This window comes from Colletes latitarsis, chromosome 1, assembly GCF_051014445.1.
Source record: "Colletes latitarsis isolate SP2378_abdomen chromosome 1, iyColLati1, whole genome shotgun sequence".
Taxonomy (NCBI): Eukaryota; Metazoa; Arthropoda; class Insecta; order Hymenoptera; family Colletidae; genus Colletes; species Colletes latitarsis.
Window position 1 is genome coordinate 56,999,600 of NC_135134.1, and position 68,592 is coordinate 57,068,191.

Here is a 68,592-nt window from a genome sequence, read left to right on the forward strand (position 1 = left end):
ACTTGAAAAGTTTTCGGTACAACTTTATTATACGCTATGAAATACATTTTTTCCTTCAGGCACAGTTTTTAAAGTGCCGAATACCACGACAGAAGCTTCGGTGGACAACGTTAATGCGTCATACGTTTGACACAAAAGATCGGTAAGCACACACTGCAGAAAACCGGTTCCATCTCTCAATGTAATAAACATGAGTGCTTTACCTACAACAATATATAGACACTTGAAACAATAATTAATTAATTAATTAATTAAAAAATCTTTAACATTTCATTCAAATACATTTTGCTAGAAATGCATCTATGCAACTTACAATTTGTTAAGTAGGATTGGCAACTTATATATTTTGGAAATTGAAAATTTAAATGCATCTAATCGCTATTGTACTTGGTCTGATCAAAATCATTCGAGCGAACCATACCTTGACGTCTAAGTCTGTGTACCCATCCAAACAGTTTCACGCGCAGATCTCGATAATCGACACTTTTATTAATTTTTATACACATTGCAGTTGGTAAAGTCTCATTTTCTTCGATTACGATCAATTTGGCCTCTTCCAAGTTCTTCAATCTCTTTTCTTCGTCTTCCATTAATTTCTTTTGTTTGTCCTCATTCTTATAACGTTCTCTCATCCAAATCTTCTGTACCTTTTTTAACTGCGACTTGGACACTACTTCATACTTTTCATCATCGCCGTGGGAATCTTGATAAATTAATGGAAATGGTTCTTTTCCAGCATAATGCATTGCTTTTAAAACTGTCTTAAAAGGATTACATTCAGAACCATCGCCTGTTTCATCGTTTCCATTCTTCTGAGACGTATAAATGGCATCTGAAACAAAAACTTTCTTATTCTTCTACACAGTAAAATTGTAAATATGAAATTACTTGATTATTTTCCTAGAATAAAGACAATATAATACAACTTTTACAATTATTCTTTAGAAACTTAATCCTTAAAGGGAATTAACGTGGCACTGTAAATGTGAAAATAATTTCGATTTAAATCCATTGTTCATTTAACAAAGTAATAAAAATTTACCTAAAAATGAGTCCGAGGAGTCTTTTCCAAACATTGTTCAAAGTATTTTTTTGTTTTAATGCCAATTGTTTTTCCCTTTTCCTCTTTCCTACGATATTTTCTCTCCTTCTCTAACAATATTTAGTTATGTCTCAATCACGTTTTGAAACCTAAATGCTTATATCATTTATTATAATTATAATTTTACAAATATCGAAATTGACTGATGCAATTTGTTACCTTGCTATCGCTATAATCGAACAGCTGATTCGACACCACACCACGGTTCACCGCATACTGACACGGTGGCATTTAGTAACCGATATTACTGTCAATATAGACCTGGTTATCCTGTTTTATAAAAACAGAATTATTTCAGAAAATTTTTCCACTATAGCTATAACTGAAAATCCACTTATTATCATGTTACGTATGTGATATTTCAATATTGATTACAGCAAGTATACAATCATCTGCAATACATAATAATTCGTGTCATCTAAGGAGAAACTAACTAGCAAATCAACGTGTAGATGGAGTATTACCAGATCGGGCACTATTTAGAAATGTGTAAAACATTCCTTATTCTCTACTTACTTACCTTTCCCATTGTTACGCTATCGCGTGAATTTAGGCTTAGTACATACATATTGCACCGCGACATATATTATATTATTAATACGATTTTTCAAAATCAAAATACTTTAAGATTGAAAATTAATAAATTAAAATTAGTGCCATTTTAATACAATTAATATGGATTGGATTTTAAATTTTAGAAGGATGTAGTCGATTATTTTTACAGGTACAACACGAGTAGCAGGTAATACATATCGCAAACGAGGTATACGTATACGAGTAGGACCTTTCACCTTATGGACTTTCGTGGCGCAAATTTACTGCCATACCGACCTAACAATCGAGAGGTGATTTTAGCATCCTCTTCTCATGGATGACTATAATAATTCGCATAATTATGAATAATATAATGTGATTGTAACGAAGAGAGACAATTATCCAAGATCATAGTTCGAAAAAAGACTAAGCAAATAATGATATTCCTGAATCTACATATAAAGTGCATGCTACTGTCACGTTAAAGATAAAAAAGAAAAAAAATGAAGCGTTATACTTAAAAAAAGGTATTCCTCTACGTCTCTACATTCCTAGAAAGAGAAACAGTAATTATGTGTATAGAAGATGGGCGATTTCTCAGATTTCAGTGACCTTGAAATATGTTATCAAAGTCATCATTCTGAACAACTTTTTTTCTATACAGGTTACAACTGCTAAGCTTGTTTCCAAGGTTACTGTAACAGAACAGTCAAGTCATTGATATCCCGGTATCTTACCAACGGTATCCACTGGATGGTGCGTAGATGAATGTCGAATGCATGATATTCACTGAATGGTTAAGTTTTAAAATAAATATGTGATTAATATTTAATTCATAATTTGTTAACCATGCATCCAACATCCATCTCCTATACCTCCTAGTAGATATCGTGCATATAACAGTCATCCGTGTACCACTCAGTGGGGATTGGTGTTATTCGGCCATATAATGTGATATTAACAACATATTTCAAGGTCATCAAAATCGGAGAAGTCGTCTGTTTCTCTTCTAATTACTAAAACAATTTAAACTCTATCGTAACAGGAGGGTGTCTCCTTATGCTGTACATCTTGTGTATACAATATATTTTCCTATGTCTACAAATAACGAAAATCTTTCAGGTATATAGAATTGTTGTCTCACCCTGTATATTAAAAACTATAATTAATTATAATACAACAAATATTTAACATTTAAACTCAAATTTTTTAATACGACAGGTAATGTTTATAGTATACAAATTTTGTAACTTTTACAAGTATAACATATAATTGAATATCAAGCATAGCTGAAGGGACCGGTGTCTAGGTATCGGAGCATTAGCCATCATAGTCGATCGTAAGCGTAATTTGATGTAATTTATTTTATGCTGTCTACAGCAGTAGTATCGTCCAGAGTATGTAGCCAGTTAAAAATCATCATATTTCTCTCGTATTTAGACAATTGATTTCCACGTTCTCTTTCCACGTCTTTAATCGTCAATGCATGATTTCGGTCCTTTCGCCCTAACAAAGAAGATCCAGTAATGGTTGTTGTTCCAGGAACTAATAACGAGGTTCCAGATGTAGTCCGTGCCGCGCTTGCTGCAGCTTCCAATTGATCTAAATTGAATTCGCTCTGTGAAAGCCGTTCCAAAGCGCGATAAGTTGTTAATAGTCTGTAAATTATGAAGATTTTAAGTTATTTTTAAATTTCTGTAAAAACTTGTATAGGGCATTATATGAAGATAAACATTTACTGACTATATAAAGTAATATTTCGCAAGTCGTTACTTGGTCAGAATCGTGTAGTAACGTTTATTCGAACGCTAGAATTATTCAATTAACGTAGGATTTACAGATAAATTTTCATGAATACGATTAACAGGATATACTCCAAATATATAGTCACTCAACTTAGGAATACATTGCCAGTGGAATATTATAGTGGTATATAAATAAATGTGTGTAAACTTACCTTCGACGTATATAATTTTGGCGAACCTTTTTGTTTACAGATCTGACAAGATCTGCCCCCGTGAAAGGTACCGGAGCTAGTATCGGTGCAGGTGAAGGCTGCGAAGCCGACTGAGAGGTAGACGTTGATAAATGTTGCTGACGCTGCTGTTCTTGCGCACTTCCTCCGTGAGGACTAGGAAGCTGCGACGTAATAGCTACCGGTTCACCAACAGCAACCCATGTACTGCAAGACCTTGAAGCATGATCGAGTCTTCTGTGCTCCAAAAATAGAGTGTTTCTTTGGGCAGTATCGAGAGTTAATGCAGAAACAGCCGATCGAAGCCCATTTATGTCTAATGCATCTGGACTTGGCAGTTGAGATACATCGCTTGTACTAAAGCTTTTGCGAAGACCAAGCGCCGAGGAAAGTACGCCACAACTTCGAATCAGTTCATTTTCTTCTTCGAACCAAAGAGTTTCTGGTATATCCGCTGGCCTAAAAAATAATGAAAATCACTTTTAATCGATAAAATATCGTAGTTGTTAACATTATTATTTATAAGTGCTAATTATTATTATTATGAAAAGATTGTTACTCATAAGAATGTCCAAAAAAACTAACAAGGAGACCGCATAAAATATTAAGCTAAAATTTGAATTCAATTTTACAGACATATAGAGAATCCAAACATATACATATATCTATGTATATGTTTATAGGATATACGGGGAACTAAAAATCTTGTCCATCCACTTCTCAGTCACTCCTTTTACCCCCCCCCCCCCCCTCCCCCTCCTTCTTCTCTTCCAATGCTCTCACTGTACTCCCTCCTTTAAATGCTTTTCTATTTTTTTTATCTACTCAACATCCCTCGTCTTTATTACTCTTTCAGCCTATTCTCCTACAATCTTTATAATATTCTCCCAGCCATGATCGCTTCGTTATCCCACATATGTTCCGAGATCTCTCTCTTGCACATAAATTCCTTCTCTCCTTAATCCAGTCCTCGATCTAAACATCATAATCATACTAATCATTTTTGCCTTCCCTCTCTTTTTCAAGTACCATGCCAGTCCTGTTGTTGTCGTCGTCTTTATTCCCCCGTATATTCTGCCTCGGAATATATTGCATCTTCTCCTATTCCATACAACTTGCGTTATTACATTTTCGCTCGCTCACCATTTTATTTTATCCCAGCATCTTCGCATTGTCACTCTCTAACCCTTCCCCGATCTAAGCCTTTCTTCCATTATAATCGCCCTAGTCCTTGCTCTCATTTTCGTTCTTTCTCTTTTTATTTAATCCATCGTCTCATTCATTTCGGTGTGATCCCTTCCAAACTCAATGTCCATCTTACGTAGGAAGTTTTGTAACACGTAGAACCCAGTTCAGAGTTGGACTGGGGACATACAAACAATTAAAGATCATATACATGTGTGTCCTATTTGTCCTTATTTCCAAGTTATAGCCATTTATCTACTAAAGTAATATGCAATTGCTCACCATTGTAGGAAGGAAGTACTTAAAATATACACGTTCGGCCTGAATGCAAGTACGTAATCAATCGTCGTGTCATAAAATATCCTAATCTCTCAAATATTCCAGATACTTGTCTGATTCGTTGACAGCATTCTCGTACACGTTGTCAAAAAATGTCAACATTAGAAATGAATGTTGAATAAATAAATGTTTTTAAGTATCCCTAAAAATAAAAATTTAGCGGATTTATATGTTGGGTTCAAGCAACCCTGGTAATGCATCCTATCCACCTAGTTACTCTGCTAAAATGTTGTACTGGCAGACTGTTATGCATTCATCGCATGCGACATACACGTAGTTGAATTCCTTCCAATAACTCATGTAATTCATTACTCAAGAAATTATCATAAATTGGATATGTAAATCTTCCACTAGGGAACACAATCATGTCTTATTACATTATCGCAGATTATTCGCGTTTATACAAGAGATTGCGGTTTTGAACGTGTATTGGATACATATATTTCACGTATGTTTATATGTATATGTATACGTAAAATAAGAATCTCTAATTTATACTTTTACATTAAATTGTTGTTGATAATTTCGTCAAAGTATATCGCAAGTAAAGTAAATGCTAATAAGTGAAAATTTAAGTTATCAAGTATCGTATGTAATCAGCTTATTAGAGTAATTTAGCTCTAGCTCAGTTTAGGATTAAAAATTACCCCGAGTATAAAAATGGCTATAACTTGGGAACACGGTGAAACAAATTTATATGAAATTTTTTCAGTGTTTTTATGTTCCTGATCCACTGACGAAGTAGGTTCCACGCGTTACGATATACCCTCTAGGCTTCTCTTGCACTTACTCGATCACCTTTCCCTCCCTCGATCAAAAATTTCTGTATCGTAGAAAACCATCGTTACTCATTATCAAGCTAATATGAAACGGGTTCGAACCCGTGGTGGAATACCCGATTAGCCTTGGAGTCTACTTTATCCCTCACTCCCCTCGCCCCAGCCGGTTCGCAGCTCTAAACCTGATGGGGGGACTCGACCATTCCAATAGATGTTCGGACGCACCGTAATCTCATCGTTACCATATTTTTTAACAATCTGCTTAACATACACACGAAACAATCGCCAATTTTTCATCTGATTATCAGGTTTTTCAACATTTTTACACGCTCTATCTGTATCTACAGCTGTTAAGGAATCCTGACGATATAATTTTTTAAGATATAAAAAATAGACGCACACATGTACATAATTTGTTTGGAATGTCACAGTCAGTAAAACTCGCACAAGCGATAAAGTTAATAAAATAACACACACCTGTTAGCTTCGATCTGATGAAAGTCTGGTTTCGGTGACGGGCCACGGTCAGCAAGATGTACATGGTTGTTCGACTTGAAAGTGACGAATCTGTTCGTACCTCGTAGTTCGCTTAATATCGTGGAGACACTAAATAAAGAGAGATCGGTTGTGACACTCTCGTGACTTGGTGATCGTAACATTCGCGATGTCACTTGGGATGCTGAAGAATGTGTATTTGTTAAAGTACTAGAGCATTGTATATGAGCAATCAGCGGTATCGGCGATGTTGGTTTTCCATCACTTTCAGACATTTTCGACTCGTTCGATTCTTTAGCTAGTTAAGTTTTTCACATCAACTTGAACAAATTTAACGGCATTGTTGTCATCGCTCTCAATCATTTTTATTTCAACGATACTGGTGTAACATAAATTGATCCTATGTTGTTTTCTAGATAAACTGTAGGTGTAACTACATAGTTGTCGATGTAAAATTCTGAATATTTAACAAGATATACGTGTTAATCGCTTTCGACGATATCGATTTTCCTTTGTGAATACGTTGCGAATAGTTACTGCATTTAATTATGCATTTTAAATAGTAAATAACATATTTTCTTGCATAATTGAAAATCATTTTCCGTTTACTAATTAGATTAACGTTGGTTTGGAAATATGTTATTTATTTATATAATGCCATTGAATTTAGTTTGCGTAGGAAATCCGTAATCGTATTTATATGCCTGCTAGTGGTTCATATTTACAGGCGGTTTCCATGTTCTCTTTGATTCGCATTATAAATTTTCTTTTAATTTCGAGTATGTCCTTGTTATTGTGGGGTTAGGTTAGGATCATTTTTCGTAGATATTCATTGTTCACCGTCACAATTCATCGTGTCTGTAACATTCGACTGTTTATCATAAAAAATCCTGAAAAAAGAAAAAAACAAAAATGAAGATTTTAAACATTAGCAGTATGCAATCAGTTTTTTCATTCTTTATGTATCTCGGCCTGTGAGTTTCATGCGAAATTCAATTCAGTTTCAGATTACAAATGCTGCATTGCGGGGAAAATTCGCTCGTTTTTCGGTCGAAAGAGGCTTTATTTATGCTTGAACCTTCGATGATATTTACAATGTAACCATTCTAATCATTCATAAATATTCCGTGTTCCACAATTTAACGAGTAGTTATAAAGAGTTAATATTACATGCAGTTTTACTGGCATCCATGATAAAATGTTTTTGAATATTGTATTGAATACATGTGTTTTGTATCGCTGTCATCAGAACATAATGATCGTAAATTTGTTAAAAACATACCAAAGTAAATAATACAATTTAAAGTAATTTCTTAAAGCTTTTTTAATTTTTAGGACCCCTCTAAGTATCCTCGTAACGTACATGTGCCGCGTTTGTTCCGGCTTTGTCACGATCCTGTTATACAGTTGCGTAATAGTGTAGAATAATTAATAACTACGGAACCACTACCAGACCAACAAACATTCATGGAGAAATTCGAGCTTAACCGTATTAACCAGGTAACGATCACCTATTTACTACTCACTGGCTATCAAATCTCACGTAAACTCGGGACAATTTTCAATTATTTCCTTTTTCGAAAGCCACTTGAAAGAAGCTGTTAGTTGTGAAAAAAGCTAAGAAAATTTAGTTGATGTCTTGGGAACATTCATGAATTCCAGCATAAGCGAGTAATCGCTTTTACGAGCATGCATACGTTTTCTCTATAAGCAGTCGAATTTTTCATTTCTTTTTTTTTCCGGAAACAAATGTTTACAAACACTGTGATAAAGATCAAAGATATCACCAATGACTAATATTATGTAGTTTAACAAGAACAACTTTTGAGAATGTATACAATAGCATATCGTGCGAAATATTTTTCATTAATGATATACAAAATACACGTTCCCTCAACTAAAAATACATTTTATTACCGTTTCTTTGGTTCAAATTCGGGGAAAAAATGTTTATTACGTTGCTTATCGCATTTGCTTTAACATCTGCTAAAAGATATACGTAAAGAAATTATAGGTTTATTTATATATAAAAAAAAAAAAAAAAAAAAAAAAAAAAAAAAACTGAAGGTGACGTTGAAAATTTTGGTGAAAAACAAATTAATAAAAAGTGTTTTGTAATTTCTCTTTACCACCATCTCACGTCATATAAAAAGAAATTTCAATCGATCCACTGACAAGAGAATCTAAGATAAGATTGTTTTCTCGTATGATGTTCGATCAGCTGAGTGGACCAAATAGCGCGATCGTACATTTATGCACACACGTACAAAAAATACGTATCCACGACGACATCGCACGTCAAGTTTAACAATTCGATCACAAAAATAAAATCTTGTAAGATTAAAAGCTAGTTACGGACTTTTCTACGTTTTCTCGCACGATGACATGCTAACGAACATACTATATTTCATGATATTTACTATTTTATTAAAAATTCCTCTTCTTAAATTTATTTGAAATATATATGAAACTTAATTCAAATTCAGACATTTTTCACTTTACTTTTGAGGTTATGTTAGATGATATTGAAATTATGATATCCGATATTAATAAATACGAGCATTAAATAGACATTTTCTAAGCATATGTTTCATTTTTCCTGAATACTTTTATTGTAACTAGAAAATGTATACTATTAGTTTTAAAAGTATAATTAACCTTTTGTGTGTACATGTGTGCACTTCTAGTAACAAATAGTACGTGTAGAAATTTACTTTTGAGAAAATCTTTACGATTATCGTGCTTTCATTTTACCAAAAACAGTATCAATTATTCTACGATTTCAACTGATAATTATTTATAATGTTTCATTCATGGAAAAGTATGTCCTTATATGGAAAGTAGATAGTTTAGGTAATAAGTTTGTATTATTAACTGAATATAAAACATTTAATGGAAAATAATATAACATTTGGTATAACTTGGTAGATACGACATAAAATAAAATTTATTTTAAACGACGCGACGTCACTAATTCGTGTAATTAAACTGTATGTATAAGTATGTAGTTTGTATGTAATTAAAAATTATTCTACAATAATCATTGGTAGGAAAAATAAATGTCCTATCCTAGAATATTCATTCATTGCTTAATGAGAAGTCTTACTGTGGTTCAGTAGATTCGATACATTGATCGAAGATATTCTTGCTTGAAATGCTGTTGCCGTTTTATCTTCAAAAGTGTTTTAACGACCGTTCTTCCTTTTCTTTTCCCCTTCCACTGTTTCTTTATAATTTTCCCGTTTAATCCACTAAAAACGAAGAGTAAGCACTGCAGATCACATAAACGTGAACGAGACTAGTTTGAAATTTGGAATTATACGAAACGATAGAAAACGACAGAAGATCGACCGATGATTGCTTCCTCTGGGCTATGGTTAATGCTCAGGACGATATCGCCACTGCACAGGCGTCGATCAATAGAAACAAGTAAAGCCACCGTTGCAGTTGACGAACTTTGCCCAGATACGAAAGGTATCTCGAAAGGTATCTCGAAAGGTAATTTCTTTACAATTTTATATACAATGTTTTATTTTTGCTTACTTATCCATTTAAATGGAGCATTCTTTATAAATACAAGTAAATATTATCGAAAATACACCTAAATTTTCCAAGGAGACGAATATGCGGCAATTAAGACTAAACATGATTATGTATCATCGATGAATTAGAATGGATTATGGAAAAATGTCATTGCCGTTAGACGACCACCTATGCAGTAATAAAGTGTACTTGTAACCTAAATTTAACTAAAGTTCTTTGAAATATTATGAGAACCAAAAGAAATGTTGAAATTGTCGAATTTCTATACTATATTTACAAATTATCGAAATCGAATGCGTGTTCTGTTTTTAAATACTTACTAAAATTCTTTTTGTACAAATATTACACAAACTTACAAATATTCACAGTCACTGAGAACGTTTCTGTTTCTTTCATGTCACTGATCTCGTATTTTCGGTAATAGGAGACGAATGATGGTCGTCAGTGTGGGCCAGATTTGGTATAATTGAGTGCATCGACGGCGACACTAGTAACGACGAATTTCCTTAACGTTTAACGGAGCGGTGACACTACACTTCGAGAAATCCATTAATTATCGTAGGAGTTCTGGCTGTTTGAAAATTGGACCATTTTTATGGGGTTTTTCTCACTTTACAACTTTTTCAATATTGTTAGAATTTCTACATATTCTTCGCCAAAATACACGTAGTTCCGTTCAGAAGTTACGACGTTTTAGAGTGACATTTCCAACAACTTTTTTGTTGACTATTTTTTTCTCGAAAATGGTTAGGATTTCGAGGATATGTCTATTGGCCAAAAATGTTTGTAATTGAGCTCCGCAACGATTATCGTACTTGTGAGTCGAAACCCTGCCGATTAAGAGAATAGAAGATGTTCCTTAGTGTGTTCTCTGGTGGTATTCTCCGAAGCCTTGACGAAGCACACTCGTACGTTATTGACGAGAAGTTGTCCTTCCCAGGAATCTTGTCATCCTTGGAGTTTTCAAGAAATAACCCACCTAAATTTCCACCAACGGAACAAATACGTATATGTATACAACCCAATACCAACGACCCTTAGATGCACATGAGGAAATAATGCTCATTCATAGGAATAATAAAAATGCCTGGGCAGTCGAGAGTCGAAATTGTATGCCATTGACCGGAGAACGGACTTGAGCTGTTCAAGATGAAGAAGGAAAGGCTCACACTCGCCTTTTTTCTCCATTTCCCGGAGTGGTGCAAAGTACCGAGCCACGTAACATGGCTCTTACGGTAGATCGTCGTGTCTCTTTTAGACGCTAAGGAAGTTCGTCGTTACTAGTGTCGCTGTCGATGCACTCAAGGATGGTAATTCCGGGGGAACACTCGAACAGAAAATAAACTTGCTGGAATTTGTCGAAGCCGGTCAGTCAGACTATGTCGTAAGACGAAAGGTTCGAATCAGCACAGCGATGCATATGTACATACGTATCGTATATCGAGAAACGGATGCCTCGTATAGTGACAAGGGGACGATAAGAAATGATTTGGTAATTAAATTTTGATCTTGAATCTCTTGCAGTCGTAATTTCTACGTGATGAGATCCTCGAGCGCAAGTATCAACAGTACATACATATTATTCGAAACTCGAGGCTTAAGGTTTCCGTCGGAAAAACATCGAGTATCGAAAACATTGTGCCTTCCACCACCACTTATCGCGGTAATTGGCGATGTCGTCGCTGAAGGAACGGTGTCTGGTCTGGTGTCGTCATTTGTAACCTGAAAATTGCTACGATCAGCAATTTCTTGACGTGTTGGCAGTTTCTCGAATGATAAGGTACGACGTTATACATATGTATATTTTATGTTGAAATTGAAAAAGTAACGAGCTATTAATTCCATTACTCGACTACTATTAATCACGAGTCACTTCTGACGACTAAATTTTCAATCGCATCCGTTAATCGATTGATTACTCGAATGAAATTGATTGATCGATTGATTAATGCCCAACTCTGGATTATACAGCTTTAATTCCGTTAAAATAGAAAAGAATTCCTGCAATTTCATTTCCTACTTGTTCATTTCCACTTTTAACTATTGACGTATGACTATTTATGATGAATTATTTTACGACTCCATAGTGTGTGTTAAACATTTACCTGAAACGCGTGCAATTTACTATGAATTGGTTAACATGTAATTTTAAAGTTAAATAAACAATACGTATATTATCGCTGAAAAGTATCCAATTTAATATCCGGTAGAAATTAAATTTGCTTTTAATTAACATGTATATATTTATTAAAAATTTTTGCTTTTATAAAAATCACAAAATTATGCACAATCTAACAAGCAATTGGATGTTTTTGAGCGATAATGTAATACAGGTACATATTTGTATGTATACATATGTATATGTATGTGTGCAAATTTCTCCATGTTGGAAATGATAAAGTACAATTGATATTGCTAAAGATGAATTTTGTTTAATATGTAAAAATACTCTTTACAGGTTGCAACGATACTGTTTAAACATTTATTTACAATACTAATCGTTTTGCACTTGACATGCATTTTTGTTAAATACAAACCTACGACTATGATCAAGTTCGTATTTCGAATAGAACTCTCGATAATCCTATGGCCTCCTGACATACTAATATTAACAATAACAATATTGATAATTTTGGAAGAGGGTGGTTGTATAAAAGTTGTACATATATCGTACCTATTAGAGTTGGATTCTACACCTCGGTGTATCGGTGGAGAATTATTCAAGAAGCAGTGTGCAAAATTAACCTTGATTAAAACAATTGTCATTTTATCTGACAGTAACCATAATAGATCTTGAATAATTTTTAATCAGTTTTAGCTTGGAAAAACTTGTTTGAAATGTCCAAGTTATTCTTTGAATTACTCTGTCCAGTGAAGAAAATATATCTTTTTATTGTCTGTTGTTTCCAACAAAAGCAAGTAAAACTCTTTGTTCGTTGCGATAAACTGAAATTGCTAGGCCCAAGAAAATGCTGACCCAAAGCAGACAGCCTTACGCTCCGCGCCTATAATAAAAGGCATGGGGCATAAAAAATGGGTTTGATCTTGACGTTTGTAAGCGAAGGTTACTTTGGCTGTTGACTTATCCCAGAATCCAACTATAATAATGATGTAATATTATTTTTATACATCCTGTACATGGTCATCCATCCATCCATTCATCCATCCATGTCGTCGTTTCTTTTTAAAGATTCTGAGGTATCATGAGCGAGTTAATGTTTCGTACGTATCGAAAGAACATATAAACGATTATGGTTACGCGTTTAACGTAAACATAATGTTCCATTTACGAGTAAAATAACTTGTCGTCTGATGCGGAGGCCAACCTATTCGTTCGTCGGTTTCTACCTCGTTTTTAAATGTTTCAACGATCGACATTAATTACATTTAATAACCAGATTTAATTAGTTTGTAAAATTAAATCTGGCAAAGTTACCATCGGTAAGTCTTTCGAGAAAAATAAATATTTATCAACGTTGGAATTCCAAACAAAATCGCGTTTAGGAAGAACGAAGGGAACGTGTATTCTCTAAAAAGAAATTGTTTGGCGCTTCCAAAGTTTTGTATATGTATATTTGGTCGTTACGGAGAATTGCACCATCTGTACGAAACGCAACGCATAACGTAATTTATAGAATCTTCTCTAGTATATTTGCTTCTTCTAGGAAATTTGAATAACCTATATTGGTGTTGTCGGTCCTTTTGGTTTAATCATCATCGTAGCTCGTTTTAACGTATAATCCCAACCCCTCCAACGGAACCATACGATACCTTCGAACAGAAAAGAAAAGGAAAAGTTCACCAGGCGGTGGCGGCGATAATACATTGTATAAAGAGACAATATAACGCGATTCAGCGGATATTTGCGATTTATTTTCTTCTCAGGATAATGTACGACTATTATTTTTTTCTTATTTTACTTTCGAGTAGTTGAAAAATTGGGCACAGTCAGAGGATAAAAAGATGCGAATATACCTTGCCGAGCGGTCAAGTCTTGAGGATCGTTCAAGTAAAGACCATTCAATCCGCGTCCGCATGATTTCCACCACCATCCACCCTTGAGCATGGAAGCACAATTCAACGACGATCTATCATTATCCCTGCGGAATCGAACATAGTGTATCTCGATTAGGTTAGCGATTAAAAATTTTATAATATCTCTATAAATCCGAGGGAAGAAAAAGCTGGCCGCGAAAGACGCGTATCAAACTATCGTCCTGCATTTATATAAATAAAAAAATACATAATGAGAAACCAGTCGAGTGGTTGACATCCCTCCACTAAAGTTTGTGTATTTTCAAATATGTATTGCGTCCTCTTTGCTAGTGATGATTGTGCATCTGTATTAATACGGCCAGATTTTTTCTGACAATCAGTGGTATAACAACCAGTGTAGGAGAAATTATATAACAAATTGTGACATATCAGTTTACACGTATAATTTCCCACACAATTATTTTGGTCGTTTGCTACCAAATTTTTCTAGCATTCGAACGTATAGAAAAATTCTTACCTGTTGTACGTTGAGAAAGGACTATTATTTGAACCATACCAAGGATCGTTTAAGGAATCACCAGCATTTCCATCGTAACCATCGATCTCTAATTTATAATACTCTGCTTCCGAGTAAATTTTAAAATGAGAATACTGTGCGTATCTAGAAAATAAATATCGATTGGTATCATGTTGTAGTTATAAGCGCGACTGCACGCCAGTATCGCATTAGCGACATACCAAAAAGGTGTATATTTATCTATTTATAAAAGTGTTTATTTTATTACTTTTTGTTTCCTTCGAAATCTTCGAGTTCCACTCTAAGCATATAGTCTTCGTTATTCGTTAACATGTATATGTTTTCGTTACCAAGCCAAAATTCTCTGGCAGGATCGCCGAACCCATTTTTGTAGTCTGCCCAGTCTCGATTGAAATTTTCTCTTGGCTCCCCAAAGTCGTCTCTTCTTTGAATAACCTATGCACGAACATTATTTTATCGTACACGTCGATATTTAAAGAAAGTAATTGTAATTTTTTTCTTTTTTTTTCCATCGTGTTTTCTTTTTCGGACAAATACGAACAAACGCGTCGTGTATAGAGCGTATTTTGCTGCTATGAAAATTCTATTCTGGTCGATACTTGCGATTCTTTTTAACGTGACTATACATATGCACAGCCGCGTACAAATAACGCCGTATTTTTCAACAAAATTGCATACGCATAACTGTACATGAAGCAGCTGACGTTGACACGCGACACGCGACACGCGACACGCGACACGCAATGAAAAGAATCGTGTGTGTATCGACATGATAAAAAGTACTTTTCGTTTCAATGTCATTCTTACCGTCCAACCTCCTTCGGCGACGTCTTGTTCACAATAAACTTTTAGGAACCAGTACGTTGTACCGCGTATTTGAAGGTAATAGACACCACTATCCCTCATGCCCGCGTTTAGTAAATCGACACACGAATAGCCCTGTAACAATTACACGTGCATATTAACACTCGATAGGTATACTGTATGCACATCAGGATGGTCCTTGGCTAGAAATTGGCTAAATTTTCTTTAAGATTCTTTTCCTCCCACAGTTGGAAATTGTTCGAATACTACTAAAATGATAATTAAAGTTCGTTTGTTAAGTGTCTCGAAAATTTTACAGGGTCTTGTATGTATGTATGTGTATATGTACATATAAGAGAGGGAGGGATGGGGAATATTTGTAATATCGAAAAGTATCGAAACCGTAGGATACATACTTGGGTATTTTTGGAAATAGGAAGGTAGAAAAAAGTAAATAGTGCCAGGGTACGACGTAACCTAATGTTCACGATAAGAGTCATCGCAGTAGTATTCGATTATTCGAGTTGACCGTTTAAACACGGTAAACGAGTAAATCCAGTATAGCGACTTTCACGTCGCGGTTTAAAGTTCTCGAGACGGCAATTACGAGCAACTATAGGTCGTACGTTTAAATGAAACGTCCACAACAGTAATCGTTTTCGTTGCATAAGCAATTTTCAAGCATAAACCTTCCTTCCCGAAATGCACATGGGTGCATTTATACCTATGCATGGCGTATTATGGTACTTTGTTACCTACGTTAAATTGCATACTTGACAAGTATCTACCAATAATCTATGTTTCTATACATATTACCATGTACATGTATATCATATACATATAGAGAATGGGGGTAGGTGAACATACAAGCGTCCCGAATAGGGTAGGGTGAGTTTTAGCAGGAAAATAAGAAAAAAGAAATCAAGTAATATTATTGAATTTCTCCCGCGAAGAAAAATGTAGGAGAAAATATGTACGGAATATGTAGATGCGCGAGTGAGTTTAAAGTGTCGTACATACGTGTTTTCTTGGCGTGTATTTTCCTTTCCCCGTTAACGGTATGTATCGATATTCGTTAGAGCAACAATTACCTTAACATCCTTATAACTGAGAAATGCATCAGTGGTGAAAGTCGAATTCGCTGGACTGGGTTTGTTTTTCACACTTGGAAATATGACGCCACGATTTTTAACCAAAGATCTTTGTGTGCTCGAGGACGGTGATGCCCCAGAGGTTGTGCTCGAATTAGAGAAATTACTAGTACCATCGATATTATTAGAATTGTTTAAATTAGCGACCGGTATGATATTCGACGACGTCGAAGAAGACATTGACATTGACACCGATGAAACGACGGTGGTTGGCGCCATTGTTGAAACGGTGGTTTCGGTCGTAAGATCTTCGGATAATCCAACATATCTAAAAAGAAGTAAATCGTTTAAAGTCTCTTCTCACGAATCTATATTTATTATCTTTAGAAATCTCGCGTAGCTAAAAAACTTGAGAACTCGGGGTGGGATGGAGAGGTTGGAGAGTGGGGTCGCGAAGCCCTTTGAATTTTGCGAATCGATTCGAGGTTATTATCGACACTTGGAAATTCGTATATTCGGAGAAGAAATTTAAGCTGTACGTATGTAGGTATCTATTTACAATCTATAGAGTGCACCTAATTTTTATAAACGGGAGGAATGAAATAATCGTTCGAGTTGTGTATCTAGAAACGAGTGAGATGAAAAAATAATTCAAGGGAACTGACCTACTCGAATCATATTCGACGAGCCGATCGATCGTGGGATCGAGTAATAGTTCCGCCGGTATTGGACGCTGGGCAAGTGTAGCAACATCGTCCTCTTGCTTCCTCAACCTATTCTCGACTCCTTCCAAGTTTTCGATAATCAGATTTGTCTTTGATCTTAAATCCGCGTGAATTTCGCTTATCGCTCTTTCCTGCCTTTGCGTTTGCGTTAGTAATTCCTCCGATTTTGGCAAAAGATCGTCCACGGAACTTTTCGTGCCAACCTATTCGAACGATTACAATATAATAATAAATATTATCGAAGAAAGAGAGACCAAGTTTCAATCTATTGTAATTTCTTTTTTTTTTAATCTGGTACGGCATAAGATATTCGTTGGAATAGTTGCAGAGTTTAATAGAAAAACATATTATTTCTCGAGGAACGTTCCGTTTCTTTTTTAGGCGAAAAGTTATTAATGTAGCAATAAACAACAAGAAATCGTAGGGATTAATCACGATTCTTATTGAAATCAAAGTGGAAAATATCAAAATGAAATGAAGCGATACTTGATCGAAATACATATCGACTCACCACAATGTTCCAAACTTCGTCCATCTTTTCGGAAACAGTCAACATAGGATACATCTGTTCAACAAGTCGGTCGATCTTATTTTGTTTCGACGGTATTTCCGTGGTCGTAGTAACGTTGATAATTCGTTGATCGTTTGCGTTTACGTTTGCGTTTGCGTTTGCGTTTGCGTTTGCGTTTGCGTTTGCGTTTGCGTTTACGTTCTTGTTTCCGTGGCCTCTTACAAGAATCGCATCGTGCACATCCGTCATCATATTGTAAACCGACTCCAAATGATCCGAGACCAAATTCATATGAAACTGCAACTTTCTGTCCATGTTACCCGTAGTCTGTCTTAGATTTTCAATCTCGATCGTAATGTGATTCATTACTTCGTTGCTCATCGCTTTTGTGATTTCGATTACACTCATGCTGACTGGTTTTTTTTCACTTGCTTCGGCATTTATGTCATCGTTTTGTAAAAAGTTATTGTCCAATTGATTCTTGAGATCGACCAATTTGTGGTCTATATCGGAAACCTTTTGATCGAGCGACAATAATTTATCACCAAGGCTCTCGGACGATGGATCCCTTCGATCGTCATGAATCGTTTGAATCGTCGAAGCTGTTTTCTCTAATAAATGCAAATCGATGTAAACGTAAGCGATTAAATAAGCAAATGGAAGAAAATCTAGATAATATGTACGTATAACAAGAGAGTAAAACTGTACAAGTACTTGCGTATGCATGCAGTATATGTGTACGTGTGTGTACCGTATCCATGTACAGAAATTTCACGCTTAAAGGTAGAATTTTAGCACGAGATTAACGAAACCGAATCATCTTCGTATCGGCCTATTGGTGTATAACAACCATCAATATAAACTAAAAACAGCTGGATACAGCTAACGGCTACTTTTTAACTTAATTTATGTATACGACATGTACACACAAGTCACGATCTTCTATTCCATTTGCTGTCCTTTTAGAACGGCCCGTTTCAGTTGAACCACTTGCAAAAGTAAAATTCGACATTTACGCTCTCTATTTTCAATCTTCGAGCAAACAATGACTGTGTTACAAGTTACAAGTTACTATGTATATATATTTACAAAACTCTAAACGGCAGAAGCAGAATCTCTAGATCTTTTCAGAATCTACTCTCACCGGACAACAGATTTCTTATCCACGGGTGTAATATTTCAAATGATTGATTCCCATAGGCTACAGAAACGGAAACGAAAACGAAAACTAATGCTTGCGTACATACCGCCTCCGATTTCACTGTTGTTTTTATCATTGGGTAGTTTTGTTGAATAGGCGACACGTTCGGTTGGCAAAAACATTGCTGGCGAATTAAAAAGCTTCAAATCCAACGTTCGAAGCTTGGTAATTACTGCATCGGTCTTGTCGATGTTATCGTTGACGCGCGAATCCAAAGCTTCTACTCTTCTCATCAGATGTTCCACCGCTTTGTCTAGATTTTCGATTCGCTGCAATTTTGATTCCAGAGTCGAAACTATTACCTCGAAAACATTGAAGAGGTACTGTTCTCTGAAAATATTATTTCAAACAAAACCATAGTAAATACATTATTATTTATTTATTTAACGTAATTTGAACGCGAATATAAAGACGAATTTCAATTTTGACTAGGTACGGTGATGAAATATGTACTTTCCTTTATCGCTAATCGACTAGTTCTCGTTTCTAAAATAGAAGAAAATATATTTTCCATAATTGGTACTGCCTTTAAAATAGAGCTTGATCTATGGCAGCTTAAATAGATGTATCCTTTCTCCTGTTACGATGTAAGCTGTAAGCGTGCCTTGAATTTTACGCAATCGTTTCGCAGGCAGGTCAGCAGTCGTACTCTCATACTTACCACGATCCTTTCCAATCTTATTAACCAAGATATAAAACACGCTTAACATTTAATACATTGTACCGTTGAAAGTATATGTATATTATACCGTAAAATAATCATGATTATACTTGCGAGTATCGCTGCGTGACGTTATGGTTATCAACGAGTTATTAGAACGAGCATCGACGCTGGAAGAAAGCGTCCTAACTGATTAATGGCCGTTAAACGTGCAAATATTTCAAATTTCATGCGTATATGTATCGTGAATGTAATCCTTTAGAGTTCTCTATTGCTGCTGATACTAGTACAGACATTGCTAGATAAGAATCGTGTCGGAAAAGAATTTTTTCCTCGAAAGTACTTAGGATTTCGGGAGTACGCATATTCATAAAAAATTATTGTAATTGACCCTCGCAATAAAAAATAATTCTTTCAGAACGATTTGAAATATTTTAATTTAAATTTTCAATTACTTTATCATGAAGCCTGAATCAAGAAATTGATATTCTTGATTTTCGTTTTATTTTTGCCTTTAGAATCTCCCATTAAAATTTTTCTCAGAGTTGACCGAACATCAGTTATCTTGAATTTTTCATTAAATATTTTCTTTTTCTTCCGGTAAAAGAGTCAAGGAACGAATAACGACGTTATCAGAAATCTCGAAGGATTGCCGATGCATCGATGAAAATCGAGTTTTACATACGCTTACGTAATGTTAACCCAATTACGATTCGCTTACTGTTGGCCATTTGCAACATGGTTCGAGTTCCTTAATTTGCCCTTATTCTTGTTTATGTACAATGTGTTATCGGGATGATTGTTACTATTACTGTTTTCATCATCATCATCATTATTATTATTATTATTATTATTATTATTATTATTATTATTATTATTATTATTATTATTATTATTATTATCATCATTATTATCATCATTAGCATGATGGATTACTTGTCGAAAAAACATTAAATGGGTGAAAAAGTGCAAATAAGCGCCATTTACGTGTAAAAAATAGTTTACTCTCTGTGCGATTCCTTATAATGCATTAACAGTGATCGTTTAGTGATCGTACGGTGAAAGTAGAAAAATATATTATGAAAATTATTCTCGTCGAAGAAGTGTCTCAGGTATCGAAAGGATAAAAAGTAGGAACTGAGAGTGGAAATGTGGAAGCGAAATGTTTTGCGGCATAGAACGGACGACAACATTCCGCGGCCGGAAATACCTATAAGAATGTTTGTAAAAGAACCAACGGATTGTAAGGCGAAAGTGATAGTTATAACGGAGCGAGTCTAAAGGCGATCGCAGATCAACGTTGCATAGAAAAATATTATTATATTATAACATAGGATCCTGTAATAACCTGATCACAAGAAACTATAGTAAATCTGCAAATAGTATATTTATAAGCCATAATCGGTAAAGTTGTTCGCGTTGATTCCGTGTAATTGTTTGGCATATACTTTGGAGATTCTTTAGACACGTAAGGTGTTTGTATACATATGTATAAGCTGAGATCAACAGAGTCGTTCCTTCCTTCCGAGGAATCTAGTAAAACTTGTGCAATCGTATTGTCATAACTGGAGCTCGGGGAATTGTTACGCAACGAAACAACTAGTGCCCCACTGGCGTCATTCTATCCTTGTGATCCGATCGTTCTCTTTCCGTTCCCTTTGTGTCCTTCTCGCAATATCGTTAAGGAATGTGTACCGATCGAAAGAGGGCACCTATCGATTTACCGTTCCTGTCTATCAATATGTATATGTATACAACGTGTAATCGAGTTTTTTCATTTAAAATCAAAGTTATTCATTTCTTTTATTAGCATTTGTCATAAATCGGAATATTTAAACATGCGCATAATAAATAACATTTTCAGAATACAGAATTCGGGATGTAAATGTAAATGTAAGCGTAAGCGTAAGCGTAAGCGTAAGCGTAAGCGTAAGCGTAAGCCTTCCGGTAAATCGTACAATGGGAAAAAACTAATATTTTTATTACCCTAGTGATTTCAGAAACAGCAACTGGCAATGTTCGAGATGCGTACCCTGATTCATGATAGCACGTACAACTATGCGTATTATACATATACGTATGCGAGTATAATTCTATGAAAAAGCACGAGATCTAAAATAATCTACATGTAGAGTGGGTAATAAGGTGAAAGGAAAAAGTTGCGAACCCTTTCATTTTTGTAACGTACGTATACGTGAGAAAGAATGAAAAGGTGAATGGGTGGGGGTGGGTTGACGATGGAGTGGGATTGCAAGTCGGAGAAGGAAAGGGCGAGGGAGAGGGAGAGAAAGCAGAAACAAATTATTCTCGTAACTGGAATTTAATGAACATTAAAACGTAGCGAAGGGAAACGAAATGCTTCTGCTTGTTCCTAAATTCAACAGATTCATGATTTTTCAAACTATCATAGATACTAATTTCAATTCATTGATTTAAACACATTGAATAAACGCTTGGTAAATGTTGACACATTCAGGATCGTAACACGATCCTTGTGGAATAGATTTTTTCAATAATTACGACACGGTTGTCTGGTTTAAACGCATACTACTTTTCTACATTGGCAGTGTTTTACCGAAGGCGTTTTATTTCGAAACTTACATATTAAAGTTTCCTTCGATTTATAGTACGTATCTTGGTCTTGCCTATGCTCGTATCGTAGAGACAAATACATGTAATCGCTTATGAAAAATAATAGATTTAGCAACTAAAACTAAAACAGTTTTTAATAGTCAGTTACTGCTCCGGCACGATTAATTACTTGGAAAATTTCCATTTCCATCGTATTATTAAGACCTTCCTTTTATTAACAACTTTCTAAAACTTGCACACCCCGCTTGAAATTGCCGCTTTTTCAAAATACGAAACGAGTATTTCCCATAAATTTTCATTAGGATGTATTCATCCGGAGAACGTACCGACTATTTTACAGTTTTAATATCGTAGTACCTTAAACCACCACTATACATATCTGTAGTGTGTTGCATTTTAAACTCAATTCAGATCTCAACTTGTTAGCAGCGTGGGGGAAAAATTTCTTGCAATTGGTGGTACACGCACGTTTCAAGACGAAAATCTGAACGTTGCGTTTTCCCAACCGTATCGATACGCGATATCTTTCAAACGACTGGAACGTTTAAAAATACGTGTTGGTCAACGCGTTGCAGTAGCGACGGATGTTCCGTCGCTATTCGAAACTTGATATATTGTCAAGATTCGACTAATTTTAATACTAATTTTATTTCCTACCAGACGTATCTTTATTCCATATTACTTTGACCAAAGGGTAAATAACATTTACCATAAAGTGCACAATAGTTAATTATTTACGGAAATAATATAAAGTTTGATTTTGTAGCATTACGTTTCCTAGTAACAGAACAAATCAATCGTTATAACTAGAACGAATAGAAAATTGGTATACTTTTGTTCAGCAGTACATATACCATATGTGCCTTATTACTACTAGGACATTGTTAGAAAAAACCAAGTACAGCAAACGAGTGTTGAACCGAATAAGACGAAAGCAAATGGCACATGGACCATTAGCAAAATTCGTAACAGTTTGTTACACGAGCGATAAAAGTGTTCTCTTTCTCTATTGTAGCGTATTAAACGGTGTCTGTAGAAGGTTCGTTACGATTTGAAGAAAACAAACTTTTCGCGTTGTTTTATCAAGTTACATAAACGGAGAAGTAACGCAAGCGAACGGTGCGACAGTACAACGCAAGACAAACACGACACGACAGGAGGATTTATAGTGGTATATTGTAGGTGTACACTGCTATACACCGCACGAATCGAGAGGATGAAAAGAGAAAGCGAGAAAAAGGAGAGTACAAACCTGTTCGATACAATAGCGGAAATTCTTGCTTCGATTTCTTGCGATTAAAATGTGATAGGACAGGATTTGTGGCGTTTTCGTTACAGTTAATATCGATTATCGATCGAGAATGTTACCAAAATTAGATTTTTTCCAAAATGTACGAAAATGAAAGACAAGACCCAACCGACAAAACTAGTTAAAATTTCTCTACGTGTATAGGAATCAGCGTACACACCTACCAACGCAAACGTCTGTTTACAATTCGACAAAATATCACAAGCTTCGATGTACTTATCTTTCAATTTATACATCGTTACAGACACTCTCGGTGTATAAGAACTCGATACGTGCATTCGTTTATGTTTGGAAAATTCACAAAGTTCATGAATCCGATACCCACTGACTGTGGAATTAAAGTGTCACGTAAAGTTTTTATGTAAAGAAAATCTGAAACTCGTTACTTTTAGAGAGTAGAAGCAATGTAATATTTAGGAAACGTTTATGATCGAAAGGCAACCTACTAAATTCAAGGTTAATAGGCAAACCTATCAAGCTTGAGTCGGTCAGGATTCTCTTCAGAATTCATCTCGGTGAAATATGTATATCTGCCAATTACATTTGTACGCGTAACGCGTTAAACGTACATTTTCAAATGTTTTCGATTTTTCAAACATGCGTAGCAGTTTAGGACATAATGTAATACCTTACACCAGCTTACCTGTTTCGTTGAGGATTGCGGATAGGTGCCGACATCGTATTTCCAGTGACGATGCTTCCATTGTTAGTGACATTACGTGTATTACGCTCGTCGGCAGAGGTTCTCGGCAGTCTAGGACTTCCAGCAAGCACGAAACCCAACAGGCACGTGGTAATGATTATAGCCTCTTTCATGCTCGAAAACTCAAAGGAAAATAAACGGAATATGATAAATAAAACGAGATACGACGATAAAAAGAAAAAACGGCCAAAGGAAGGCATCCAATTTTAAGAACACGAGCCAACAACACTCCCGATAATCACTGTGTTGTATGTTCAACTAGCTGGTTGCGTACAAAAAGATCCTCTTCTATTAATATACACAAAGAAGGAAAAATACACCAAACAAAACAAACTTGAACACGAAGATCGAAACAAGCGAATAATATTGTTTCTTGCTCGATTCGTTCGCTACAATCTCAATCTCATCCGAGGACGAGAAATGACTGGAAATTGAGAGATTAACAACAGGCCACTAATCACTCGCGATGAAAACTTGCAACGTAATCTTCACGATCGCAAAAATAACACAAACAAGATTATCCATTCCTTATTCGGTTTGTAATTAACAATGTCTGTATCCTCCGATCCTCCTTCAAGTAAGATTTTACTTGGAAAAGCGTAACAACCAATTGACAAGTTGAAGCGTTTACCAAATAGTGAGATAATCCTTTGCTTGTTACGTGTGATTTATGATCCTCCGTTCGATGTTTCTGTATCCTTTCCCCTTTCCAGCAAAATCTTTATTTCTTCAATCTTGTATGCTTGTTAGTGTCCGTTTTACTTATTAATCACACTCGTTGATCTCGCAACCTTCCTGAAGAATAAAGCACCACCAGCCCCTTGGTACATGCCGTAGGATTTTCCTCTGTATTCGTCGATAAGTACAGCTTACAGGTGCACGGACCAGCAAGAAAGAGAAAACGAAACGGTAAAGGAATAGATTGGTAAAAAAAAAAAATACTGTCCGCGCGTTGTTTCTCGAAAGACTTTCGCCCAAGATACTGTGTCCTGGACGACAATTTAAAGAAAGTACAACAGCTTGTTTTTACCAGCAAGAGACCGATTATATGAAAAACCAGAATCATGGAATTACGTCCACGCGCGCATACACGCTCCCGATTGACAATCGAAATGAAAACTATTAATCGATAATCGCAGCTCGTCGATCGGTTTTCGACGCACAGTCTTGTAAATTGTCCTCGGCCTGGCTTCGACCAGAGTTCGGCCGCTGGTCTTTGCGTTATGTTGGTTACGTCTATCGGTGCGAATCGGAGAACCGCGCGAGGCTCGTGCCATACACGGTTCTATCACCCCTACTTGCTCTTACGTTTCTCGTTTGCCCGTTCGTCCCTCTCTTAATAAAATACACACCGGTGTAGACGTCTCCGCGCACCGTATCTTGACTTTGTGGTGAACGACGGGACCACCGACACCATAAAACACTAATATGTATACGATTCCCGTTCAACTGTAAGAGTTACTTTCACGTACATACGTGTCTACGTTGAAAGAGTACCTATGTCCTCTCCCCACTGAACCGCTGCCGACCATTCTGGTCTCTTTCCGTCCTTTCCCTGTGTACCTAAAGCTGTGATCCGATCTGGAACGATTCGATCCGTTTGAATTCGTTTCGTTCCGTTCCGTTCCGTTCCATGCTGTTCCTTTCCGTTCCATTCTGTTTCATTCTATTCCCATTCCCTTTTCTTTGATACCTTTCCCTTTCTGTTCAACGGTACAGCTAACAAGAAACCTATGGGAATACTACAACTGAAAAGAAAGCCGACAGACAGTCCGGAATCAAACATCTTTACTCTACTACCGGATAAATCTTGGCCAGTCAACTGTATCGGATACATTTCGAACATTTTTCTGGATTTAATTTAAACAAAGAAAAGTAACGTACGCGCGATTAAATTTCTTTACATTAATATTCGGAAAGTCGATCGATTGGAATCGTGTATGTGCGTACGTGCCACAAACTTTGCCTTCGTTTTCTAACGATCATGGACCTTTTCATGTAAAAATATCGAAACGAGAATAACACGTTTTAGTACGTTACAGTAGAGTTCTACTCGTTTCTCGTTAGAATCGACCAAATTAACAGTACTTGATTGTGCGCATAGAAATTTATCATATTATATCCATGGATCGTTTTAAATTTTATGCACATGCTATCCAATTGTTCAGCTAGACTCTAAGAAACCAAATGTGAAATTCAACAGACAGGAATTACAGTAGATTTTACTATGATTTAAATATATGTGTGTGTGTGTGTGTGTTTCACAATGCAAATATCCATATGGACAACGTCGTCGGTTAACTTCTTGCCGTTGCATCTTATTTCTTTTCTTTCCTTTACTTTATTGCTTGGACAAAAGATCAAGTACTAATCTTGAGGACAAGCAATTTCCCATCACAGTAAATGTCACTGTTTAGACTTGAACGCTTCTCGCATTCGATAAACGTTTGTACTTGATGATGCTCGAGAAACGAGCAATATCTATGTAGCTACTTGGACTTGCCATGAAATGTACATTCCGTGATTATTAGGCCGCATCGACGCCAATTATGCATTGAAATTCCAAAGACGACCTCGGGAACGAAGAAACAAAAAAAAAAAAAATTAAAATACTGAAAAAATTCCATCAAAGGAAAATGAAAAGGAATATGAACGGTGATCAAGAATGAAATACGAATCAAGAAGAAGGGGAAGAGAGAGAAATTGAAATATAATGGTGAGTCGGGCGAGAAAGGATAAACGTATCGAAAACGTACAAGACGTAGGAAGTAAGAGGAAAGGAAATTGGATGGAAAAAGAATCAATGTACAAGTAAATGGTCGGTGGTTCGTTTATCAACTACGATGCTCGAATGTTTCGAAAGGTGGACCAACGTAGAAGAGGGGCGTAACGAGAGTAAGAGTAAGAGTAAGCGAGGCTTGTAGTCAGGTAAGCCAGGCCAGTTGATACTGGTTGATACGTTGATCGACCAGTCAACCGACTGATTATCCGTTCATTCGTTGGTTATGTTGTACCATCTATCGTAATACTCTTTTTAACTCTTTTAAAAGCTGGCAGCGTTGTTGCACAACTTTCGCGTTATTAGTTTAAAATGTATCAAATATTCTGGGTTCGATAACCTTTAATGTTCGAAACTTTTAATCAAAAGTCTCAAGGTTACAGAGGAAAAAGAATTTCAACTTTTTCGCGTATTTTCAACAATTAATTGCTCTGACACTGTATTAAATTTAAATTTGTTCATTTTCTGATAAACAAACTACATATTGGTAAGATATAAGACAAAACAGGGTCCAGCATACACAATTTTATAACCTATTTTACCGCATATTAGTTTTAAAATGCTTCAAGACATGGAAAAATTTGAAAATAAAGGTGAAATTTTCAACGATAATATTACCTTTTTCTGTTATATCCAATAACAGTCGACGAGAAAGTAAAAGGATAAAACATACAACTTGGACTTTCGATATTAATGTTATTAATATCGCCTTGAGATAAACACGCATGATCGGTCTTGCAACCTTCAGAGTAGCCTCGTATACGTGCAAGTAGAAGCATTTTGCGCTTTGCACTTGACAACACGCACGATTGAAAATTTTATTTTATTCGTAATACGAACATTAGATAATTTAACGATAGAATAAAACAATTTACAAATAATTTCCGCGTATTTTCTATATAAGATGTAGAAAACACGCAATATAGTATAGAATATTCGATATATCTGCATTACTTTGTCGATATTGCAATCGTCGTAGAGTTTCATTACCCTAAAAATGTGTGCACGGATGTGTGTGTATAGGAACATATTAACGTACACACGTAGAAATAAGCTTTAAATTTCATTTATTGAATCATACTACCCTCTTTTGGACAGATAACATGGTTTAGGCGTAATTTTGTACGCTCGAAAAATGTCAAATATACAAAATAACGATGATTCGTTCTCCGACTAAATTTAGATACATAATAATGTCGTAAATACATTTGACTGATACTCATTTTCTCAATAATATGGTCTCCGAGGATTATTCTGAAAGAAATGAAAATCAAATTAGTCGATAAAACAAAATTCAACTTCTCCGTTACTGACAAATTCTAAAGAATGGAAGTAAATGTTTCTTTCGTATTTGGCAAAACTGTCGTACCAAAGGATTAGGCCTAAATCTATATGCGAGCATCATTCTTTTTCTATAGGCATCGAATTCGTCGTCGTCTCTGGATACACCGTCTGGTCTTTCAGAACCTAAACCAGCGCTATCGAATCGGTTAGTCGCCCTATAAAATGCAATATTTTCATTTTCGAGGAGACGGTGTTACTCGCGATATCGTGTAGAAAATTAGCTTTTGCATGCGAAATAAAAATGATGTACTTTAGAAATTGCTTACTTGTTAATAGGTTCGATACGACCGTTGCCTTCGCTCCCCAAACCTTGTCCTTCGCTCCAACCAAGTTTCTGTAACATCTGAAACCCTAAGGAAAGGAAAAGAGAAATAATTCACTAATGGTTACTGGTTACTGGTTACTCTCGCGAAAGTTTATGTTACGCACCAATGTTGTCTTCTTTGAGCTTATACTCCTTGTAATCGCTAAGATCAGGCTCCTTTCCTTGCTTGACCGCATTGTACTGTTCCATGAATTTCTTAAGCTCGTCCGGTGGTAAAAAGTCACCGATATGATGTTTCCCTTCCGCCTGAGCAGTTAATTCTTCCGCCCACATTTGAGTGGCCTCCATCTCGGCGGACCTAAGTTTGTGTTCCCAAGTTCCGCCTTCGGTTTCTTCGTCGCTATCGTATTCGTATTTATGCTTCCCTTGTGCCTCTAAACGTTTCAATTCTTCTCGTTTCCTCAATAAATTTTGATAAAGGAGATTTATCTATGCGTAAGGAACGATTGATAATCAAATTTTAAATCGTCTCAAAGAATGATGTCGACAAATCGTACCTTTCTATTCGATTAAGAAACGTTTACCTTGTAATGATCCTCTGCTTTTTTCCATTGTTCTTCGGTAAGATCTAATGTACCGAAAGTTTGTCGGGCGTATTGTATCAAGGCAGGATCGTTCCTACAAATTTTCGTCAACATGGGATTCTTCGTTTTCGCGTGTTGCACCTTCGACGATGGAATTATAACAGCTGGTTGGCCAATTTGTCCAGGAATTGCAATACCTGGTTGCGAAAGTCCACTATTTTGTTTACGTACGGATAAAGTGTTCATTTCCGTTATAGACACTTTATTATTCGGATCACCCCAACGACTACGTCTTTTCCGTTTACGTTCTTCTTTGTTTTCCTCCTTCGATCTATCTGTAGAATTGTCATCGTCTAACTCTCTCTCTCTCTCTCTCTCTCTCTCTTTTCCTTTCTGTTTTTGCGCGCGCGTAATATACAGGGTGTTCGGCCACCCCTGGGAAAAATTTTAATAGAAGATTCTAGAGGCGAAAATAAGACGAAAATCAAGAATACCAATTTATTGATGGAAGCTTCGTTAAAAAGTTATTAACAATTAAATTGAAAAATTTCAGATCGTTTTGGAAAAATTATTTTCGATTGCGGGGGTCAATTACAATCATTTTTGGTGAATAGACATACCCCCGAAATCTTGCGCATTTTCGAGAAAAAAATTCAGTACGGTCGGAACTTTAAACGTTAATAACTGTTTAACGAAACCTTCATCAACAAATTGGTATTCTTGATTTTCGTCTTATTTTGCCATCTAGAATCACCAATTAAAATTTTTCCCAGGAGTGGCCAAACACCCTGTATACTCGTCGTAACAATCTGTAACAATTTTGTTGCATATCCGATCCCGCTTACCTTGCGAAGAAACGTGTCTGTTTGTATGACTTTGTTCGCTATCGTCGTTATCGCTGAAAGCTTCTTCCGGACAATACGGTTCCGCACCGCTGTCTTTAAATTCCCTAACGGACTTTTCAGCACGGAACTTTGCCACCAACCCCCTGTACTGCAGATACGCTGCACTTTGCTTTTGGTGCAGAAACCTTGATTAAAACAATACTTAAGACTCTGACGAGTAACATATTCTCCTAGATTAGATTCCTTTGTTAAAGAAAACGATTAAAAAACAAAAAAACAAAAAAACAAAAAAACAAAAAAAACAAATTACATAAAAAAGAAAAAGAAAAGAAAAAAAAAAGAAGGATAAACACGTGATACGTGTAACGAAACGGCCGCGAAAGAGTTCTTAGAGCAATAACGCGATATGAATCGTAACCTTTATATTCCCAAGAAAATGATATCAGATTTTTTGTTGAAAAATAATCCTCCTATCGATAGTGTAGTAATTTCACGGTAACTATTACAATGTTAAATTGATTGACAATGTTATTTGATGTATTTCGAGCCGCAATTTACATAGTGGCTGCGTGAGTTTCGATTACATTTCCCACGTTGTTGGTGTTAATACTATAATTTTGCTATTCGATAAAACGCAATTACGATTAAAAAAAAAAGGGCACAACTTCTCGTTACATTAGATCACATACTATCTCATTATCGCGTAACATGTAAAAATGTAAAAATGTAAAAATGTAAAAATAGAAAAATCGAAAGAAACGGCACACGAATTGAAGTAAGAGGGGAAGAGGTAACGCTACACGACGTGTTAAGGCACGAGACGGGGACCAGAGAGGACAGTAGTTACCATAATTTAGGATCTTGGGCATTCTTCTCTCGCGCTTCCTGTTCGATTTCATCCCCGCAGTCAGCGACGATGCGTGCCAGCTGCTCAGCCTCTACGGGACACACTTAGAAGCCTTTGTCAGACATGCGTAACAACGCTAAAACTTTGTTTTTTTTTTGTGTGTTCTGTAGCGTATAACCTACGTATGTCTACACGAATGGTCGGCGGATATGCTTTTGCGTATCTCACATTCTCCCACGTGTCTTGCATTCGGCGTATCGCTCGCGCTTATGCGCCCTCGATCAATCATTTTTCCTCTTAAAAACCGATACACGGCGATACGTCGAAACGAAGAAACGGTTGAAAATAATCGACATATCATACCTAGCTGTTCGGTAGTTTGTTGACCGGTCAATGGCCTCACCGGTGGTGGTACTTGAATGTTAGGTGGTCCCACAGGTACCTGAGTGACTTGATTGGGAAGAGGATAACTGGTTGATAACAAAGGAGGGGGTGGACCGGCATTTTGAATAATGGGAGGTGGTGGCACATTCGGTGGCGGAATGTTCAAGTTTGGAGGCGGAATCGAATTTATACTCGATGGAACGTTGTGAACTGGGGGTGGTGCAGACATCAATACAGATGGTATCACATTCGGTACGTTCGAAGCATTCCCTGGCACGGTGACGACAATTGTTTGCGAGGCAGCAGAAATAGACATCATGTTTGGCGGCATTTGTGTCATCGTTGGTAACAAATTCGGAGGAGGAATATTCGGAGGCAGTAAATTCGTAGGTTGTAAAGTCGCGGCCGGAGGTCCACCGCATTGTCGCCCCGACGAAATTACACATTGTTGCGCATTGCCCGACGTCGCTGTTGACGATGCGGATGCTGAAGACGGCAACGACGACAATGAAAATGACGCCGATGACGATGGTGGTTGTAACGCCGACGTTGTTGAACAAGAGCTCGAACAGGAGGTTGAAGAGGACGAGGATGTGGCGGATGAAGCTGAGCATGACGACAACGACGAAGAAGATGTACAAGGTGCCGGAGGAGGTGGAGGCGGTGGTGGTAAATTTTGTAGATTCGGTGGCATTGTCCGAGAAATATGCATATTCGGTGGTGGTACGTTCGTATTTGGAGGTATAGATTGTATGGAAGGCTGAGGAGGAGGAGGAGGTGGAGGAGGAGGAGGCGGTGGATGTATTGTACGCGGTGGTGATATTTGCATTCTTGGATCGCCAGACCGATCGTCTATACCAGGATAAGGGTTAGTCAAATTTTTTGGAGGAGGCATTCTAGATAAATGTGGAGGAGGAACATTGGTTATGATGTTTCTTATATTAGGTGGAGGTACGCTTGTGAGATGCATTATAGGTTGAGACATGAGGGAAGGAACGAGAGGTGAATTTCCATTTCGAGGGAAATACTGTTGCTGACTGTGTTGCGCACGTTGTCCATTGGGAGATAATTGATTAAAGGAACGTCGAGCTTCCGGACTTTGAGACGCTGGCCGTCTAGTAGGAGATGGACTCGAAGGAGAGCTATGCCTTCTATTCGAGCTTTTCTCCCATCGAGAATCCCCTCTTCTACGATCTCTTTTGTTCTCCCAATCTCTGCTTTTATCATTGTTTCTCTTTCGTTCTTTATCATGCAATCCCTCTTTATATTTTTCTTCCCTCTTTTCTTCTAGTTTCACAGAAAACGTAGACTCTGTTTTAACCGTTCCTTTATTGCTTGCAATTTTTTTAAACTGATCCAAAAAACTGCCGTCGTTTGCAAATAGATTGACCGTTTGCGACACGGTAGGCTTCTCTTCTTGTTTCCTACGATAGAAAGTGTTTCTTCTGTGAATAACGAATGAATATTTAAAGACAATAACAAATTTATCGATCGATATTTGCTAACAAAATACAAATTCTCAATACGGACCAAAATATAATTTGACAGATGAACTTGTATTACAGTCATCGCAAACCTAATGCTAATATTTAGACGTTTTATTTGCCATTTCGTTTAGGCGTAAGTAGAAATATATTTATCATACTTGGCACGCAATCGATCGGTCGTCAACGATTATTAAATTACAAAGAAAAAGACCGTTTTTTCCAAACTATATCATTTATCGAGACATTTTCATGCAATAATACGTTTGCAGTGTAAAAAATTGCAATTACTTACTTGGTAGTATTAGCTTTATTCATTGTCGAATTCGGGACTAACGCATTTGACTTTTTCAAATTTTCTACAGCTTCTTTTGCTTTTTGCTCTTGCATCTTTGCTTGAATCTCAAGCTTCTTTTGCTGAATAATTTGTTCTTGCTTCGACATTTGAGCAAAACGTTCATTTCGCGATGTTTTTGAAACAAATGGGTCAGAACCTTTTACACCACGGTACGCCATATTTGTTGTGTCGCAGACGACTCTCGAGCAAGTTTGGTACTTTGAATTGCTTTCAATGGAAATCAAATAATTCGAGGTCGAGAAACGACTAACTTGTAACCTGTAAGTGACGTAGCAGTTACTACTAGCAGCCAGCATCGCAGATCGCAGCGGCTCTCGCCTAGATAGTGGCGTAACCAAGCGACAAAACTGAGCAGCAATCGTTTATTGAAAACCCAAGTTCAAATTTCTGTTATTTTTTTTACCTAGTAACTGTAATGTACTATTTTAAAGATTATTAATCACCACTTATGAACATGTTAAAACCTTCGGTGATTATTAAATCTTGCATACAATCTTTTCAACGATGCGTACAGTATCGTGGGTCGCACAAGTGTGTATAATTCTTATATGTATACATTATTTCAGCATTTAAATGTCAGAGTTGGTAATACAACCGAAAATTACTTTACCATGCAAACAAAAACTTTGATCGAGTTACTTTATTATTTAATCAAAAATGAAGAGAAACTGTTTTTGAAAAGGGAACTATCTTGGAACACAAAGTTAAATGATTTTGTGATGAATATTGCAAAAGCTACGGTCGATGTAAAACGTGCGTTATTTATCTAATGAAATAACATTAGGAATTGATTAGGTTTAAACAACGGATCAACTAATTTTTCAATCATTAAATGATCATTAAATGTTTATTAACAGAATGGACGTTTCTTCTTTGCAAGCAGAGATTACATTTTATCCGTTTACAGCAAAAGGCTGAGATTGATTGGAAGGAAGCAAACTTTCTAAAATCAAATATTAAAGAAAACACGGAGTATGCGATCGCAGCACAAATGTATATAATTCTTCTTCTTTGCTGGCTAACGAGTTCAAAACAAAACAGAATTGGGTTATATTATCGCACGTCGCTTATCTTTTAACAATTTAATAGAGAATGTAAGTTACCGATTGCTTTCTACCGGTTATGAAAAGAAAAACATTTTAGGAGGGAATCTTCATCAAAGTTATTAGCTACGAATCAGGAATGTAAAATGCGGAAGAAACATATAGAAAAGGAAATAGAATCGTTTAAGTTTCATTCAAAGTCTTTGGATAGAGTACGTCATTCGAGGAAAAATGATCTGTACGATGCATAGTACGTAAAGATTTGTGTATTCTTTGCTTGTAGAAATTTTAATTGAATTTTGAGCTAGGAAAACTGTACTGTAATTATATCTTTAGATATTGCAAACGGTAATGTTAATGTTATTGTTAATTGCGTAGCTTTAAAACAAAGAAACAATACTTGGATCGACTCGCAAAGTATGACAATAATATCGGACAGCTTAATATTTGCAAAAAAGATCTGTTAGTCGATAAAGACTCTATAGAGAACGAATATGTTATTATTCAGGTTTGTCTTAACATTATTATACACTTTGCATTAACTATTGCTTCCCTTTTTATTATTATTCTCATAGTAGAAATACTAAAATAGACTTAAACTGCATGAAATATATTTCTTTTTTATATATTGTCTTTCAGAATCAACTTAACGGTCAACGTAGTTTGTATAATCGGTTGAAAGAAGAGCACGATCTAAACGTAACAAAGGTATTTTTAGCAAAATTAGAAAGTTTTCATCGAAATCATGCAGCAAAAGTAATTCAGCAGAATTGGAGACTATACTGTTTACGTCTATCTGGCAAAAAAAGAAAAGGCAAAAAGTAACGTATCTACGTAGATCCTCGTATCTGTTTTAGCATCGAAGTTTTGAATTAGTTTGCGGTAGTCGGAACTAAATAAAAAAAATAGAGATTATAAAAATTTTATATAGAAAAACATGCATGATTGCATAAAATAACATTCAAGTTGAAGAATAACAAGTCACAGAGTTTGTTTGTTTGGAAGATAGTATGTGTCTGTAATTACATACTTTATATTATCATATTTACCTTATTTGGTATAAATTATACGTGTAACTCTATCGTTGTACAGGAGCAGGTTCATATCCGGTATTCATCATGTTTAAAGTCGCTATAGTATTATATTAAAAAAATGTGTGTCATTTCTATTCATTGATACGAACAGTTTACTTGAAACAAATAGAACAAGAGATAAAAATATAATTTATTTACGTATAAAAAGAATCGAGTCCGTTATCGGAAAGGCACTACAGTGGCGTATCGTGACTAAAAAGTTAAAGCATCGTATCAAAAGAATTTTTGGAAATAAGCTGCATAACCATTATGCATATCGTTTGTTTATCAAATCGTCCGCGATTTGATTTTTACGTTATAATGAAGATGACTATGATGACGATTAACGATAAATTTTTTTACAGACGACACGTTTATAAAATTAGTACATAAAATTGATGATTATTTTTGTGTGGATTCGAGAATGCAGTAGCAACAGTAATATACTTGGATTGTTGCAGAACGCTTTTTGAAGGGAAATGATTACGTATTCAACTATATTGATCTTTTGCTATGTTTAGAAATATCTCTGTTTCCCAACCCCTGTTGTTTCTTGGCAACGTTCTCCACCTTAACCCTCCGTGTTTCCCTTCGCATCGGCGAGATTGCCTTTACGATTAAAGAAAACTTTGTTTTTCAATTTGTCAAGTGAAGTTTGATCGTTTCTATTTCGCTTCTCTGCTTTAAGCGCAACCGTAAAGTGAGAATGGTAGTTTTAAAGACCGTGGAAACGTACGTATGGACGAACTGGACGAAAGACAGTAAGAGAGATTGAAGTAAGGAAAGAGTTGTAGGGGAAAGAGGATGGAAAGTGAGAGTTAAAAACGTAATAAAAGAGATCGTGTCGATGAGGATAGAATAGCAGAATGAAAAGGGGTGGACGGTGAACCGAACCGCGCGTGCGAGCGAGGAGCAGGTAGGTAAATAATGGGGCGCGAAGGTTGACGTAACGCATGCTCCGAAACGTTTTCCCGGGGTGATGATCAGCGAGGGAGACTAAGCCAGCAGGCGAGGCTGACAAACCGTTCGATCGTTACGAGGTGAATCAGTGACCGAATGTACCGCGAATCACATATATTATTCGTATTTACTCTAGCGTCGATGTTTAGTTTACGTAGATATTGATATTTCAGTTGTTCGAAAGGAGTGAGATAAGTGGTAAATAAGCACGGATAAACATGTTACTAAAACAGCTCGCGTAGATTAATCGAAGTTTGTTACGAAAAACGAGAAGTGATTCTTTTGTTGTACAAGACCCATTAAATTTGATTTAAATTGTTTAAACGTTTAGTCGAAATAAGTGTGGCAGAGAAGAATTGTAGGCGAAGTAAACGCAACGTCCGATAACAAGTACATACTACATACTAACAGCTGTCTGGATGTGTTGACTCGAGACAGTTTTGATCCAGGCTCGCTCGTAAAACGAATGCGCACCACCTGTAGCTCGATATCTACGCTTAAAAGGTCAACCGCCCCTCTGTTGTCGATTTTCTCTACGAATGTAAGTGAAAGGGTTCTGTTTTTACAGTTTCTCTGTCTGCATCTTTATCGAATACGTACAATTAATAATAATGTTGCATTCTTTATTTATTTAATACGAGATTTTCTCCGATCTCTTTGAAATTCCAAATAAAGATCAGCGGACTTGTAATTTACGTGCGTGAGAAATTAAACGATCGAGATTCAAGGAGGATATATTTGACTGTTTCGAATGTTTCGAGGAAACAAATGAATTTTGTTATTTTTACGATAGCGTAAATTTGAGTAATAAGCGTAACTATTGTACAGGCGACGCGACAGTTGAACAAGTTTGAATAAACGATAACATGTAATACGACGCGTGTATACGTAGGTCATATACATTTTCATGTACTTGGACATGATGTTATTTGATTATTTATTTACGATTATGAGTTTAAAGCAATCGCATGATAATTACACGGTAATTATCGTGCGATTTCTTTGAAATTATAATCACAAATAAGTGAACGGATTATATTTTTTCGGACACTATTTCTTTTTAGTAAAGTACATGTAGGAAAAATAGTAATGGTGTTTCGTAACGTAGCAATCGTTGTCAACGGTGGTGTTTCAATAGAATTTGATCGTTATCAGAGATGGCTGTGCGATCAGTCTTTGTAATTTGAAGCGTTTTAAGTATCTCTTGCAACAGAGAACGGAGGAAACGAAGGAGAAGAAGACGAAGGAGGGAGAGAGAGAGTGAATGAGTGAGCGAGTGAGTGAGTGAGAGAGAATGAGAGAAGAGGACAAAGATAGAAGAGATGAAACGAAATTAAACTATAGAGAATAGAAAGGAAGAGAGTAAAAAATTAAGGGAATATAAGAAGGAGCTCGTTGGTTTCGTATGGTGAGCCGAGCAACATTTTAGCGACAACGTTCGTTCGTTCATTCGGTTTGACTTTTTTTTTAATGAAACTGTTTTAAGAAGGGATGGTGTTACGCTTTGTTTTGTCGAGATGTAAACGCATTTCATTTCTATGCGACGAAGGTTCGTTGGATCGTGGAAATTCTAGAATTCGTAGCGTTATCGTACTAACGATGACCGAGAGAACAAACATTATCGTCGTCGCATCGTACAAGTGGAGCATGGAGGAACGGGAACAAATTTTAGCTACTGGAACATTAGATGAAAGGAAGGAGGCTTTTAAAGACGACGAAGAACTGATGCGAGAAACCAGCAAATTTGTGAGCGAAGTTATAGAAACAGCGACCACCGAGGCCTCGAGATGTAAAATGTATTCGGAGGTTTGTTCGCATTTCAAATGTTCCTGCCAATTACAATTATTCTTAGCAATTATAATTATTCTTGGATCGTTTCGTTTCACTTTTTCAGGGAGGCGATGCCAGCGAAGGTAAGAATAAAATTGAAAACAGTTGTACGAGATTGCGCGTGAAATGAGATAAGTAGAGAAACTTGTTGTCATTGATGGAACCAACGATATGTATGTTTGCGTAGGAACTAGATTGAAAGGTGCTGATAGCATCGCTGGTTGGAATCATCGGGCACGTGGGTTCTGCAATCGAATACTGAACGCGCTTTGTCCATGTTTCACCAACAATGGTAAATCGTAGACCGTTTACCAATTATTGTAATTGCGCGTGATCCTACCGCCCCGCGTTCTTTCCTTCGGTTATTGTAGCTTTGCATTGCTCTCGTCGATAATCATTTCCACCTAACATACCCATTAAACAGACTATGAAACACAGCCAGTAATGCCTGAATAGATGCCAGAAATCGGGACCGAATTTTGTCCATATAAGCGGGTATAATTATTTTGCATATATTCAGCGTAAACGTTTGCATATAGTCGGGCATTATTGTATCTATCACGTACACGATACTTTGATGTTCGAGGACGGATCGAACGCGAACGTCGAGAATTAGCTCTATTCTTTAACTGTCAAGTTTTCGCGCTCCACCGAACGAAAACTATTGCTTTCGAAAATCGAATTTTTAAGAATAGTGGCTAAGAATAATGCTTAAGGTGAAGATCAACTACGTATATACATTCCATCTCGGAGAAGAAAAAAAAAAACAAAGAAACGCAGGCAGGAGGCTTCTTACAGAATCGGCCAGAAGCGAGGCGTGCATATCTTTTCTTCGAGAAAAATATGCGTTTACAAAAATGTCTAAGTAGAAAGGCGCTAGATGGAATCCTTTTGTTGTAACATTGGCCACGCAAATTAACTTGTAACTTAACATTTTCGTCGTTAGGGATACGTACTTACGCGTTGTTATAAGTAACGCGAACAATGGGATTTAATATTCGACTCGATTCTTCGACAACTCGATGAACAACTATGACGTCCTCGTTCATTCTCGCATGCATCGTTTGAATTATTACTTCTTATTTTAAATTCAACTCACCTAGCATGCATAACCGAGGTATTTGTCATTAAAGACTCACAAGTACCGAGTATATTATTACGGATGCTAGCAATGGCAGAGTATCGAAACACGCAGTAACATTCTGCACGTTGAAACCTGTAGATAGTAATAGTTTGGAAAAATGTATACTATCAATGTATCTATTCTTTTTCGTAGAATTATTCGCCTGGACACCATACCGGTATCGTTTCACGAGACCCTAATTGGTCGCTGACTTCCAGAATTACCGTACATTGCAGAACAACTATTGATTCGATTGATAAACGTGTCGTTGGCACGATTTAATTTACATAAATGCTTCATCGTAACATCGTGGTAAAAATCTTAACTAAATATTTTCATTCGATGCTACAGTCCGTTCGTTTACCTTCTTGTCGTTTGCTTCCATTTTCTACTTTTGCGAAAGTTTACTAGATATTAGTTTAATAGAAAGAAAGTTATCTGTATCGCATAAGCCTAAGAAACCGTTTCCTCGCGCACTCGTTGTTTATGCTATACCAGTAAAATGTATTTCCCAACACCAATTATACCGCCATGTTCGAATTATTTGTTCTAGAAGGTGATCGGGAAATGACCATTTCTTTCGGATCTTTTCTCTGCTACTATGTATTTATACTATGTTCTAACAGCGGACCGTATCGAAACAGTCGATAGTCGATAGATTGGATTTAATGACAGTTTAGTTTCATTTTTATATCACATATGTATATCAAAAGAATCAATTTTATTGTCCATTCAGTGGAAAAAATACTACAAACTTATTTATCTAATAATTTCGTATTAATGTGTGTGTGTGCGCGTGCGTGCGTGCGTGCGTGCGTGTATGTAGTATGTATGTATGTGTATGGCAGAATGAGGAAGATAGAAACAATTATGGCAAGAATAATGGCAATTGATACTTGAATTTATCGTACAACAATCACTTGATGTGGGATCAACAGGTAGAGAAATCGGTCGATTGACAATCAAACGAATATGTTACGCATGCGTGCGAGTTTACATTTACATATACTCTATTTTTTGTCCGCAGTTATAAGCACCGATAATTAAATTGCATAGTCGATGTTGGTTTCTGAAAAACAGTCCTACTCTGAACCTGCTACAAGGAATAATTTATCGATCAAACGAATCGTTGCAACGCGAAATAATATATCCATGTATATTTCTTTGTGTATACTCGTGTATACGTCTGTTTGTTGTATGAGCAAGCATACTACTAATTTTATGTATCCGTTAATAAATGTAGAAATGCAAATACAAATGTTCGCAAAATATGTATATCTAGATTTTTGTTGCGTTTATAGTTTATAGTTTTCATAAGGAAAAACGTGTAACAAGATAAATATGTGAAACGGTAAACACAAAGAAAATCGAGTATACAGAGTGTTTGAAAACGATGGGTGAAAGGAAAATATTAAAATTTTCTATGTAAATTAAAATCGGAAAGTCCTTTTCCGATCATTTTGCGATTTAGTCGCTCTTAGTATCGGTCGGTTGATCGTGCATGGCGTTCTGTGCGTAAAAATTTCAACCGCTTACGTCTAGGAAAGAAATCTTTGGATTACAAAATGGTAAAGGACTTTTCGATTCACGTGTCTCGTCTTAACCCATCGTTTCGAATCATTCTGTTTATCGTGTTGCATGCATTGTTGTTTATTTTATGTTTTGACATTGAAAAGAGAATCCTATTCGAAACGTAGTTAATTAAATAGTTATGAAAATTTTTCCAACAAAAATATAAATGCAAACTTTCACAGAGACGATTGATTTTTATTTTATTTTCATTAAATCTTCGAACCAAATAAACGAAACTATAGACCTCTGTACATACATTATGTATATGTATGGCTTGGTTACCATGGAAAGTTACTTTATTTTCTGGTTTAGCGAACGTGCACATCTCGTTGCGTTTCGATACAGTCGGTAGAAGGATTGAAATTTCACCAAAGGCGGTTCGTTACTAGGCAGAAAATGTCAAAGGACGGCAAAGAATCGCGTTCGTTCGTATACAAACAATTCGTTTTCTCTGTTTTGTATCTACGTAGTCTGTAGTAGTTACCGTTGTGCAAAATACATATGTAGATGAAACTGAACCGAAAATGGTTAGCGATTAATGTTTAACGCGGCGTCGGTTACCCAGGTTACGCGCAAATTACATCGATCGAATTTTTAAGAAAAATATCACGACTATGATTCATAGTCAATGTGCGTTTGTACTAACGAGAAAACGTTGAACGTTTCATTTCATTTAAAGCTGATGATACGATATGGAACGCAAGAAGGAACAGCCAGTTTTAAGAAGGAATAAATATCTATCGCTTTGTCAGGAAAGGGAAAATTTTCGTGCGCAACTTGTAAAAGTATTAAAAAGGAAACCGTTGTGTAAAACGGGAAAAAGCAAAGATTTTATCACCGACAAAGACAAAGATATCTTGCGGTATTATTATTATTTAACACACGGTATCGATGATGTTTACGTGGGGTCAATGGACCTCGATCTTTTGGGAAATATCTTACGGATGGTTCCGATCAAGTGGCAAAACAAGTTTAAGGAATCTGTGACTCGTTTGGTGAACGAAGCGAAACAAGAATATGCGTTGAACGTGAAAAAATCAATCGTAGAGTTTGTTATCGGTGATTGGTCGCAATGTTCGTTCGATCAGGTACGTGTATCGTTTAAATAGTTTTATTTAAAGATCCAAGCATTTATTATTACTTAATGATGGTTTATCGTACAATGTATGAGAATTTGAGATTTTTCATGATCGCGGTGTTGCTCGTATGTACGTAGGCAGGTAACAATCTCCTATGGAAGAGCACTTTCGACGAATACGTTTCAGAAATAATATAAATAAATTACTGTGCCGAAATGCTTACCATTTTCAGGTCAGTGTGTCGAAGAGAAGCGAGAAAGTTAAAACTATCCAACTTTCGGCCGAACATAAGGCCAGTTATCGATGGAATAAAGTGAAACTGGAGAGAACGATTATCCTCTATCGTCCTGCTATCCAACGAATCGTAGATTATTGGTATCGTGAATTCAGGTTGGTTCCCTTTAAAAGAATTACGCTAATATTACCAACGTAGTGTCGAAAATGTAAAAGAATGTGTAGCTTCTGCAACGAGACTAAGTATTAAAAACATTGTATACACATATGTGCATGGCTGATCGAATAGCGACCGAAAGCTGATAAACGGAAAGCAATTAATGGCACACGGTACGTCGTATGATCTCGACAGTTTTGGAAAAGCCATCTTAAAGATGTGTTATCGAACGAGGGAGGATCTAGCGAAATACTGGCTGCCAAAACTTGGAAATATCTTGCTTGCGGTACGAATGGGATTATTATTTACGTATTATAAATCAGGGCTGAGCCTAGGAATTTTTACACCTAGAGGAATAATGCGGTACATACACGGTGCCTCTCATGTATACACGTGTATGTATTTTCTCCGAGCAAAGTTATTCCTCTTTGTTGTAATTTATTACGTACACGTGTTTAGGCTCATGATAAAAACGAGTTACCTTCGATTACCGATGCTCCGAGATTTCAAACATTTCTCAATTGTATCGCTTTTATTATGGAAGAGCAATTGCGAACAATTTGTTTGCAGTCGATGGAGGAATACATTGACTATCTGTCCAACACGAACGTAAGTGATAAAGGCATCATTTTTCATTTACTTTTTCATAAATTTATCGTGATAAAGTATCATTGAATTTCGAAGCAAAAGAGAAAAAAAACGAAATGATTCCGACAGTCGATGCTAGTCGAGACTTCCAACTGGCTGAACCGTATCCTTGAAGGAAACCGTCGCGACGTTCCAACTGGCTTACTCGGGGGTTACATTTGCCTCGAAGGATACGGTTTACAGGCTCGATCAGTGTCGATCGGAAATAAGTTTGCGATCTAAGGACTCGCGTGTACCGTTCGTAGTATACGCGTTGCGGCTTCGATATAAAATTGACGATAAGGAATTCGGTAATGGTGTTCGAGCCGACGGTTAAAACTTTTGTGCAAGTGCTGTCGATGCTACTGAATTCACCGCGGGAGGCAGTCGGTACGTTGCCGCGGATCGAAACGCTATTGGAGTGGAGGAATGCCAAGTCGATCGATTTCGGTCCAACGTTGCTCACGGTACTTGAATTCATTTTTTAAAAAATTATTCTGTCCTTGGCAATTATCCCAGAATTCATAGCAGTCAATTCTATTTATTGCCACAGCCAAATATTTCGGTACAGTATACGGAGCAACAAGGAAAGAAAATCGCGCAACTAATCAACCGGAAAAAAATTGAACTCGAAATACAAGTTGGAGAATTTGAAAAATACGCGAGTTTCATGGATGATACGGAAACCAAGAAGGTCGAGGAGTTTTTGAAATCCGATACGGATGTAAATTTCGAAAGTTTTCGAGTTTTAATCCAACACTATGATCAGCTGTCTCGACGTATACCGATTGAATTTAATCAAACTTATTTCGGTGAATTTTTTATCGTCCATAGAGGAGGGTTCATCGAACATATTGCCTTGGTAGCTCGCCGGCTCAAGGATGAATTAGTAGCTAGAATGATTAGCGATTGTCAACGAAAATCGCGAGCGTAAGTATGTATACGTATACATACATACATATACTATACGTTTATGCGTAAATCGTTTTATCCGTCAGCCTACAAGAGCCTCTTGGCTCAAATCTTAATTAATTTAGTAAAAGATATTGTTTCAACGAAAATCGTGCGCGCGTATAATTTCGTAAATCTGCGTAATTTATTTAGTATAGGGGATGCTTATCAACATATCGTGGACCGGGCTTTAAGCGTTCCAATGAATACGATGGAACTGATGGAACTTGGAGAATTTATACGCACCACGGAAACCGAGACTGCTTTTCAGTTGGAAAATCGTTTAACAGAAATAATTAAATATATTATTTTTCTATCGGATTATTCCGTCTTTACTCCCGTCGAATTGAAAACCAATAACTTTGCTTTTCAATGGTAAGTGACACGCGACTATTTTAACCTGACTCGAACGTTCGAATGCTCATTCTTACGAAAACCATAACACGCAAGGTATCACAAGCTCTCGGAAGTTTTCCAACAGCACAAAGAAATTATTGCAAGTAAAAGCGGAGAATATCAGAAAAGCCTGAGAAAAAGGATCCAACAATTTGAACGAGAGCTCGAAACGTATGCAAAACATTGCGACGAATTGCAGTATTGGGGTAACCTCGACGAGATATATCGATATAAAAAGAAAGCCGATCGTCTGGAAGAGAAACTGATCGCCGCAATGGACACCGTCGATAGATTTAACGAGGAAGAAGAGCTATTCGGTTGGCAAGTATCGCAGTATCCGTTACGAAAGGTGGTAAGTATGTAGATACCTAGGTACCACCACCGACCTACAATTACGTTTATTTCGAAACACGAACATGCACGAACGAACGAGTCCGATTAATTGGATTTTATTAAAATTACACTAGACAGCGGACAAGTTGTCATCGTACAAAAGATTATACGACGGTGCGTGCGATTTCCTAACTAATTACGATACGTGGATGAGTTCCATGGTGGGCTACCATGATCCAGAAGACATCGACACGATCACAGGAACCGCTTATCGTACGATCTATAGACTGGAAAGGTCTATACAAGAACCAGTCGCGAGAAAACTTGCCGAAACGGTCCGAACAAAGATAGAAGAGTTTCGAGAACACATGCCTGTGATAACGACTCTTGGAAATCCGTCCATGAAGAACCGTCATTGGGAACAAGTTTCCGAGATTGTTGGTTTTCCCATAAAGATAGACGAGTCGATGACGCTCGCCAAGGTAAGTACTTGCACGCGTTAGGCACATACATACGTGTATATCTGTTTCTCTTATTCCCCTCCATTCACGAGGAGACTCTGTTGTCGAGCGCAGATCCTCGATTACGGTTTGCTCGATTACGTTTCAAAATTCCAAGGGATATCCGACGCGGCGTCCAAGGAGGGCAGCTTGGAGAAGGCCCTCCTTCAAATGCACCTCGATTGGGCGGACATTACGTTCGTCGTCAATCCTTATCGCGACACCGGAACATACGTGATTGCCAGTGTCGACGACATACAATTACTTTTGGACGATCATTTGACAAAAGCCCAGACTATGAAAAATTCTCTCTTCATTCGACCATTCGAGAAGGAAACGTTGCAAGTATCGCTTCACGATCGTTGCTTTTTCTTCATTATCCGTTATGTTGATCCCCGAATGATTCTCCGTTATTATGCTTAGAGAATGGGAGTCCAAGTTGCTATTGCTGTTGGATATCATGGACTATTGGCTACAGGTGCAAGCAACGTGGATGTACCTAGAACCGATATTTTCTTCGGCTGATATACAGCAGCAAATGCCGGAAGAAGGACGACGATTCAGCGCCGTTGACAAAGTACGACGACGCCGTTTCCATTCTCCGGGGCTTCTTCGTCTTTCTCCTCGGTGATCTCAATACACGATCTAACAAAATTACCACATTATCTACATTGTATATGGTTTTCGATATAGATCTGGAGAGAAATTATGCAGCTTGTCTCGGCGGATCCTCGGGTTATGAGCGTGGTTGAAATTGACAAAATGCTCGATCGTTTCAAAAAATGTACAAATTTGCTCGATTTAATACAAAAAGGACTTGCTGCTTATTTGGAGAAGAAGAGACTCTTTTTCCCGCGATTCTTCTTCCTGTCGAACGACGAGCTTTTGGAAATATTGTCGGAAACGAAAGATCCTACCAGGTAAACGATTCCAGAAATCACACTTTTACCAGTGATTCTATACATTTATTACTTTCAGCAGCGAATGTTGTTTTATATGCTCGTTTAATTCTACATATATGTAGATTCGCCGGCCGGTATGCGTTATTTTTGTTAATATAATTCGATTAATGGTGTTTTTATATTTACGCTCTTTCAGCAAACCATATATGTATGTATAATTTTATGTAATTTGCGTTGTAGAAATTTTTCAGTTTTTCATTTATTAGCTAGTTTATAATTAACAATTGCTCGTCAGGGTACAGCCGCATTTAAAAAAATGCTTCGAAGGTATCGCGCGATTGAGTTTCACAGACGATATGGAGATAACGTCGATGAAATCGTCCGAGGACGAAGAGATTACGCTCGAGGATATCGTTAATACGGTGGCTGCTCGGGGACAGGTAGAAAAGTGGTTGCTTGAACTTGAATCTTCTATGAAAAAGAGCGTCAGAGCGCAGGTAAACGGTTACTTTTTCTTGCCCTCCCAACTCGAGGGAGGGAAATGACCACTTCGATTCGTATTTAGACAACGATTTGTTAAATATTTTATTTTCGCCCAAGTAAAAGTATCAATTTGTATCTACTTGTGCGTTCGATACAGGTAATTCAAGCCAAGGATGCGTATTTGGAGCAAACTAGATCGAAATGGGCCCTAATCTGGCCTGGCCAAACGATTCTATGCGTCAGTAAACTTTATTGGACGGCCGACGTAACGGATGCATTGTCGAAATCTTTGATCAATTTAGAAAGCTATATCAGCGTCTGTACAAACGAACTGCACGAAATAGTAAAATTAGTTCGTGGAACGTTATCGACGCAAAATCGTACAACTTTAGGTTCGAAGAAACGTTACCGTACATTTCTTTTATTTTCTCGGAATATAGGAAAAGTTATTTTTAGTAATAATTTCAGAGGCACTAGTTACGATGGACGTTCATAGTCGTGACGTTGTAACAGAGTTGTTTGAACAAAGAATCGACGATGTCACGGATTTTACATGGTTGGCTCAGCTGAGATACTATTGGATGGAAAACGAGAAGAATAATAAAGAGGTACGAGAGCATAGCGTCAGTTTATTTAAAAAAAAAAAAAAGTACACGACCAGTTTTATATGTACATAGAATGTGCGGGTACTCGGCATTGTGGATTCGTTCGGACGTTCGTGCATCACGTAACGTAGTCCGGGCAGTCCGGATTAGTTTGATCATAGTGGTATTTATCGCAATATTAAAAGCATTTGAGCAACAATGTCGTATTCCTTTATAATTAGTCAAGCGATAGCCGTTCGCGTCTCTTTGCTTAGATTTTCTTCTCCTTCATTAAATTGCAGAAGGATGACATGTGGACGACAATAATAAATACTTGGTTCGAGTATGCGTACGAGTATCTGGGCAATACATCGAGACTAGTGATAACGCCGTTGACTGACAGATGTTATCGGACTTTGTTCAGCGCGTTGAGTCTACATCTTGGCGGCGCTCCCGAGGGCCCCGCTGGCACCGGCAAGACCGAGACGACCAAGGATTTGGCTAAAGCTGTCGCTAAACAGTGTATCGTTTTTAATTGCTCCGATGGTCTCGATTACATTGCCCTGGGAAAATTTTTTATGGTAAGAGAATCATCGACATTGTCGATGTAAATTTTTTTTTTTTTTTTTTTTCGTATTTCGTCGGTTTATTTTGTTGAAACTGTCCGTCCAGGTATTTAAAAAGGTGTAACATTTGAATATTTATCATCGGTAAATAAACATTTTGTTCGTATGGTTGTACTCTCAGGGATTGGCAAGTACGGGTGCATGGTCTTGCTTCGATGAATTCAATCGTATCGATTTGGAAGTATTGTCAGTGGTAGCGCAACAAATTTTAACGATCCAACGAGCCATCAATGCTGCGAAGGAAACGCTTATTTTCGAAGGTATCGAGATCAAATTAGACCCGACGTGCGCCGTGTTCATTACGATGAATCCTGGATACGCTGGCAGAACCGAACTTCCGGATAACTTGAAGGCGCTTTTTCGACCGGTTGCTATGATGGTTAGTTACGATCGCCGTTAAAATCTTTCGCATCGTATTTGCGAATCATAATGCTTTTTAAAATTGTTATTTTTATCATCTTAGGTTCCGGATTATGCTTTGATCGCTGAGAATACATTGTATTCTTACGGCTTTTACGATGCCCGGTCGCTTTCGGTGAAAATCGTGACAACATACAGGCTATGTTCCGAACAACTTTCAAGTCAAAATCATTACGATTACGGAATGAGAGCGGTGAAATCTGTTCTGGTGGCGGCTGGAAATTTAAAGATTAAGTATCCGGAACAGAACGAGGATATTTTGGTATTGCGCAGCATAAAAGATGTAAATTTACCAAAATTTCTCAGCGAAGATATACCTCTGTTCAACGTACGTACATATGTACACATATAATTTTGATAATCGGCAATTATACGTATACATGTAATTTATATCTCGCGCTATAAAGAATCAGCCATTGTTTATTTCGATGCAGGGTATCATGTCGGATCTCTTTCCGGGAGTGAAACTTCCGGAACCAGATTATACCGATTTGAATGCATGCGCTTACGATGTCTGTTTAACGTCAAACCTGCAGTGTACCACTCTCTTTCTCGAGAAAATACAACAGATGTACGAAATGATGATTGTCAGACACGGATTTATGATCGTCGGACTACCGTTCGCTGGAAAGACCGCTGCCCGTAACGTTCTAGCCAATGTTCTGAACCTTTGCGAACAGAGGGTAAATTACGAGACACGTACATACGTATATGTATATGCATATCGGTAGAATTGCATCGATTTTTCTGTAATCTGTTGCAGAACCTGATGAACGAGCGTAAAGTGGAAACATTCGTAATCAGCCCGAAAGCCGTGACATTGGGCCAGCTGTATGGAGAATTTGATGAAATATCTCACGAATGGTCCGATGGAGTTTTAGCCATCAGTTACCGCGCATTCGCCACTTCGACCAGCCTCGATCGCAAATGGTTGATCTTCGATGGTCCCATAGACGCGATATGGATAGAAAGCATGAACACGGTACTTGACGATAACAAGAAACTCTGTTTGATGAGCGGAGAAATTATCCAATTGGCGCCATTTACCAATTTGATATTCGAAACGATGGATTTGGAGGCAGCCTCGCCTGCCACCGTATCCCGTTGCGGTACGATCTCCTCGATGTGTTGTTTACAGGTTGTTTTCCACTCGAAATTAACCCGTGTCACAGATCAAATTCACCTTGTGACGGACTTAAAATCGAATCGTAGCGTAAATAGAACATTTTATATCACGTTCGGAGAAGAAACGTTTAAAAATTGTACGAATGCACGAATCTCTGCTGGAACAAAATCTTTATTCGGCATATTTGATCAAAGTCGTAAGTCTGGAACTCTTGTAAAATATTTTCAATTGTTTATCGGTCTAGGAATGATATACATGGAACCTGGAGCACTCGGCTGGGATCCTTTGTTGAAATCTTGGATAGCCAACACACCGAGTGCGATAGACGAATGGCTGAAAAACTTTCTCTATCGATCGCTTTTTCGAAGATTTTGCGATCCTCTGCTTTATTGGTTACGACACACCGACATCCAGGTCCTTGTACTAAAAACTTTGTTCCGCCCATACTTGTTTATGCCATTTCCTTTTAACGAACACGGTTTGTTGATTTGTTACGGCGCAGGAATTATGTCCGATGCCCGACTCTAATCTCGTACGTTCGCTGACTTATCTAATGGATTGTTTCCTCGACGAGTATCGCGATGAGAAGGTTGCCAAGGACATGGACGAGTTGGACATCCGAGCCCAAATCGAGGTTAGATCGAAACATGTTTCCAATTGTTAAATTTCACGTAATGCTCTAAAGCTTCTCGCGTTCCTCGAAACATTTGCAGGGTTCCTTTTTCTTCTCGTGTATCTGGGCTCTGGGGGGTACACTGGAAGCGAATTGCAGAGAACGTTTCAGCATTCTATTTCGCGGCTTTCTCGAGAAAGATTTCCCCTCAAATTTGATGGAAACATTTCGACTGCCGGCATCGATACAGTCTCCCGAAAGGCCGTATATATTTCTGATGCCGCGACACGGCCATGTCTTCGACTACAGATTCATCAAAGAAGTGAGTGAGCGGACAAGCACGAACAGGGTCAAGATTAATAGTAAACAAAGTGACGTTGATTACTTTTCAGGGTAAAGGAAAGTGGAGATTGTGGGCCGATGAATTGCTCGACGGACCGTCGATTCCTCGCGACATTCCCGTAAACGAAATAATAGTACCTACGGTCGAAACGATACGGTACACGGCACTGTTTCGACTGTTGATAGGCAACGAAAAGCCGGTGCTGTTCGTAGGTCCGACCGGGACGGGAAAATCTGTCTACATAATCGACTTTTTACTCAGAAAGAACAATCCTACAGTAAATAAACCATTAATAATAAACTTCTCTGCACAAACTACGGCAAATCAAACGCAGGACACGATTATGGGAAAACTCGACAGAAGACGTAAAGGAGTATACGGGGCACCGATCAGCAAGCGTTGGATCGTTTTCGTCGATGATCTTTCGATGCCTATGAAGGAAACTTACGGCGCGCAACCACCTATCGAACTTTTACGGCAATGGTTGGATCACGGAGAGTGGTAAAGCTAGCTTACACTTTCCCATTTCTTCGGTAAGATTTTTCGTCTTGTCAAACTGCTCGTTGCAGGTTCGATAGAAAAGATAAAACAATGATAAAGCTAATCGACGTACACTTGATGTGTGCCATGGCTCCGCCGATCCGCGGTGGAAAAGACATTACACCTCGATTCAAGAGACATTTTGTCGTATTAACGATATCAGACTTTCACGATGAGGTAATGACAATGATATTTAGCAAACTTGTCCTTTGGCATCTAGACACAAGGTTCGTACTTTTCTCGTTCTTATTTATACGACTCTATAACATTAAAAATCGTTTATTGTTATTGTAGTAGTAGTAGTAGTAGTAGTAGTAGTAGTAGTAGTCACGCGTTTCTATTTTAGAGGGTTCAGCAAAGAATTCGATCCATGCATCGATGAAATCGTCCTAGCTACGTTGGATGTATACAAGCAGAGTCTTCTCAACCTTTTACCGACACCGGCCAAGTGTCATTACGTTTTTAATCTTCGAGACTTCTCCAGAGTGATACAGGTTTCCTTATTTAAGAATTTCGTGCGCGGTTTTATACAAGATGCTTTTACAATAGTAATCGGACTGTGCGGCGACAACTATGTTGTTCTAAACCAAGATAACAAACAAAAAAAAAGGTCGTGGAGTAAACTCGTTTCGTTTCTCTTCTAGGATTTCGTTAAATTTTAGAACCCAGTTAGTAGGAACACGCGTAAAATGCTTAAAGAATCAATGAACGACCGGTAGATAAAAAACAATGAAATAAGCTCACGTAAACGAATGTACATATACAGGGTGTTCGGCCACCCCTGGGAAAAATTTTAATGGGAGATTCTAGAGGTCAAAATAAGACGAAAATCAAGAGTACCAATTTGTTGATGAACGTTTAAAGTTCCGTCAATACTGAAAGTGGATAAGATTTCGGGAGTATGTCTATTCACCGAAAATGATTATAATTGACCCCGGTAACCGAAAATAATTCTTCCAGAACGATTTGAAATTTTTTAATTTAATTGTTACTAACTTTTTAACGTAGTCTCCATCAAGAAATTGGTATTCTTGATTTTCGTCTTATTTTGGCCTCTAGAATCTCCCATTACAATTTTTCCCATGGGTGGCCGAACACCCTGTATGTATTGCTTTTAAACGTATAAAAGAATGTATGATAAGAAAGAATCATTTACTCGTAGGGTGTTTTATTATCTGTTCCTGAAACAATGTCAACGTTAACGAGTATGAGAAGACTGTGGGTTCACGAAGTACTCCGAGTGTTTGGAGATCGATTGATAGATCAAGAGGATTTGTCATGGTTAGTGGGACAAATACGCGTTACTCTAAGGAACCGTATGAGCGTGATTATGGAAGAGTTGTTTATAGATCTTGTTCCCTCGAAGGGATCAACAACTTCCAACAACCAAGTAAGTTTCCCAATGTCGCAAATATCGCGAGGTTTCATCGTATTCTTAGCAAGTGTTTGCGTACGCATATTTTGCGGCAATGTTCATGTCCGTAGTCGCAACTTATAACCGAGACGCAGCTTCGAAATTTGGTATATTGCGATTTCGCGGACGCCAAGGTGGATGCTCGACTGTACCAAGAGGTTCCGGATCTCGATCAATTACGAGAAGTAGTAGAAACTTATCTCACCGAGTACAATACAGTGACTAGGAAACCTATGAATTTGGTATTATTTCGGTAAGTGTAATAAGAATGCGAGCGATCGATGCGGAGATTGATTGTTGATGTACGTTAGGTTCGCCATCGAACATTTGTCTCGCATTTGTCGGATCATCAAGCAGCCGCGAAGCCATGCGCTACTCGTCGGAGTTGGTGGTTCAGGGAGACAGTCGCTAACTAGATTGGCCTCCCATATATGCGATTACGATGTTTTTCAAGTCGAGGTCACTCAACAATACGGAGTTTCTGCATGGCACGAAGACGTGAAAGGAATTCTAAAACGCGTAACTAGTACGGATCTTCACTCGACGTTTATCTTTTCCGATACTCAAATCAAGGAAGAAAGCTTTCTCGAAGACATTAGCAATATGCTAAATTCCGGAGAGGTGAATACATACATATACATATGTATAATCGATTCAACGATACCCTATCTCTTACGAACTTGACAATTTTTTATTTTTTTTCTCTTCCTAATCGAATTCGATTATTGAAACGAAACTTAGATACCGAACATATTTACCGTCGAAGAAGTAGCCGAGATATGCGAACAGATGAAGCAAATAGATAGGCAACGGGATCGATCGGTACAAACGGATGGAAGCGCGGTAGCTTTGTTCAATCTCTTCGTTCAGATAACGCGCGATCAGTTGCACATCGTAGTAGTGATGTCTCCGATAGGCAATAATTTTCGCAACCGAATCCGAAAGTTTCCAGCATTGGTCAACTGTTGTACCATCGACTGGCTTCAGGTACATAAAATTATTCTTAAAAAATTCGCACCTATTCTTGACGAGCAGAAATTTCAATGGAATCGCAATTATTCCAACACTCTGTACGTTGTTGTTTAATCTTTATTTAATCGAGAAGCCGTGGCCACAGGACGCACTGTTGGCGGTTGCAACTAGATTTTTATCAACGATCGACCTAAGGGATCACGAAAGAATCGCCGGAATCGATATGTGTCAATTCTTTCATGTATCTACGGAAAATCTAAGCTCGGAGTTTTTCATTCGATTGAATAGATACGTATACGTAACCCCAACTTCCTACCTTGAGATGATAAACACGTTTAAGGATTTATTAGAGAAAAAACGCGAGTAAGTAATAATATTGGATCGGGCGCGTATATCTTTTTCTTCTTGGTACTCGAAATCGAGTTTTTTTCTCGTTACGAACAAAACAGGGAGATAACGAACGCAAAAACTCGATACGAACGTGGTTTGGGCCAGCTAGACAATACGCAACGACAAGTCGTAACTATGCGAGAGACGTTGAAGTTGTTGCAACCGCAATTAATAACTACCACGCAAGATGTTCAGAAAATGCTACTCGATGTTGATCGTGAACAACAAGAGGTGGCAGAGTTTCAAAGAGTCGTAAAAATCGACGAGAACGCAGCCGAGGTCAGAATCTACGATCTACACAGCCAGCCAAAAAGATGTGGTATACCATTAATTTATCACCGGTATATGGATGCAGTTTTACGTTTGTTGCAAATAACGCGGTGAATTTGGAATATGCGGATCGACGGGGAAAAAAGTCACGACATTCCGGGGTGGAGAGCAACGGAGAGCAATGGAGAGCTACTTTATATGAATCCATCTGTATTCTGTACCAGTGTTTTCGTTATTTATCATTGACATTTGCGCGGTATCTTTTTGGCTGTAACTGTATATCGAATAGCTTTTCTATTCCGTTGTAATTTTAACAACCATTACAATTTTCAGACGTACGCGAGTGAAGCAGCGGCAATAAAAGCCGAGTGTGACGCTGATTTAGCCGAAGCGATGCCAATTCTGAAACGCGCCCAAGCTGCTTTGGATACGTTAACGACGGCTGACATCGCTGTGATCAGAGCAATGAAACAACCACCGTATGGAGTAAAATTAATCGTCGAGAGCGTTTGTGTTCTGAAGGTTCTAATCCACTCGTTTCATCTAATTTCGCAATTCTACATAAATCCCTATGTTTACCTATGTTTACCTGTTAAGGATATGCAAAAGTTTCCATCGTTTATTAGATATCTTTATTAACGTTCTACATATGTATATGTAGATAGAAAGAGTGTAATATTTTTTGTTTGTTTATTTTCGAGCCGATGAAACGATCAATGAATTTTCGAATTTTATCGGTATTTCGAGTTTTATGGTGTTACGAGTGAGCAATGCAACATCTAGCATCACCGTGCAGCAAGATTCCTTTGTTTCGTTTCATTTGAGCTGCTGTAACATTTTATCCCGAATGAATAATTTTAAAGAAACGATTATCGAAATAAAGATGCCTGAAAGTTTAACGTTAATTTTATGCAAGTTGGTCTGCATATAAAAACGCATTGCAAGATGGTCTGCATATAAAATTAGCTACGTTTAAACGATGGAAAATTTTCAGTGTGCACGATGTAGTATACGTAGATGTAGAAAGAAAATTGTTGGTTTTTCACAGCAAATAAAACCAGAAAGAGTTCAGCAACCCGACGGCACGTTTATGGAGGATTACTGGAGAGCCGCGTTGCGAATGCTGAGCGACATAAGGTTCCTCGATTCGTTGATTAATTTCGACAAGGACAATATACCGGACAACGTGATCGAGAGAATTCGTAAACAATATTTGACCAATCCAGATTTCGATCCCGAAAAGATAAAGAAAGTATCGACGGCGTGCGAGGGGCTGTGTCGATGGGTGTACGCAATGTCCGAATACGATAAAGTATCAAAAGTCGTTGCTCCGAAAAAGAAAGCTCTCGCGGAATCTCAGAAAGTTTACGATACCGCCATAGAGACTCTCCAGGCGAAGCGAGAACAACTTGGAGAAGTACAGGTTCGATTCGCGGCTCGAAACTCGTGTGTCTCGTAATCGGTTTGCAAAAGTGGTTATCATTAATTTCGTTTAGGAGAAGCTGCGAATGTTGCAAGAGCTTTTGGAACAGAGGAGAATCGAGTTTCAAGTAATGTCCGACAAAGTGGTGGATTGCGAAACTAAATTGAAGCGTGCCGAAGACTTGATCGGAGGATTGGGTGGTGAATACACGCGTTGGTCCGATACCGCGAAAACTTTAGGAGAGAGGTAAAATTATTCACTTGGCGATATGAAGAATTGTGAAAAAAGATATTTGCTGATCACTTAATTTGTAGATATCATCGGTTAACGGGCGACGTTGTAATCGCGTCTGGCGTAGTAGCGTACCTAGGCCCGTTCACGATGCCGTTTCGTGTTCGACAAATCGCTATCTGGATACAACGTTGTACCGACTTGCGGGTAATTTGCAGTAAAGATTTTCAATTGCGCGACATCCTTGGAGATCCAGTTTTAATCAGATCTTGGAACATTTTCGGCTTACCGAACGACGCGTATTCCATCGACAATGGCATCATCGTCCAGTAAGCTGTCACTGATATTTCTACACACGCACACACACACAAGTACATAGTTTCGACTGGTTGCGTGAAATATTCAGGAATGCAAGGAGATGGCCGCTGATCATAGATCCTCAAGGTCAAGCCAATAGATGGATACGAAACATGGAAAGACAAAATAACGTGAATATTATTCGACTAGATCAACTCGACTACAGTCGAGTATTGGAAAATGCGTTGCAATTTGGTCAACCGGTACTCTTGGAGCGTGTCGGCGAAGAAATAGACGCTGTCCTCGAGCCAATTCTGATGAAGGAAACGTTCAGACAAGCTGGTGCGCTCTGTATAAAATTCGGAGACACGATCGTTGAATACGATAGAAATTTCAGGTAAAGTACGATAACTTTAGTTATATTTAATAATAGACGTTAGCGTTATTTTGCATTTACAGACTCTACATTACTACGAGATTACGGAATCCGCATTATTTGCCCGAGATAGCAGTGAAGGTGACCTTGTTGAACTTTATGATAACACCGAGTGGATTGGAAGACCAACTATTAGGAATCGTTGTGGCAAAGGAGAGGCCTGATTTGGAATCGGAGAAAAACGCCTTGATCGTACAAGGGGCCGCAAACAAAAAGTCTCTATCGTCGTATTTTCTTCTTACTATCGAAGCAAACGTTGTTTCCAAACTTTTTATCGCTCCATCCTTTTTCATCTCTGACTTGTTGTTGTTATTTCGGTCGTTCTTTCAGACTCCTTCAAGAAACAGAGGACAAAATCTTAGAGATACTGTCGATCGCCGAGGGCAATATATTGGAAGACGAGGAGGCTATCGATGTTTTGACGTCGTCTAAAAATCTGAGCGACGATATTGAAACGAAACAAGCCGCGGCCGAACAAACGGAGGCGTCGATCGATGCTGCTAGATTACAGTACACGTCGATCGCGGTATACTCGACCGTACTTTTCTTTACTACCGGTATATTATATTTATTTACGTTATCGCAAACAGGATCGATTCAACGATTTTTTGTATATTAAAAACGCGCCACATTACGTTTCAGCAATACTGGCCAACGTCGATCCGATGTATCAGTATTCGTTGCCATGGTTTGTCAATTTATTCGAATTAGCTATCGATAATACCGAACCGGCGGAAACCGTGGAACAGCGACTATCAGATCTCATCAAGTATTTCACCTATTCTCTTTACGCGAATGTCTGCAGATCGTTGTTCGAGAAGGACAAGTTACTATTTTCCTTGTTATTGGCGATCAATTTGCTCAAGCAGCAAGGTAATCTTTCTCTGTCACAGTGGATGTTTTTACTGACCGGTGGAGTCGGTATCGACAATCCATACGCGAATCCGACAACTTGGCTACCGACCAAACAGTGGAACGAATTATGTAATTTAGACAACATCGAGCCTTTCTCGGTGCGTTCGCAACAAAATAAGAATAAAGAAACGACACACGACTAGGACTAATCTAATCGTTGGGAAATGATTGATTCGATCAGGGTGTCCGAAAGGCGTTTGCGAGCAATACCGAGCAATGGAGAAAACTGTTTGACTCGAAAGAACCGCAGAACGCGACGATCCCATCACCGTTCGATACTTTGAATCTATTCGAAAAGATGTTGATACTGAGGTGCATTCGTCCGGACAAGATCGTCCCGGCGGTACAACAGTTTGTCCAAGGTACCGATAATAGTACCTAGTAATAGGATCGCGATCTCAAGTTTGTTTTTTCAGCGGAACTTGGATCGCAATTCGTCGAACCACCGCCGTTCGATTTACCAGCCTCTTACGCCGATTCGAATTGTTGCACTCCATTGGTATTCGTCTTAACGCCCGGCACCGATCCAGCCCAGTTGTTGCTCGCGTTTGCGGACGAGCAAGGCTACACCGCCAGTCGTCTATTTTACCTTTCCCTTGGCCAAGGTCAGACGAATTATTTTCATATTTAGAGGAAAAGGAAGAATGGAGATTGCAGCCGATGAAATTTGTAAACCTGATGCTCGACAGGTCAAGGTCCGGTCGCCGAGGAAACGATTCAAAAAGCCGTGATGGTTGGTAACTGGGTAGTTTTGCAAAACTGTCATCTAGCGGTTAGTTGGATGAGCACCTTGGAGAACATTTGCGAGGGTTTGATGCCCGATACGATTCATTCGGAATTTCGACTGTGGTTAACGAGTTATCCGTCGGAACATTTTCCTTCGTCGATTTTAGAGAACAGTATCAAGATGACCAACGAACCACCGAAAGGGCTAAGAGCAAACATCCTTAGATCCTACACGAGCGATCCGATCAGTGATCCGGATTTCTTTGAATCTTGTTCTCAAACCGAGTACTTTAAAAAACTTGTCTATTCGTTGTGCTTCTTTCATGCTATCGTGCAAGAACGACGGAACTTTGGTCCTATCGGTTGGAATATTAGGTACGAATTCAACGAGACCGATCTGCGAATCAGCGTGTTACAATTGCATCTCTTTCTCGACGAGTTCCAAGACGTCAGGTTCGATGCTCTCAAGTATTTGACCGGTGAGTGCAACTACGGTGGCAGAGTTACGGATAATTGGGATCGCAGAACTCTAAACACTATCCTCTCAAAGTTTTATTCCGAGTAAGAACTAGCCTACCGTTATACCTAATACTATCGTCTATCGAGAAATCACCGTCATCATGATCGATTTCAGAGAATTACTTGCCGAGAAAGTCTATTATTTCGATGATGCTAGCAACATTTATTATTGCCCGAACGTTCGAGAACACGAGGCTTACATGGAATACACAAGAAATTTACCTTTGATCACCGAGCCGAGTGTTTTCGGTATGAACGAAAACGCCGACATTATTAAGGACCAGCAGGAAACGAATCTACTGTTGGAGTCGATTCTACTCACGCAGGTACTACAACAACGCGCTCGAGTTTCTTCGTATTTTCAAACATTTTGCATTTTAACGCTCTTTACTCGCTGTTTATCGCACCTCGTTCGCTCAGGACCGTACGGTACGTACATACATGTCGTATATGCTTGGACGCGTACGATAATTTATACAATTTGTCTACGGTAAGCGCCGATTGATTGCGTCTTGTCTACTTTCTTCAACCGCAGTCACATTTTTAATCACAAAAGCAATTTATTCGCGCTTATCGTATCCTACTTTTCTTTTCTTTTCTTTTCTTTTCTTTTCTTTTCTTTTCTTTTACCAACGAACGATTAATTTTACAAACTGTTGACGTTGCGCGTTGGATATACTCGTAGGATCTGTGGCAAACGAGAAAGGTTAGTAAATTTGGTTTCACGACGTGCATGTTTCGCTGCATTATCGAAAAACACAAAGCCTCTTTATTAATCGACTCTGCTCCTCGCAGGAAACAATCATGTCCGGAGCCGGGCAAACTTCGAACGATGAAATAGTACTTGGCATTGCCAGTGACATTTTCGAGAGGCTACCACCCGATTATGATCTCGTATTAGCGCTTGAAAAGTATCCAACGTCCTACGAGCAGAGCATGAATACCGTTTTGGTGCAGGAAATGGGCAGATTCAACAAACTTGTTCGCTACATTAGAACCAGCCTGGAGAATATTCAACGAGCCATCAAAGGTTTAATCGATCGTATCAATTACAATCGCGACCGTGCCTTGTCCAACTTGCACTTATACATATATAATATGTGGAGGTTTACCGAAACAATAAACACAACGTGATTCGTCTAAAAATAAGAGATAAATTTATTTAATACAATGATTTAGACTAAGCTTGTCCTATTGCACGTGATTGACTAACCTAAAAATAAGAGAATCAACAATTAAATGTTTATTCTTCTCCTTTCAACACGCCGGACACGTTTAACAATTCTTAATTTTGCACTATGCGTATTTCCTCCACTGTATTATTCTATTATTAATATATCATACGTTCTTCTTTCTTATTTCTCAGTCTATCACTCTACCCTCTCTCTGCTCATCGTCCCTCACTCGTGGCACCACCTCTCGGACGACCCATACTCTAACCGCAAGCATGTGCACAAGCTTACACACATACTTGCGTCTTCTTACAGGCCTCATCGTAATGTCCTTTGATCTCGAAGATGTCTATGACGCGATTTTGACTAACAAAATACCCGAATTATGGAAACAATACTCCTATCCGTCTTTGAAACCTCTTGGCAGTTACATTTATGATTTGTTACGTCGCTTAAACTTTCTTCAAGTAAGATGTTATACTCGTTAATTTACAGGCATTTGAATGTAGGAACTGTAACGAAAGAAATACTTGTCTTTGCATCTGTATTGTCGTCGATGTTTAGAGTTGGTACGACCAAGGACCACCAAACTGTTACTGGATCTCAGGATTTTACTTCACGCAAGCCTTCCTCACCGGATCACGACAAAACTATGCGAGGAAATATCAAATACCCATAGACCTTTTAGTTTTCGATTTCGTCGTATCGAAAACCGATGCGTCTGGTATCTCTGCTCCCGAGGATGGAGTTTACGTACACGGATTGTTTTTAGACGGTGCTAGATTCAACATGGAACGTATGAGCCTAGACGAGAGTTTACCCAAAGTACTATACGAAGATGTGCCCGTCGTAAATATACTTGTATAATTTCCATTATCTTGTTTCTTTCGTTAATTTTCTTTCTCCATAATTATTATCATTTTAGTTATGGTTAATTCCTATGAAGAAGGAAGAGGTCAAGGAGAAAATTACTTATCTTTGTCCAGTATACAAAACTAGCGAAAGGCGAGGTGTGTTATCAACTACAGGACATTCGACCAACTTTGTTATCGCTATGACCTTACCCACCGTAAAACCGCCGGAACACTGGATCATGAGAGGAGTCGCGATGCTTTGTCAACTCTCCGAATAGAAAATTCTCTTCTTTCTCGCGGTCGATGGAAATTTCAATGACGCGACTTTCAAAGAGGAACATTTTATCTCGAACGCGTATCTCTGAAAATGTCAAGAAATCACATTTTTCTACTTTACATAGAATGCTTGAATCAGTTTCTGATATAAATATCAAATAAATTTTGACTTAATTATAAAATAAATGGCTTAGTCGAGTGGACTAGGTGAAGGAAAATATCAGTGTACAATTAACATTCCCCCACAATTCCAATCCCTCGAAATTCGGACTCATCGCTAAAGGGAGAGAGATCGGGCCACGGGAGAAAAACCATTGACCGACTTGCACCTATTTTAACTGTTGGGGCGTGGATCTTGGTTATAGACAGTGTTTGCGTAAAATGGAAAGAAGTTTAATAATATAATAACACAGTACACATGATTAACAGAGAGGTATATATATAGGTTATATAAGGCCGCCACGTGCCGCGTGCTTCTTCTTCTGCGCAGCGCCCTCTGCTTCAATGCGTGGGCCAGGCGGGAAAAACAAGAAAGAAAAAAACCAGACACTCGGTCCGCGCCTGCACGCCACTAACATGGCGTGCACTTCAACACTCCCACTCGCAATGTTGGTGGCGAATGATAGCTGCCTAAAAACAAAAAAAACCTCATACATGAATAAAAAAAAACTTTGGTATTCCGTTGTTAGGCATAAGCCACATGTCTGCCCTGGCTCGAACGAACCTAAGCCAAACTAATCTTTTGGCAGTTTACTTCAAACTTTCTACGTGTGAGCGGTTTTGTTAATATATCCGCCAATTGTTCGTCACTGGCAATATGTTTTACCGTCAAGAGTCCTTGTTTCATAATTTCTCGTGTATAATGAAATTTAATGTCAATATGCTTTGTTCGTCGATGAAACACTGGATTCTTGATTAATTGCTCAGCTGCTGCATTGTCACAGTGCAGCACAGTTGCCTCACGTTGACACAGTCCTAACTCTTCCAGAATTCTACGTGTCCATACTACTTCCTTTGTAGCATCATATGCGGCCATATATTCCGCATCTGTTGTTGACGTTGCGACGACTCCTTGTTTACGTGAAAACCATATTATTGGACCACCATTTAGTGTCAGTATCACGCCACTGATTGACTTTCGTGTGTCGGTGCAGGATCCGTAGTCTGCGTCCGAGTATGCCATTAAGACATTTAATTTCTTCGATGCATTGAACTCGATGCCCATATTGCACGTTCCAGCGATGTATCTCAGTACACGTTTTGCAGCCTTCCAGTGCAGTTCTGATGGATTCTCCAGGAACTGACTTAACGTACTAACTGCAAACGAGATGTCCGCTCTTGTACCAACTGCTAGGTACATCAGAGAGCCAATTAACTGTCGATATGGTACGTCAACAATTGGGCCAGGATTTCCATCTTTTCCTATATTGCGTGTTAGAATTTGATGTGGATCTCCAGGTACTCCCACTGGATTGCAGTCCTCCATCCTGAATTTCTTCAATATTGCTTGAATATATGCCGATTGATGCAGCCTCAATTTACGTGTTTTTCGATCACGTTCAATTTCCAGACCTAAGTAGCATTTTGCTTCTGAGTAGGTTATCTCAAATTCCTTCTTCATTTCGTTAAGAAACCTCTTGATCGATTGAAGTGATTTACCAACGACCAGTCCATCGTCCACATACAGCGCCAGATATAAAGGTTCCTTAGGTGCTGCGTAAACACATGCGTCTTGTTGTGACGCGATTAGGCCAAATTTTTGTAGAAATCCGTCGAATCTTGCGTTCCATTGCCTCGGCGCTTGTTTTAAGCCATATAAACTTTTGCGTAACTTGCAAACCTTTTTGCTTCCGTCGTTAAAACCTTCAGGTTGTTCCATAAAGATGTCTTCCTTTAGATCACCATATAGGAATGCGGTTTTGACATCAAATTGATAGATTTCATAATCATTTGCACATGCGATTGACATCAAAATTCGTATCGACTCGAACCTTGCTACAGGTGAGAACGTCTCTTTATAGTCGATATTTGCTTTCTGCGAGCATCCTTTAATAACCAGTCTCGCTTTATAGCGACTTATATTTCCATCAGGATCAGTCTTGAGTCGATAAACCCATTTATTTTTGATCGCACGGCGATCTGGTGGTAAATCAACTAAGTCCCAAGTTCTATTTTGCGTAAGAGATTTTAATTCCTCATTCATGGCCTCCTCCCACTGTTTTGCATCTGGTGAGCTTGACACTTCATTGAAGCTTAGAGAGTAAACTTCAGCTATCAGGGAAAGACCTGATTGTCCAATTTTGTTTTCTATTCGAATGCTTCCAGTCTTCATTCGTGTTCTGGTTGCAACGCCGGTTGGATCTTGTTTCCAAATGCGTTTTTCATATTTACGACGTTGTGTACCACCCTGAGTTGACTCTCGCTCGTCATTATCCTCAGTTGATATTTCATTATGCACATCGCTTGTGCGTTTCAATTCGTCTTCGGAATTTATTTTTGGTGAGCTCAATTCGGATTCATCTCCAACAGTCACCACCAATTGTCTGTAAGCAGGTTCAATTATTTCAACATTCCTGCGAACAACAACTCTTCGTGTTCCAGGTTCCCACAAGCGATAGGCCTTTTGCCGTGGTTCAAATCCAACTAGAATCAGCCGTTCTGATTTCTCTGCAAATTTGTTACGTTGTTGACCTTCGATTAAAGCGTATGCCTTACTGCCAAACACACGCAAGAAACCAATGCTAGGCTTTGTGTCAAACCAAACTTCATACGGAGTGCGTCCTCCCAGTCGTTCCAGCGGTATGACTCCTCGAATAAAGGCAGCCGTATTCGATGCTTCACCCCACAGATTCAGTGGTAAATTTGCTGCAGTCAACATGGTCCGCGCCATTTCCACAATAGTCCTGTTCTGGCGTTCTACTCTGCCATTCTGTTCTGGACAATATTCAGTTGAGAATTCCTGTACAATATTGTACTTATGCATCATCTGTTTGAAGTCCACTGATTTAAATTCCTTAGCATTGTCAGATCTCAGTTTCTTTACTCGATGTCCTACTGCTGACGTATTGATGATTACGTCTCGAACTGCGTCTATGATGTCAGCCTTTGATTTCATTGGTTTTACAAACACCATTCCACTGTAATCATCTACAAATACAGCCATCACACTTGATCCTCCTATGCTCCGAATACTCATTGGACCACAGATGTCAAAATGAATGAGTTCACCTGGTTTTTCTGCACGGGTTATTGACTGTGGAAAAGACTTACGACATTGTTTACTCAATATGCATGCCTCACATTGATCCACTTGAGTCGAATCAGTCGTATTAGTGCATTGTACACCAATCACAGAATTGCCCTTTGCCATTTCTTGAACAGTTCTCATGTTTACGTGTCCAAGACGAGCGTGCCACAATTCCACTGGTTTCTCTTCACTCGTTGCAACATTTGCTTTGATTGCATTGACAACCACTTCAATATCCATTTGATACATGCGATCAGCAATTCGCTTTCCAACTGCTTTTATTTTGCCATTGTTTTTCAGTAATAGTGTACTTTTCGTGAATTCAGCTTTCACTCCTCGACTTGTAGCTGCTCCGATACTGAAAAGATTCCGTGTAATTTCAGGAATAAACAATACATCATACAGGGTATGCGTCTCCAGTTGACCATTTACAATTGATTTTGTATTGATTTGACCGATGCCTCGCGCACTGACTAGGTCACCATTTCCAAACCTGATATTTAATTTCCCTTTTGGAAGTGGCTCGAATACTGTAAACCATTCTTTATTTGCTGTCATATGATAGCTCGCACCGCTATCTGCTAGCCAGACATTCTTCCAGTCTTCTGAGAATAGGCATTCGACAGCTGTAAATGCTTGAGATTCACTCGTTGACGCAACCATGTTTGATTGATTGTCACTGTGCATTTTCTTAGAATAACATTCAGAACGTTTGTGACCAATCTTGCCGCAGTTAAGACATCTGCCCTTGAACTTTCGCTGACTACTTTTATCCTTTTCCTGATCTTTATTCTGATACTTCTTGAAATTACTGTACTTAGAATTACTATAATTATTTTGGTGACGCTTACCTTTGGTATATAAGGCACAACCTGTATCAGCATCGTCGAGAGTTAATCCAGACAGTCCTTTGTTTAATACCTCCTCTTTCATGAGTCGTGGCAATAAATTTTCCATTGTCTGCTCTTTTTCAGGCATTGAGTCCCACGCGGAGATTAAATTTCTATATGATGAAGGTAAGCTATGTAGTACCTTCGTTATCAATGTAACTTCATCTTGCTTGTGACCAAGATCTTCCAGTTGTTTCGCCATTTCTTCAATTTTGGCGACATGCTGTGCAACGCTGGTGCCATTTTCCATTTTATATTCGAAGAATTTTTGTAATAATAAATGCTTCGACACAGCATTTTTCAGCTCGTAAAGCGATTCGAGCCGTTTCCACATTTCAGCAGAAGTTTTTAAATTCATTACTTGTCGTACCTGAGTCGATTCCAACGACAATCCAATGTAAAATTGTGCCTTTCTGTCCAACTTGTTCCATTCTTCCGCACCTTCTCTTGCTGGTTTTACTCGTGTACCGTCCACTATTTCCAACAAACCATGAAATTCCAGGAAACCCATCATTTGGAATTTCCATACTGCGAAATCGTGTCCATTAAATTTGCTGACCGTTAACTTGTCCATTTTCTCTCCACTGAATACACGTGGGCAGAATAACCTCAAAGTAGATTTGCAGCTAAACACGAACGACACGAATTTCAACCAATTTCAACAGTCACACAAACACACCACTGGGCCCGTAACCTGTTGGGGCGTGGATCTTGGTTATAGACAGTGTTTGCGTAAAATGGAAAGAAGTTTAATAATATAATAACACAGTACACATGATTAACAGAGAGGTATATATATAGGTTATATAAGGCCGCCACGTGCCGCGTGCTTCTTCTTCTGCGCAGCGCCCTCTGCTTCAATGCGTGGGCCAGGCGGGAAAAACAAGAAAGAAAAAAACCAGACACTCGGTCCGCGCCTGCACGCCACTAACATGGCGTGCACTTCAACATTAACAAATACATGTACAGTCCAAGGACATAATTCGTGAAAAGTGGAAAGAACGCCACCTGCCAATCAAAAACGATCAGGAAGATTCACGAATCACTGTGAAAAGGCACCATGATTGGCAATGACCGCGATTGAATCTCGAGTAATTCCAAAGTAGCAGTTCACGCCATTTTCAGTCATAATCCCTTCTAGACTTAACTTTTGGTCTGGGTGGGGGGTACGGCTTGCAGTCCTAACACTCCCCACACAAAACTCCTCCAGTCCAACCCTCTTCCAGACGAAAACTTTTATGGTTGCGCCTGCTGGCTGGGTCTGGGGTTAGGTCGGGGTTGGGTTTGGGGTTAGGTTTGGGGTTGGGTCCGGGGATTAGGCCCGAGGGAAAGGCCCGGGGATTGGGCCTGTAGGGGTTAGGTCTGGAAGGTTGGGCCTGGAGGGGTTAGGTCTGGAAGGTTGGGCCCGAAGGATGGGCCCGAGAGTTGGGCCCAAGGGTTGGGCCCTAGGGTTAGCTGTGGAAAGTTGGGCCCAAAGGTTGGGTTCGAGAGTTGGGCCCTAGGGTTGGGCCCTAGGGTTGGGCCCTAGGGTTAGGTCTGGAAGGTTGGGCCCTAGGGTTGGGCCCTAGGGTTAGGTCTAGGTTAGGTCAGGGTGGGCCCCTATGGTTAGGCCAGGATTGGGCCCTGTGGTCAGGTGTGGATTGGGCCCTGTGGTTAGGTGTGGATTGGGCCCTGTGGTCAGGTGTGGATTGGGCCCTGTGGTCAGGTGTGGATTGGGCCCTGTGGTTAGGTGTGGATTGGGCCCTGTGGTCAGGTGTGGATTGGGCCCTGTGGTCAGGTGTGGATTGGGCCCTGTGGTCAGGTGTGGACTGGGCCCTGTGGTCAGGTGTGGACTGGGCCCTGTGGTCAGGTCTGGTTTAGGGCCCTGTGGTCAGGTCTGGTTTAGGGCCTCCGGTTAGGTCTGGTTTAGGGCCCTGTGGTCAGGTCTGGTTTAGGGCCCTGTGGTCAGGTCTGGTTTAGGGCCCTGTGGTCAGGTCTGGTTTAGGGCCCTGTGGTCAGGTCTGGTTTAGGGCCCTGTGGTCAGGTCTGGTTTAGGGCCCTGTGGTCAGGTCTGGTTTAGGGCCCTGTGGTCAGGTCTGGTTTAGGGCCCTGTGGTCAGGTCTGGTTTAGGGCCCTGTGGTCAGGTCTGGTTTAGGGCCCTGTGGTCAGGTCTGGTTTAGGGCCCTGTGGTCAGGTCTGGTTTAGGGCCTCCGGTTAGGTCTGGTTTAGGGCCCTGTGGTCAGGTCTGGTTTAGGGCCTCCGGTCAGGTCTGGTTTAGGGCCTCCGGTCAGGTCTGGTTTAGGGCCTCCGGTGAGGTCTGGTTTAGGGCCCTGTGGTCAGGTCTGGTTTAGGGCCTCCGGTTAGGTCTGGTTTAGGGCCCTGTGGTCAGGTCTGGTTTAGGGCCTCCGGTTAGGTCTGGTTTAGGGCCCTGTGGTCAGGTCTGGTTTAGGGCCTCCGGTTAGGTCTGGTTTAGGGCCCTGTGGTCTGGTCTGGTTTAGGGCCCTGTGGTCAGGTCTGGTTTAGGGCCCTGTGGTCAGGTCTGGTTTAGGGCCCTGTGGTCAGGTCTGGTTTAGGGCCCTGTGGTCAGGTCTGGTTTAGGGCCCTGTGGTCAGGTCTGGTTTAGGGCCCTGTGGTCAGGTCTGGTTTAGGGCCCTGTGGTCAGGTCTGGTTTAGGGCCCTGTGGTCAGGTCTGGTTTAGGGCCCTGTGGTCAGGTCTGGTTTAGGGCCCTGTGGTCAGGTCTGGTTTAGGGCCCTGTGGTCAGGTCTGGTTTAGGGCCCTGTGGTCAGGTCTGGTTTAGGGCCCTGTGGTCAGGTCTGGTTTAGGGCCCTGTGGTCAGGTCTGGTTTAGGGCCCTGTGGTCAGGTCTGGTTTAGGGCCCTGTGGTCAGGTCTGGTTTAGGGCCCTGTGGTCAGGTCTGGTTTAGGGCCCTGTGGTCAGGTCTGGTTTAGGGCCCTGTGGTCAGGTCTGGTTTAGGGCCCTGTGGTCAGGTCTGGTTTAGGGCCCTGTGGTCAGGTCTGGTTTAGGGCCCTGTGGTCAGGTCTGGTTTAGGGCCCTGTGGTCAGGTCTGGTTTAGGGCCCTGTGGTCAGGTCTGGTTTAGGGCCCTGTGGTCAGGTCTGGTTTAGGGCCCTGTGGTCAGGTCTGGTTTAGGGCCCTGTGGTCAGGTCTGGTTTAGGGCCCTGTGGTCAGGTCTGGTTTAGGGCCCTGTGGTCAGGTCTGGTTTAGGGCCCTGTGGTCAGGTCTGGTTTAGGGCCCTGTGGTCAGGTCTGGTTTAGGGCCCTGTGGTCAGGTCTGGTTTAGGGCCCTGTGGTCAGGTCTGGTTTAGGGCCCTGTGGTCAGGTCTGGTTTAGGGCCCTGTGGTCAGGTCTGGTTTAGGGCCCTGTGGTCAGGTCTGGTTTAGGGCCCTGTGGTCAGGTCTGGTTTAGGGCCCTGTGGTCAGGTCTGGTTTAGGGCCCTGTGGTCAGGTCTGGTTTAGGGCCCTGTGGTCAGGTCTGGTTTAGGGCCCTGTGGTCAGGTCTGGTTTAGGGCCCTGTGGTCAGGTCTGGTTTAGGGCCCTGTGGTCAGGTCTGGTTTAGGGCCCTGTGGTCAGGTCTGGTTTAGGGCCCTGTGGTCAGGTCTGGTTTAGGGCCCTGTGGTCAGGTCTGGTTTAGGGCCCTGTGGTCAGGTCTGGTTTAGGGCCCTGTGGTCAGGTCTGGTTTAGGGCCCTGTGGTCAGGTCTGGTTTAGGGCCCTGTGGTCAGGTCTGGTTTAGGGCCCTGTGGTCAGGTCTGGTTTAGGGCCCTGTGGTCAGGTCTGGTTTAGGGCCCTGTGGTCAGGTCTGGTTTAGGGCCCTGTGGTCAGGTCTGGTTTAGGGCCCTGTGGTCAGGTCTGGTTTAGGGCCCTGTGGTCAGGTCTGGTTTAGGGCCCTGTGGTCAGGTCTGGTTTAGGGCCCTGTGGTCAGGTCTGGTTTAGGGCCCTGTGGTCAGGTCTGGTTTAGGGCCCTGTGGTCAGGTCTGGGTCAGGTCTGGGTCAGGTCTGGGTCAGGTCTGGGTGAGGTCTGGGTTAGGTCTGGGTTAGGTCTGGGTTAGGTCTGGGTTAGGTCTGGGTTAGGTCTGGG

The 68,592-nt window shown here is 39.0% G+C and overlaps 7 protein-coding genes and 2 long non-coding RNA genes across 20 annotated transcripts in view; 5 read left to right on the plus strand and 4 right to left on the minus strand.

Moving 5' to 3' along the window:
• The window catches only part of Asnrs (asparagine--tRNA ligase), a 3,249-nt gene extending 1,696 nt beyond the window's left edge, over nt 1-1,553 (minus strand). The window contains exons 1-4 of one of the 4 annotated variants that reach the window (XM_076762064.1): nt 1,262-1,553; nt 1,043-1,191; nt 422-832; nt 46-203 (exon numbers count right to left, since the gene is read on the minus strand). In XM_076762064.1, coding sequence (XP_076618179.1) covers nt 46-203; nt 422-832; nt 1,043-1,076 — 603 coding nt within the window. In that variant the 5' untranslated portion in view covers nt 1,077-1,191; nt 1,262-1,553. Of the gene's footprint in view, nt 1-45; nt 204-421; nt 833-1,042; nt 1,236-1,261 lie in introns of those variants that run through there. The other 3 variants (XM_076762038.1, XM_076762045.1, XM_076762056.1) reach the window with 3 other exon arrangements.
• A 1,269-nt stretch (nt 1,554-2,822) lies between these two features.
• LOC143340295 (uncharacterized) lies at nt 2,823-11,282 on the minus strand. Of its 4 annotated transcripts, none has more exons than XM_076762094.1 (4): nt 10,309-11,282; nt 6,392-7,299; nt 3,594-4,070; nt 2,823-3,294 (listed from the first exon to the last, which is right to left on the minus strand). In XM_076762094.1, exons 2-4 carry the CDS (start codon nt 6,682-6,684, stop codon nt 2,997-2,999), a joined length of 1,068 nt encoding a protein of 355 aa, XP_076618209.1. In that variant the 5' UTR covers nt 6,685-7,299; nt 10,309-11,282; the 3' UTR covers nt 2,823-2,996. The 4 variants fall into 4 exon arrangements, with proteins under 4 accessions (XP_076618209.1, XP_076618202.1, XP_076618194.1 ...); XM_076762087.1 differs by having other exon boundaries at nt 10,273-10,382; XM_076762079.1 differs by lacking the exon at nt 10,309-11,282 and adding an exon at nt 9,516-9,863.
• Nucleotides 9,771-12,242, plus strand: LOC143340333 (uncharacterized). Its single transcript, XR_013079414.1, has 3 exons — nt 9,771-9,883; nt 10,025-10,137; nt 11,477-12,242. It is a non-coding gene; the product is annotated as an uncharacterized LOC143340333 (long non-coding RNA).
• Nucleotides 12,243-13,126: 884 nt separating this feature from the next.
• Nucleotides 13,127-24,313, minus strand: LOC143340270 (uncharacterized). Its single transcript, XM_076762026.1, has 10 exons — nt 24,024-24,313; nt 18,865-19,148; nt 17,618-18,228; nt 17,047-17,309; nt 16,382-16,709; nt 15,294-15,425; nt 14,734-14,921; nt 14,466-14,609; nt 13,928-14,052; nt 13,127-13,723 (listed from the first exon to the last, which is right to left on the minus strand). Exons 1-10 carry the CDS (start codon nt 24,281-24,283, stop codon nt 13,632-13,634), a joined length of 2,427 nt encoding a protein of 808 aa, XP_076618141.1. The 5' UTR covers nt 24,284-24,313; the 3' UTR covers nt 13,127-13,631.
• Nucleotides 24,314-25,820: 1,507 nt separating this feature from the next.
• On the plus strand, nt 25,821-26,659 carry LOC143340329 (uncharacterized). Its single transcript, XR_013079413.1, has 2 exons — nt 25,821-25,958; nt 26,462-26,659. It is a non-coding gene; the product is annotated as an uncharacterized LOC143340329 (long non-coding RNA).
• Nucleotides 26,660-27,912: 1,253 nt separating this feature from the next.
• Nucleotides 27,913-33,269, minus strand: LOC143340258 (uncharacterized). Of its 3 annotated transcripts, none has more exons than XM_076762003.1 (9): nt 32,911-33,269; nt 31,111-32,555; nt 30,748-30,850; nt 29,901-30,085; nt 29,056-29,390; nt 28,636-28,960; nt 28,473-28,557; nt 28,232-28,361; nt 27,913-28,116 (listed from the first exon to the last, which is right to left on the minus strand). In XM_076762003.1, exons 1-9 carry the CDS (start codon nt 33,267-33,269, stop codon nt 28,090-28,092), a joined length of 2,994 nt encoding a protein of 997 aa, XP_076618118.1. In that variant the 3' UTR covers nt 27,913-28,089. The 3 variants fall into 3 exon arrangements, with proteins under 3 accessions (XP_076618118.1, XP_076618108.1, XP_076618127.1); XM_076761993.1 differs by having other exon boundaries at nt 30,748-30,838; nt 31,111-32,576; XM_076762012.1 differs by having other exon boundaries at nt 31,111-32,576; nt 32,911-33,131.
• Nucleotides 33,270-33,307: 38 nt separating this feature from the next.
• Nucleotides 33,308-37,298, plus strand: LOC143340315 (uncharacterized). The gene is made up of 6 exons (XM_076762117.1): nt 33,308-33,442; nt 33,540-33,726; nt 33,831-33,966; nt 34,117-34,266; nt 34,395-34,524; nt 34,656-37,298. Exons 1-6 carry the CDS (start codon nt 33,422-33,424, stop codon nt 34,839-34,841), a joined length of 810 nt encoding a protein of 269 aa, XP_076618232.1. The 5' UTR covers nt 33,308-33,421; the 3' UTR covers nt 34,842-37,298.
• On the plus strand, nt 35,491-40,800 carry LOC143340320 (uncharacterized). Of its 2 annotated transcripts, XR_013079412.1 has the most exons (5): nt 35,491-37,855; nt 37,944-37,962; nt 38,067-38,171; nt 39,156-39,314; nt 39,556-40,800. XR_013079412.1 is itself a non-coding variant. In XM_076762132.1 (4 exons), the coding sequence occupies exons 1-4, from the start codon at nt 37,541-37,543 to the stop codon at nt 39,200-39,202; spliced, it is 486 nt and encodes a 161-aa protein (XP_076618247.1). In that variant the 5' UTR covers nt 35,491-37,540; the 3' UTR covers nt 39,203-40,799. The 2 variants fall into 2 exon arrangements, 1 of the variants encoding a protein (XP_076618247.1); XM_076762132.1 differs by having other exon boundaries at nt 39,156-40,799.
• A 1,141-nt stretch (nt 40,801-41,941) lies between these two features.
• Nucleotides 41,942-60,533, plus strand: LOC143340201 (dynein axonemal heavy chain 7). Of its 3 annotated transcripts, XM_076761882.1 has the most exons (47): nt 41,942-42,043; nt 42,177-42,330; nt 42,504-42,653; nt 42,938-43,138; nt 43,225-43,601; nt 43,776-43,997; nt 44,073-44,370; nt 44,486-44,833; nt 44,927-45,192; nt 45,275-45,428; nt 45,545-45,771; nt 46,049-46,250; nt 46,394-46,628; nt 46,705-46,844; nt 47,123-47,401; nt 47,568-47,825; nt 47,910-48,194; nt 48,301-48,549; nt 48,630-48,975; nt 49,237-49,406; nt 49,495-49,626; nt 49,706-49,927; nt 49,998-50,449; nt 50,518-50,715; nt 50,835-50,982; nt 51,651-51,878; nt 51,974-52,155; nt 52,214-52,523; nt 52,644-52,889; nt 53,008-53,237; nt 53,324-53,543; nt 53,868-54,056; nt 54,583-54,957; nt 55,031-55,203; nt 55,272-55,517; nt 55,595-55,882; nt 55,945-56,136; nt 56,252-56,478; nt 56,564-56,934; nt 57,018-57,198; nt 57,253-57,441; nt 57,526-58,123; nt 58,197-58,407; nt 58,877-59,111; nt 59,569-59,720; nt 59,818-60,102; nt 60,179-60,533. In XM_076761882.1, exons 2-47 carry the CDS (start codon nt 42,208-42,210, stop codon nt 60,383-60,385), a joined length of 11,217 nt encoding a protein of 3,738 aa, XP_076617997.1. In that variant the 5' UTR covers nt 41,942-42,043; nt 42,177-42,207; the 3' UTR covers nt 60,386-60,533. The 3 variants fall into 3 exon arrangements, with proteins under 3 accessions (XP_076617997.1, XP_076618005.1, XP_076618013.1); XM_076761890.1 differs by lacking the exons at nt 58,877-59,111; nt 59,569-59,720; nt 59,818-60,102; nt 60,179-60,533 and adding an exon at nt 58,502-58,858; XM_076761898.1 differs by lacking the exons at nt 58,877-59,111; nt 59,569-59,720; nt 59,818-60,102; nt 60,179-60,533 and having other exon boundaries at nt 57,526-58,041; nt 58,197-58,424.
• The last annotated feature ends 8,059 nt before the right edge of the window (nt 60,534-68,592 follow it).

Excerpts from the sequence above, each read along its gene's own strand:
- LOC143340315 (XM_076762117.1), top strand. The coding sequence starts at position 33,422 with ATGAACATGTTAAAACCTTCG. Across the intron at positions 33,443-33,539 it reads TGAACATGTTAAAACCTTCG|CATTTAAATGTCAGAGTTGG; the intron begins GTGATTATTAAA and ends ACATTATTTCAG. Across the intron at positions 34,525-34,655 it reads ACGAATATGTTATTATTCAG|AATCAACTTAACGGTCAACG; the intron begins GTTTGTCTTAAC and ends ATTGTCTTTCAG.
- LOC143340295 (XM_076762094.1), bottom strand. The coding sequence starts at position 6,684 with ATGTCTGAAAGTGATGGAAAACCAACATCGCCGATACCGCTGATTGCT. Across the intron at positions 4,071-6,391 it reads CATCAGATCGAAGCTAACAG|GCCAGCGGATATACCAGAAA; the intron begins GTGTGTGTTATT and ends ATTATTTTTTAG. Across the intron at positions 3,295-3,593 it reads CAAAATTATATACGTCGAAG|ACTATTAACAACTTATCGCG; the intron begins GTAAGTTTACAC and ends CATAATTTACAG.
- LOC143340258 (XM_076761993.1), bottom strand. The coding sequence starts at position 33,269 with ATGCTGGCTGCTAGTAGTAACTGCTACGTCACTTACAGGTTACAAGTT. Across the intron at positions 30,086-30,747 it reads GCCCAAGATCCTAAATTATG|GTTTCTGCACCAAAAGCAAA; the intron begins GTAACTACTGTC and ends GTTTTAATCAAG. Across the intron at positions 28,558-28,635 it reads GCTCAAAGAAGACAACATTG|GGTTTCAGATGTTACAGAAA; the intron begins GTGCGTAACATA and ends TCCTTTCCTTAG.
- LOC143340270 (XM_076762026.1), bottom strand. The coding sequence starts at position 24,283 with ATGCCTTCCTTTGGCCGTTTTTTCTTTTTATCGTCGTATCTCGTTTTA. Across the intron at positions 18,229-18,864 it reads CAACAGTGAAATCGGAGGCG|AGAAAACAGCTTCGACGATT; the intron begins GTATGTACGCAA and ends TGCATTTATTAG. Across the intron at positions 14,053-14,465 it reads CCTTTCTCAACGTACAACAG|GGATAATGATAGATCGTCGT; the intron begins GTAAGAATTTTT and ends TCGATTCCGCAG.
- LOC143340201 (XM_076761882.1), top strand. The coding sequence starts at position 42,208 with ATGGCACACGGTACGTCGTATGATCTCGACAGTTTTGGAAAAGCCATC. Across the intron at positions 42,654-42,937 it reads ACTATCTGTCCAACACGAAC|TATACGCGTTGCGGCTTCGA; the intron begins GTAAGTGATAAA and ends TACCGTTCGTAG. Across the intron at positions 58,124-58,196 it reads CTCTCAAAGTTTTATTCCGA|AGAATTACTTGCCGAGAAAG; the intron begins GTAAGAACTAGC and ends GATCGATTTCAG.
- LOC143340320 (XM_076762132.1), top strand. The coding sequence starts at position 37,541 with ATGGTGTTACGCTTTGTTTTGTCGAGATGTAAACGCATTTCATTTCTA. Across the intron at positions 38,172-39,155 it reads TCCATGTTTCACCAACAATG|AATTATTCGCCTGGACACCA; the intron begins GTAAATCGTAGA and ends TCTTTTTCGTAG.